The sequence below is a fragment of the Hemiscyllium ocellatum genome, chromosome 26, assembly GCF_020745735.1.
Source record: "Hemiscyllium ocellatum isolate sHemOce1 chromosome 26, sHemOce1.pat.X.cur, whole genome shotgun sequence".
In the NCBI taxonomy this organism is placed as follows: Eukaryota; Metazoa; Chordata; class Chondrichthyes; order Orectolobiformes; family Hemiscylliidae; genus Hemiscyllium; species Hemiscyllium ocellatum.
Window position 1 is genome coordinate 563,239 of NC_083426.1, and position 70,649 is coordinate 633,887.

The following is a 70,649-nucleotide window of genomic DNA, read 5'->3' on the forward strand; positions in this document are numbered from 1 at the left end:
AGATTCAGTTAAGATCTATCTGGACAGATGTATCAGTAGGTGGAGAGCAGAGGGATACAGATGCTTAGGAATTGACCGACAGTTTAGTCGGTACATTTGGATCGGCTCAGGCTTGGAGGGTTGAAGGGCCTGTTCCTGGGGTGTAAACTTTCTTTGGTCTTTGTTCTTTGATGGAATCATACGTTATAGACAATCTCCCAGACACCATTATCACCATCCATGGATATGTCCTACCTCACCAGCAAGATAGGCCCAGTGGAGGTGGTATCACAGCTTTATACAGTCAGGAGGGAGTTGCCTCTGAGTCCCATGAAGTCTCATGGCTTCAGATTGCCTGATGAGTCTGTACTCCTCCATGCTGACCAACACTTGGAGGAAGCACTAGAGTGGCAAGGGCGCAACATGTCCTCTGGCTGGGGATTTCAATGTCTCATCACCAAGAGTGACTCAGCAGCATCACTACTGATCGAGGTGATCGAGTACTAAAGAATATAGTTGCTAGACTAGGTCTGTGGTGAAGGAACCAACAAGAGGGAAAAATATACTTGGCCTCATCCTTACCAACTGCCAGCTGCAGATGCATCTGTTCAAGACAGTTTCAGTAAGTGTGACCACTGCACAGTCCTTGTGGAGACAAAGTCCCACCTTCACATTGAGAATTACCTCCATTGTGTTTTGTGACACTATCACCGTGCTAAATGGGACAGACATCAAACAGATCTAGCAACTCAAGACTGAGCATCCATGAGGCGCTGTGGGTCATCAACAGCAGCAGAATTGTACTCCAGCACAATCTGTAACCTCATGGCCCGGCATATCTCCCACTCAACCATTACCATCAAATTAGGGGATCAACCCGGGTTCAATGGTTCAAGAAGGCAGTTCACCACCACCTTCTCAATGGCAACTGGGGATGGGCAATAAATGCAGACCCAAACAGAATCATCCACATCCCATGTGTAAATTCAAAAAAATAGAAGAGGGCACAAAACACTTTGCTTAAAGTTTCTATGGCCTGACTATTCCAGTCCAGAGCTTGCTGAACTGACAGAAATGCCATCTCTTCAATTAAAGGAGATCCTTTCTCAAAATCTTCTTTCTTGATTCCCTTTTTGACCTGTCCCCCTGCTCCCACCCACTGTACCCTTGGTTTTCCCTCACTGTCTTGCTGAAGTCATCGTGTGAAATGGAAGTTGTTCTTAACATTCCACTCGGTAAAAGCAATTTACTGACTGGAAATCTTAACATATTTGGGACATTGCTCCAAGACAGCAACAGCTGAAAGCAAATGGCTCAGAGATGATTAGATTCCCTACAGTATGGAAACAGGCCCTTCGGCCCAACAAGTCCACACCAACCCTCCAAAGAGTAACCCATGCAGACCCACTCCCCTACCCTCTATTTCCCCCTGAATGATGCATTAACACTACGGGCAATTTAGCATGGCCAATTCACCTGACTGGCACATCTTTGGATTGTGGGAGGAAACCAGAGCACACAGTAAAACAACACGCAGACACGGGAGAATGTGCAAGCTCCACACAGACAGTCACCCAAGGACAAATGAAGCACATACAATGTGTTTGCTTTGTAAGCTGTTGGCACATGGGGCGATGTGAGATTGGTACTGCATGGTGCCACACAGCAAGATGGGCTCGACCTGGACCAATGACAGTTGACAACAGTGGCAGGTTGCTTGGCTTTGTAAGTGCACTAAGAGCAAGGAGAGACAGAAAAACCACAAACCTTTAAACTCTGGCCGAGGGAACAGAGTACAAAATGGCAAAGCTGGGCAGAGGTGCTGTGAGCATTGATGTAAGTGCACTGTAAGTGAACACTGAGGGAGTAAACAAAGAATCCTTTGCTAAACCTTGGTCCAGTCCATGAGCTGGGAGCCTGACCCTGCACACAAAATGTCCTGGCAGCAGCATTGCAATGAGAGATGTTAGTGTGCCCCAAATGCATCAGTGAGCTGCAGAGCCATTTTGTAAGCGAGTCAAAGATATACTGTGAGGCTGGTATGTGTATGATGCCAATGTCATTGGTTGGGGGATGTTGCTGGAAGTCGCTGCCCATGGCGTGTATCCTGAGATAATGATGACTGTTGTCCAAGATGGAGAGTCAGAGGAGCAAGTGGTGAGGTGAACTGAAGCCACCAGGTAACTGTGCTGACGTTCGCTTTGGAAATTCCCACCATCCTGATTTGGTCGGGTGGGTGGTAAAATGGAAACCTGCACAGTAACAAGGTGCAATTAACTAATAATGAGATGTTAATGTATGCTGATACATGCAAACAGACTTCTCAGTGCTCACGAGTGAGCTTTGTGTTTTGCCATTTAACTCTGGTGTGGAATATGGGACACAGTGCTCTCAGTGTAGAGAAACTCCTTGCTGCTGCTGACCTCACTCAATTCTCCCAGCTTTCTCTCCAATAGCAACATTGTTTAGAGAACTGAAAAGATTCTATCCAGATTAAAATTATCTTCTTTATTTGTGTTGAGGTATTGGGTTTCTGGGCTAATACAGAGTTGAATTCGAAATGTTCTGTAATGCCCCACAACCTCCAAGCACATTTTCCCTCAACCCCATACAGACTGCTTCTATCTCCTTTGCAAAATCCACAAACAGGACTGTCCAGGCAGATCCATCGTTTCTGCTCCTACCCCACAGAACTTATCTCTTCCTACCTCAACTTAACCTTTTCTCCCCTTGCCAAATCCCTTCCAACTTACATCCATGATTCATCTGATGCTAATGTCAGTTTCAGGTCTTTTTTCCAGGGGGATGTGGAAAGCCCCAAGACCATCCTGTTGGGGGATGGGCTTGGAAAGGGATTGCACATCCATAGTGAAGAGGAGGTAGCTGCAGCCCACAAACTGGAAATTCTGAAACTGACATAAACTGAAACCCACCGACTCTCACAGTTACCTCAACTATACATCTCACCACCTGCTGCTTGTAAATACTATTCCATTCTCCCAGTTTCTCTCTTTCCATTGCATATGTTCTGATGATGCCAGCTTCTACAAGGGAGCCTTCAAAGTGTCCACTGCCTTCCTCATCTGAAGATTCCCCACCACTGTCGTTGACGGTGGTCTCAGCCGTGCCAACCCTGCACTTTGGCCCTCACCCTTTCTCTTCCTTCCCCCTATATATGGTCCTCACTTATTACCCTGCCAGCATCCACATCTAAAGGATTATTATCCACCATTTCTGCCACCTCAGTAGGATGTCACCAGCAGACACATATTCACCTCCTCTGCCTTGTCAGCCTTCTGCAGGGACCATTCCCTCCAGGACACCTTGGTCTACTCCACCTCCACTGTCAACACCTCCCCATAGTTCAATGGCATCTTCCCTTGCAAATGCAGAAGCTGGAACATTTGTCCATTTACTTTCTCTCTCCTCACTATCCAAGGCTGTAGACACATGTTCCAGGTGAAGCAGCAATTTTAGTTGCACTTCCCTCAATGTAGTTAACTGCATTTACTGATCATAATGTGTTCCCTTTTACACTGGGAAAATGAAATGCAGACAGCTTTGCAGAACACCTACATTCTGACATTGAAAACTACACCGTAAATGGAAGAGCCCTGGGGAAAATTGATTCACAGAGAGATGCCTGGGTGTTCAGGTCCATTGAACCATGAAGGTGGCAACACAGGTCGATAGAGTGGTCAAGGCATAAGGTATGCTTTCCGTCGTCAAATAGGGTATTGAGTACAAGAGTTAGCAGGTCATGTTACAGTTGTATAGGACTTTGGTTTGGCCACATTTGGAATACTGCATATAGTTTTGGTATATTACCAAAAAGGTGTGGATGCTTTGGAGAGGGTGCAGAGGAGGTTCACCAGGATGTTGCCTGGTATGGAGGGCACTAGCTATGAACAGAGGTTGAGTACATTAGGATTATTAAAAAGACGGACGTTGAGGGTGACCTGATTGAGGTCTACAAAATCATGAGAGGTGTAGACAGGGTGGATAGAAAGAAGCTTTTTCCCAGAGTGGGGGACCCAGTTAGTAAGGGTCACGAGTTCAAGATGAGAGGTGAAAAGTTTAAGGGAGATATGCATAGAAAGTTCTTTACGCAGAGGGTGGTGGGAACCTGGAACATATTGCTGGCGGAGGTGGTAGAGGTGGGTGTGATAATGTGATCTAAGATGTATCTAGACAGATACACGAATGGGTAGGGAGCAGAGGAATACAGATTCATGGAAAATAAGTGACAGGTTTAGACAGAGGATTTGAATCGGCATAGGCTAGGAGGGCCGAAGGGCCTTTTCCTGTGCTGTAATTCTCCTTGTTCTTTGTTCTTTGAAAAATATGACCCTGAGCTTCTGGTTGCCTGTCACTTCAACACACCCCATTGTTCCCACCTCTGTCACAGGCTTTCTCCAGTGGAACTCAGTGCTAGCTAGAAGAACAACATCTCATTTTCCGCTTGGGGACCCTGCAGCATTCAGAACTCAATATTGAGTTGAATAACTTTAAGGCCCCAACACCTTCTTCTGTTTCAATAGCCCAACCCCAAATACCAGGCCTTCTTATCACATGGACTACCAGCACAACATATTGTCAGCCACGAATGGTTCCAATTAGCAGTTCCTGACTCTCCCAGGTTGATCTTTACTAATTCCTTTCATCTACCTAGTTGCTGTTTTTGCACTCTCTCTCTCTGGGTTCCACCTCCACCTATTATTTACTCCTCTCCCCTCCCCATCTTCAGCATACATACCAACCTTTTCCTAGCTACAATTAGTTATGAAGAAGGGTCACTGGATCTGAAGCATTAACTTTGTTTTGTCTGCACAAAAATGCTGCCAGTCCTGATGAAATTTCCAGCAAGTTTTATTTTTGTTTCTGAATTCCAGCATCCATAGTTCTTTGGTTTTGCTCTTTTTTTCAAGGACAGACTGCACATGTGTCTGACCCATGTCAGATATTCTTCAAATTGCACTTAAAAGTTTTTGAACTAAATATTTTAAATCTTACCCATCATGGACTTTGCTAAAGCTAATACCTTAGTGTTTACTCTCTCCTGTTGTAAACCCAAAATATATGCAAATTTCCATTGACACTTCTGGGATTCTTGCAGTCACATGCTCTCGGACACATACTGGTTTTAAACTCCTCCACAAATAAAACCCATATTCCGTTAATTTGTAATTCAAACACTTTTAAATAATATATATAAATAACTTACTTTTGATCAGAGTTGCATTAGTTGGTGCTTGATTTATATTGATTTTAGTTTATTTGTACAGTAAAAGCTTTAAAATTTGAAATTTTGTCTTGCTGTGATTCCCATTGGTCATTCAGGAAATGTACTCACAGCTCTCTTTCTAAATTTTGATAAATCAACAATGAAACTAATATGCTCCTGCCGTGAAGTCCATGCAAAGGGAGAAGGTGGTGATCATGTGTACACTTCAGACCCTTCAAGATAGGGTGCTGGGTCCATTGTTAGCCCACACAAATAAAATGTTTAAATTTGACAAGTTTCTTTAGATATTTTGATTTTCATTATATTGCCACTTGGAATCTATTAAAGTAACTTTGACTGATTTGTTCACTTTAGAGAAACTGTCAAACTGGCCCAGGGTGTTATGCTTAAACAAGGGAGACTATAATAAGACAAGGAAGGAGTTGGCTAAGTTAGCCAAGGTATATGATGGAACAGTTGAGGTACAGTGGAGGACTTCCAAAGAGCCTTTTCACAGTGCTCAAGGAAAGTATATTCTGTTCAAAAACAAGGATAGCAAGGGTAGGAAGAGCCAGCCTTGGATAACTAAGGAAATAAAGGAAGGCATTCAATTAAAAGCTCAGACTTACAAAGTAGCCAAGAGTAGTGGGAGACAGGAAGATCGTAAAAACCTTAAAAAGCAACAAAGAACCATGAATCAATCAATAAAGAAAGGAAAGACAGATTATGAATGCAAACTAGCACAGAATATCAAACCAGGTCAGAGAAGGTTTTATAAATATACAAAATGGAAAAGGGTGGCTAAAGTGGACGTAGGTTCCTTGCAGGATGAGAAAGGGGAATTAATATTGGGTAATGCTGAAACAGCCGAGGACTTGAATAATTATTTTCTGTCAGCCTTCACAATGAAAGGTGTGTCTAACATGCCAAAGAATGATGTTAAGGATACAATGGGAGGTGAAGACTTCAATTTAATTGTTATCGCTAAAGGAATAAATGTTGAGTAAACTCGGGGTGTCTAAAGGCGGCACGGTGGCACAGTGGTTAGCACTGCTGCCTTACAGCGCCAGAGACCCAGGTTCAAAACCTGCCTCAGGTGACTGACTGTGTGGAGTTTGCACATTCTCCCTGTGTCTGCGTGGATTTCCTCCAGGTGCTCCGGTTTCCTCCCACAGTCCAAAGATGTGCAGGTTAGGTGAATTGGCCATGCTAAATTGCCCATAGTGTTAGGTGAAGGGGTAGGGGTTGCGCTTCGGCGGGTCGGTGTGGACTTGTTGGGCCAAAGGGGCCTGTTTCCACATTGTAGGTAATCTAATCTAATCTAAAAGGGTGATGGGCTCCCTGGTCCTGATGGAATGCATCCCAGGTTGCTAACAGAAATGATAGAAGTTATAGTAGATGTGTTAATGGTAATTTACCAAAATTCACCGGACTACAGGCAGTGTCATGCAAGTATCACACCACTGTTTAAAAAAGGTGTTGGCAAAAGGCAGATAACTACAGGTCAGTTAGCTTACCTATCACAGTCATCCTATCTGTGATCAGGAAAATATTGGAGGCTAAAATTAATGAAAAAATAATAAGATATCTGGATGGAAAGGGTTCCATTAAGCAGATGCAGCAAGTATTCAGGAAGGGAAGGTCGTGTTTGACAAACTTATTGGAGTTCTTTGAGGTTGTAACAAGTGTGGTAGATGCAGGGGAACAGGTGAATGTTGTATACTTGGACTTCCAGAAGGTGTTCGATAAGGGGCCGCACAAAAGACTTATCCATAAGATAAGAATGCATGGAGTTTCAGGAAGTGTACTAGCATGGATAGAGGGCTAGTTAACCACCAGAAAACAGAGAGTTGGAATAAATGGGTGTTTCTTTGGTTGGAAATCAGTGGTGAGTGGAGTGACATGGAGGACAGTGTTGGGCCCGCAACTGTTCCTGATATATATAAATGATTTGGAAGAAGAGATCGAGTGTAACGTATCCAAGTTTGCTGATGACACTAAAATTGAGTAGAAAGGCAAACTGCGCAGAGAATGTGGAGGGTCTGGGCAAGGGTCTGGCAGATGGAGTACAATGTTGTCCTGTCTGTCCTCGGGGGAATGGATGGGGGAGTTGAAATGTTCAGCCACAGGGCAGTAGGGTTAGTTGGTGCATGTGTCCCAGAGAAGTTCTCTGAAGCGCTCTGTGAGTAGACACCCTGTCTCCCCAATGTAGAGGAGACTGTATCAGGAGCAATGGATGTGTGGAGGTGCAGGTGAAACTTTGATGGATGTGGAAGGCTCCTTTAGAGCCTTGGATAGAAGTGAGGGAGGAGGTGTGGGCACAGGTTTTGCAATTCCTGTGGTGGTAGGAGAAGGTGCCGGGAGGGGAGGGTGGTTTGTTGGGGGGTGTGGACCTGATGAGGTGGTTGTGGAAAACGGATAGGTGTGGGGAAAGAAATATATCTTTGGTGGTGGGGCCCGTTTGTAGGTGGTTGAAATTGCGGAAGGCATGCAGGTCGTGTGGCTCCTCCATCGCCACTCCCTTACCACTCGACACCTGGAAGAAAAACGCTTCATCTACTGTCTCAGGACCCTCCAACACCAGGCCACCAATGTGGATTTCACCATTTTCCTCATTTCCCCTTCCCTCACCTTACCCCAGTTTCAACCTTCCAGCTCGGCACCGCCCTCATGATCTCTCCCACCTGTTCATCTTCCTTCCCACCTATCTGCTCCACCGTCCTCGCCAACCCATCATCATCATTCCCCACCTCCACCCACCTATCATACTCTCAGCTACCTTCACCCCCAGTCCCACCCTTGTCCCATTTATGTCTCCACCCCTGAGTCCTCCCAACCTCATCCCTGATGAAGTGGTTTTGCCCAAAACGTCAATTCTCCTGCTCCTCGGATGCTGCCTGACCTGTTTTGCTTTTCCAGCACCATACTCTCAACTCTGATCTCCAGCATCTGCAGTCCTCACTTTTGCCAATGGAATTGTCTGCCCAAGGAAACAGTAGAGGTCGCTTCATGAAATATACCCAAAATACAGTTGGATGGGTTTTTGCATGATAAGGGAATTAACAGTTATGAAGATAATACAGGAAGGAGGAGCTTGGACAATGGATAGATCAGCCATGATTTTAATGAATGGTAGAGCAGTCTCAACGGGCCAAATAGCCTCCTCCTGCTTCTATTGCTATTAAACAATGAACATGGCAGATCCTCATGTTTATCATCAAACATTCATGCAGGACTTTGCGATGAGGAAGTTTACCATTCTAAAAGGGAAGGCATCTGTTCTGGTAGCACCAGGCACCAGAGGAAGGCAGGAGGCATGAGGTGAGGGTTAATCTGCCTCAAACTAAATGGCTTTGAAATCAATCAGACACTAGAAATTTTGCCATTATGCTTTTGAATGTCAGAACTGTATTGTTTGTAAAAGAGTTAAAGGCAATTCATCTTTGTCTAAAGTAATTAAATTTATTGATAAAATAAAAGAGAGTGTTGATGGTAGCATTTTTGAAATTTCAAAAAGTGTTTGATATCAGAGTTTTTTTTAGCAAAAGAGAAGTCCTTGTAATTAAAAGAACAGTGGCAGTTTGTGTACAAATGTGGTTAATAGATACAAAGAAATTATAGTGTTTTCAGACTAGAGGGAGGTGCAGAGGCTGGATTTCTTAGGAGTCAGTAATTGGATCATTTACTTTTAATGGCTACTAATAATCTAGACTTTGACATCAGGCCTGATTTCAAAGTTTGCACATGTTGCAAACAATAAGATTTCAGGGGGATATACTGAAATGGGCAATCTTATGACAGATGAAACTTATTCAGAGAAATATGAAGTGACACATTTTATGAGGACAAAACATTTAAAAAGCAAGATTTTGCATAACTGTGAAAAGCAGATTGATTAGAGAGGTTTTCACAAGCCAAGTGTAGACATGATGGATCAAATGGCCTCTTTCTGAACTGCATCATTCTCTGATTCTGAATGCTTGAAACAAGATCCATTTTGAGACATAAAACATGAAACATTAAAATTAACTGGAAAAGGATAATTTCTTTATTTCCATCCAAGTACAATGACACAGCTTCATGCTCAACAACATATAAACATGACATTAAGGTGCAATGTTGTTGATTATTGCCAGAGACACAGAACACAGGACATTACAGCACATTAGAAAGGACACAGAAACGCGACTTATCAAACTTACCAACATCACAATCCCCCTGATGTAATATTAGAACATTAAGACCACTCTAGAAATACACAGTAATCAATCAGCTTTCAAAAGATAGGTTATTGTTTTATGTTTGGGTTGTAGTTTTTAGTTGTTCTGTATGCTCTGATACACTGTCTATCTCCACCATTTTCTGCATTTATCTCAGATTTACTCCATTGGCAACTTTCCACATTCTTACTGGAACCTTAGTTTACTGTGAATGGGAGCTTGACTTAGTTCATTGCTAATAAACTTGGAACTCACGAGATGTTGTTTACTTCAAGAACTTTCGAAATGTTAATTCTGTTGATTGGTTACACCCAAAACCAAAATACAACAGACTACATAATAAGTTACTTACAGAGGTAAAATTCATACATCTTTCCTTGAATACAATATTAGACAGTAGTAAACAAATATAAAATGTGCAACAAGTAATGATAAAATAAAGATCATTTATCTATTGCTGGAATTTCGGAGATCTTTGCACATTATGATCTACATGTTAACAAATGTATATAGTACATATCTAGAAACCTATTTATATATATAATAAATATACTTACTTTTTTCCATAATACATATTTTACAGAACCACCATACAATCATGCTTTTACAGGATTATGTAGATATATATTACAGCCAAGTTAATAGTTATGAGTATTCAATGGTTCCTAGTTTCTGATCTTTCCCCCAGATTGCTGCAGCCAGATTGCTGGGGTCTGGAACTTGCCATTGTTTCACTTTGGACAAAACAAGGATGTTCGCCCTTTGCTCTCCGATCTCCACTATTTACCATTAAGACAGGGTGATTACTTCTGCTTGAGTGTAGTTAACTGTGTGGACATCTTTGCAGTTCTCTGTGTCAAACAAAAATCACAAAATATAACAAAATACAACAGAGAGAACTTCCCAACTGATACGAGCACTGTACATCATCAAACATGACAGGAGATTACAATAAATTTGAAGTGAAACTGTGCGAGTGTGTGCACAATTGAAAGCAAGTATGTGAGAAATAGCGTGTGTGAAAGCACATGAATGAGAGTATTTGCGAGTGAGAGTCTGTGTGAGTCAGTATGAGAGTGAGTGAATGTGTTAAAGTGTCTTAGAGTAAATGAATGTATGTATCCAAGTGAAAGTGTATGTGTGAGTCAACAGGTGCAAAAGTAAATTTGAGTATTAGAGTGCACGTCAAACTGTGCGAAATTCTGAGTGTGTGTGTGTTTGTGTGTACATGCAAGTTTGTGTGTGTGCACGAGTGTGTTTCTGTATGAGTATATGTGACTATGATTACTGTTTGTTTGTGACAGAACATAGAACATAGAACACTACAGTGCAGTGCAGGCTCTTCGGCCCTAGATGTTGCGCCGACCTGTGAAACCGAAATGAAACCCATCTAATTTACTCTACTCCAATATCATCCTTATATTTATCCAATGACCATTTAAATGCCCTTAAAGTTGGCGAGTCTACTAGAGTTTCAGGCAAGGCATTCCACGCCTTACTACTCTTGGAGTAAAGAACCTACCTGACATCTGTCCTATATTTAACATCTCTCAATTTAAAGTTTTGCTCCTTCATGCTAGCCATCACGAACCAAGGAAAAAGGCTCTCACTGTCCACCCTATCTATTCCTCTGATCATCTTGTATGTCTCTATAAAATCACCTCTTAATCTTCTTCTCTAATGAAAACAGCCTCAAGTCTCTCAGCCTTTCCTCATAAGACCTTCCCTCCATATCAGGTAACATCCTGGTAAATGTCCTCTGCACCATTTCCAATGCTTCCACGTCCTTTTTATAATGTGGTGATCAGATCTGTGCGCAGTACTCCAAGAGTTTCGCACAGCTGCAACATGACTTCATGGTCCTGAAACTCAATCCCTCTACCAATAAAAGCTAACACACTGTACATCTTCTTAACAACCCTATCAACCTCGGTGGCAACTTTCTGAGGTCTATGCACATGGACACTGAGATCTCCCTGCTCATCTACACTACCAAGAATCTTACGATTAGCCCAGTACTCTGCATTCCTGCACCTTCCAAAGTGAATCACGTTGCACTTTTCAGCATTTAACTCCATTTGCCACCTCTCAGCCCAGCTCTACAGCTTATCTAAGTCCCTCTGTAACCTGCAATACACTGTCCACAACTCCAACGACTTTAGTATCAGCCGCATATTTACTAACTCATCCTTTTACGCTCTCATCCAGGTCGTTCATAAAAATGACAAACAACAGTGGCCTCAAAACAAATTCTTGCAGTACACCACTAGCAACTGAATACTTCCCATCAACCACCACCCTCTGTCTTCTTTCAGCTAGCCAATTTCTGATCCAAACTGCTAAGTCACTCTCAATCCCATACATCCTTATTTTCTGCAATAGCCTACCATGGGGAACCTTATCAAACACCTTACTGAAATCCATATACACCACATCAACTGCTGTACCCTCATCCACCTGTTTGATCACGTTCTCAAAGAACTCAATAAGGTTTGTGAGTCATGACCTACCCTTAAAAAAACTGTGTTGACTATCCCTACTCAACTTATTCCTTTCCAGATGATTATAAATCCTATCTCTTTCCAACATTTTACCCACAACCGAAGTAAGGCTCTCTGGTCTATGATTACCAAGATTGTCTCTACTCCCTTTCTTGAGCAAGGGAACAACATTTGCTATCCTCCAGTCTTCTGGCACTATTCCTGTAAACAATGACAACATAAAAATCAAAGCCAAAGGCTTGGCAATCTCCTCCCTGGCTTCCCAGAGAATCCTCGGATAAATCCCATCCAGCCCAGGGGACTTATGTATTTTCACACTTTCCAAAATTGCTAACACCTCCTTCTTATGAACATCAATCCTCTCTAGTCTAAGAGTCTGTATCTCAGTACTCTCCTTGACAACATTGTCTTTTTCCTGTGTGAATACTGACAAAAAATATTCATTTAACACTTCTCCTATTTCTTCAGACAACTTCTCACTACTGTCCTTGACAGGCCCTAATACATCTCTCATCATTCTTTTATTCCTGATATACCTATAGAAAGCTTTAGGGTTTTCCTTGATCCTACCTGCCAAAGACTTCTCATGTCCCCTCTTGGCTCTTCTTAGCTCTGTCTTTAAGTCCTCCCTGGCTAACTTGTAACTCTCAAGCACCCTAACTGAGCAAATGCTGATGTAGGGCTTTTGTCCTAAACATCGATTTTCCTGCTCCTTGGATGCTGCCTGACCTGCTGTGCATTTCCAGCACCACTTTATTCTTGACTATCACCAAAGTGCTCACCTACCTCCAAATCTAACACTTGGCCCAGTTCATTATTCAATAACAAATCCAATGTGGTCTCGCCTATTGTTGGCCTGTCTACATACTGAGTCAGGAAACCCTCCTGCACATATTGGACAAAAACAGACCCATCTAAGGTACTCGAACTATCGCATTTCCAGTCAACATTAGAAAAGTTAAAGTCCTCTATAACAACTACCCTGTCTCTCTCACCTTGGTTTGAAGTGTGTCCACATCAATGCCAGGAACATCCGGAATAAGGTGGGTGAACTTGCAATGTGGGTTGGTACCTGAGATTCGATGTTGTGGCCAGTTCAGAGATATGGATACAGCAGGGATAGGAATGGTTGTTACAGGTTTCGGGATTTAGATGTTTCAATAAAAACAGGGAAGATGGTATAAGAAGGGGAGGTGTGGCATTGTTAGTCAAGGACAGTATTACAGTAGCAGAAAGAACATTTGATGAGGACTTGTCTACTGAGATAGTATGGGCTGAGGTTAGAAACAGGAAAGGAGAGGCCATCCTGTTGGGAATTTTCTATAGGCCGCTGAAAAGTTCCAGAGATGTAAAGGATAGTATAACAATTCCAGTTCCCAGCCCCCTGATGAATTAGTTTAAATCTTCTTGAAGGGCATTAGCAAACCTCCCCAGGATATTGATACCCCCTGGTTCTGGTGTAGACCATCCTGTTTTTAGAGATCTGACCTACCACAGAATGATCCCCAATTATCCAAGCATCTGAATCACTCCCTCCTGCACCATCCTTGTAGCCATGTGTTCAACCGCGCTCTCTCCCTATTCCTCACCTCACTTGCATGTGGCACGGGTAACAAACCAGAGATAACAACTCTGTTCTAACTCAAAGATTCCAATGTAGCTCCTTGAATTTCTGCCTTACATTCCCATCCCTTTTCCTACTTATGTTGTTGGTGCCAATGTGGACCACAAGTTGGGGCTGCTCTCCCTCCCCCTTTAGGATCCCGAAAACATGATCTGAGACCTCACAAACCCTTGCATCTGGGAGGTAACACACCAACAGTGAATCTCTCTCGTTCCCACAGAACCTCCTATCCATCCCCCTAACTGTGGAGTCCCCAATAATTAATGCTCTACTCCTCTCCCTCTTTCCCTTCTGAACAACAGGACAGACTCTGTGCCAGAGACGTGTACCTTATGGCTTACCCTTAATAGTATCCAAAATGGTATACTTGTTGTTGAGGGGAACGGCCACAGGGGATCCCTGCACTGTCTGCCTGTTCCCTTTTCATCCCCTGAACTGTAACACAACTACCCTCTTCCTGTACCTGAGGTGTGACTACCTCCCAGTCACTCCTCTCAATTACCCCCTCTGTCTCCCGAATGATCCGAAGGTTATCCAGCTCCAGCACCAGTTCCTTAATGCAATCTCCGAGGAGCTGGAGTTGGGTGCACTTCCCGCTGATGAAGTCAGCAGGGACACTAGTGGTGACCATTGTCTCCCACAATCTACAGGAAGAGCATTCAACTGTCCTAACATCCATTCCAACTGTTCTGAATTCCCAAAGAGACTACTGAAAAAAAACTAGTAATCTTACCAGATTGGCACACAAAACTTTTTTTTGGTTAGAGGAGGAGGGTGGGTGGGAGACACTACCTGAGCAGTGTTTCAAGTAAAGCAACCACCCAAACATTTAATCTCACTTACTCAGCTATCCCATGTTGGCTCCTGCTCTGCATGTACTCCACCTATTCACGAGGTAAGCCTTTTATATGATTAGTTTACCTTCCCGACAGCTGCCTTGGTCCTTGCTCTCACTGCACCCGTTAGAAAAATGTGATTGTGAGGGCCTGTGACAGTACGTGAGTGAGTATATAGATTGAGTGTGAGACATTTAATGAAATTGATGGAAGTCTTAGCAGAGATAATGTTTCTACTCTAAACAGTTCTGATGAAGGGTCATGGGACATAAAATGCTAACTTTGCTTTCTCTCCACAGATGCTGCCAGACTTGCTGAGTTTCTCCAGCAATTTCTGTTTTTGTCTCTGATTTCCAGCATTTTCAGTTCTTTGTTTTTTTTATGGGAGTGCCGCCAACTCGCTGGAGAACTGCTGGGAGCCCCGTGTTGCCTCTGTCAAAGGGGTCTATTGCATTAAATGCCAATCGTGCACTCAGCTGGGCAGGAGCAGGTCTTCCAGTCCACGCAATTCCCACTCCCACTCCCCAGACAATCAGAATCCTGAGGCTGAGCATTGATCAACAGCACCAGTGCGTATGGTGGCTGCTATGGTAATGCACTTACCTGAAGCCCAGGGGCACTGAGGATCCCAGATCACAATTGAGCGAAGGCAGGAGGGACTTGCATCTCAAAGGGCCACCTATGTCCCCATGCTTTCCATTTTGATTGTGCACTGAGTGCATTTTATTTCGGGAACCCCTCAGGATTCCAGAAGCAAGCTCAGCAGGGTTTGTGTTTATGGTTATCACACAGTGAGCCCCCTGCACACCACTGGTGAATACTGACTGCACGTTAGAAACAAAAACAGAAATTGCTGGAGAAGCTAAGCAGGTCTGGCAGCATCTGTGGATAAAAAAAGTTAACATTACATGTCCTTCTTCAGAACTGTTCAGAACAGAAATTTTATGGGTGTAGGCTTGCTCGCTAAGCTGTTGGTTTGATATCCAGGTGTTTCATTACCTGGCTCGGTAACATCATCAGTGGTGACCTCCAAGTGAAGCGAAGCTGTTGTTTCCTGCTTTCTATTTATATCTTTCTCCTGGATGGGGTTCCTGGGGTTTGTGGTGATGTCATTTCCTGTTCATTTTCTGAGGGGTTGATTGATGGTATCTAGATCTATGTGCTTGTTTATGGCGTTGTGGTTGGAGTGCCAGGCCTCTAGGAATTCTCTGGCATGTCTTTGCTTAGCCTGTCCCAGGATAGATGTGTTGTCCCAGTCGAACTGGTGTTTTTTTTCCCTCCGTGTGTAGGGCTATGAGGGAGAGGGGGTTGTGTCTTTTTGTGGCCAGCTGGTGTTCGTGTATCCAGGTTCTGGATCAGTGGTGCTGGAAGAGCACAGCAGTTCAGGCAGCATCCAACAAGCAGCGAAATCGACGTTTTGGGCAAAAGCCCTTCATCAGGAATAAAGGCAGAGAGCCAGAAGCATGGAGAGATAAGCTAGGGGAGGGTGGGGGTGGGGAGGGAGTAGCATAGAGTACAATGGGTGAGTGGGGGAGGAGATGAAGGTGAGAAGTCAGGGAAGGAGAGGGTGGAGTGGATAGGTGGAAAAGGAGTTAGGCAGATCGGACAAGTCCGGACAAGTCATGGGGACAGGGCTGAGCTGGAAGTTTGAAACTAGGATGACTTACAGTTTTTGATGTTTGAGATGGAGTTGAAATACTGTTTGTTGAGAGTATGAATTCTCCTGAGGATGTAGTACAGAGTGGGTCCTTTGCAATTCTGAGAGAGTGTGGCCCACAGCTGAGGCAGGGCTGACTGTAGAGAGGTAAGGTGCCGGCGCATTGCTGCGGGCGTGGAGCGGAGGATCCTGAAAGAGAACTGTTGCTGGTGTTTTTGAATCTGTAGTCTGTATTGTTTGTCCTGTTTGGGTCCGAACTCTGCTGGTTTAAAGGTGGTTCGGAGTCTGTGTGGGGTGAGTTGGTTACGGAGGCAGGCACTGAGGAAGCCAATGTGGCTGTGGTACCGAGTTTGTTTCATGACATGGTTGAAGAGCTTCAGGGCAGAGGAAATGACCTGGGAGTTGCAGTGGGAGAGGGACTCCCTGTATTCTGGTGGCTAACTTTCTTCTTGTTTGGCCTACATAGTGTTTGTGGCAGTCCTTGCATGGAATTTTATAGACTACGTTGGTTTTGTCCATGCGTTGTACTGGGTCTTTTAAGTTTGTTAGTTTTTGTTTGAGAGTATTGGTGGATTTGTGTGCTACTAGGATTCCAAGGGGTCTCAGTAGTCTGGCTGTCATTTTTGAAACTTCTTTGATGTATGGTAAGGTGGTTAGGGTTTCTGGCTGTGTTTGGTCTGCTTGTCATGGTTTGTTCTTGAGGAATCTACAGACTGTATTTTTTGAGTGTCCGTCCTTCTTGAATACGTTGTATAGGTGGTTCTCCTCTGTTTTCCGAAGTTCGTCTGTGCTGCAGTGTGTGGTGGCTCGTTGGAATAGTGTTCTGATGCAGCTTTGTTTGTGTGTGTTGGGATGGTTGCTGGTGTAGTTTAGTATTTGGTCAGTGTTTGTCGGTTTTCTGTATACGCAGGTTTGTAGTTCTCCATTGTCCTTTCTTTTGACTGTGACATCCAGGAATGCGAGTTTGTTGTGGGTTTCTTCCTCCTTGGTGAACTTTATGTCTGTGAGGGTGTTGTTGATGATGTTAAATGTCTCTTCTATCTTGTTTCGTTTTGTGATGACAAAGGTGGCACCTATGTAGTGAACCCAGATTTTTGGTTTGATGATTGGTAGGGCTGTTTGTTCTAGTCTTTGCATTACTGCTTCTGCTATGAATCCTGATAGCGGTAATCCCATGGGTGTGCCGTTGGTTTGTTTGTAGATTATGTTGTTGAAGGTGAAGTGGGTGGTGAGGTACAGGTTTACTAGCTTCTTGATGTTTTTGTTGGTAATGTGATTGATGGTGGTTGGGGGGTGTGTGATGGTCTCTTCTAAAAGTGTGGTAAGTGTTTCCTTTGCCAGGTCGATGTTGATGGAGGTGAACCACCATTTTGACTGGGACAACACATCTATCCTGGGACAGGCTCAGCAAAGACATGCCAGAGAATTCCTAGAGGCCTGGCACTCCAACCACAACGCCATAAACAAACACATAGATCTAGGTGCCATCTATCAACCTCTCAGAAAATGAACAGGAAATGACATCACCACAAACCCCAGGAACCCCATCCAGGAGAAAGATATAAATAGAAAGCAGGAGACAACAGCTTTGCTTCACTTGGAGGTCGCCACTGATGATGTTACCTAGCCAGGTAATGAAACGTCTGGATATCAAACCTACAGCTCAGTGAGCAAACCTACACCCTAAACCTCAACCTGAGCTACAAACCTTTACAAAACTTGCAAAAAACAGTAACATTATCTTTGCTAATACTCCCATCAACTTTGTTAAACACCTCACACTCATACACAATCTATCTTAGTCACTACAGTACTCTCACACTCACAATCACACACAAACACGCACTCTCATTCATACTTCTGGTCATTAATTGTTCACATTAAGGGCTCAATTGGGAGTGGTTTGTACAGACTGCCCATAGGCCTCCCAATCACAAACTTAATCAAGTCAAAAGTATGAAGGTACATAATTAAGTATCCATTCCACCACCATCTAACTAAGTTCAGAGAAAGGCATTAAATTCCATCCTGAGAATAGGACCCAAATTTCACATGTGAAAGCGAAGAGGACAATAAATTGTCACCCTTTCCTTTGGGTTGTTAACTCACCAGCTGTCAATAAGTAACAGGTTGTCCCTTTCTTGTTTTTGTCCCTCATACTGGAGCATCTGAGCACCTGACTCTCATCGGCTGTCAATGATTGGTTCAGTGCAGCATTTTCTTCATCAGATAGGGCCACGTTTGCTTCACCATTCTGTTTTGAGTCTTGGAACAGAGAGAATTTCTGCTCAGTATCTTGTAAATGTCACTGCAACACCATTTTTTCTTTGTCCCAGACAAAACAAAGTTTATAAGAAAGGAAGTTGTGAAATGAGAAGACAAGAGACAGCTAGGACATGCATGCACTGCCGCGTGTGTCATGATACACGTGTTGTTCATGTTCTGACTTCACAAGAACTATTTCGGCAGTTTTCAAACACAATTTCATTACGATGTCGAAAAGTGTGTTGCTGGAAAAGCGCAGCAGGTCAGGCAGCATCCAAGGAGCAGAGAATCGACGTTTCGGGCATGAGCCCTTCTTCAGGACCTGCTGCACTTTTCCAGCAGCACATTTTTCAGCTCTGATCTCCAGCATCTGCTGTCCTCACTTTCTCCTTTCATTACAATGTCCTCAGCTTAGAATCTCAGAGGCATAGGATTCTCCTGCACAGCAGGAAACAGCTGAGACCACTCTCTTTGTGCCATTATTTGAAAGCATTCTCCAATTATTCCCAATCTCTATTTCCCATTGTCCTAAAAAAAATTTTCCCTTCTCAATATTTATCCAAATTGCCTTGAAACATTATTCTGGAGTTTGCTTCCACTGTCTTTTCAGGCAGTTTATTGCAGATCACAACAACTCTCCTGACAATATAAATGTTTTCCTCATGTTGGTTGTTCTTGTTGCCTATCGGTTTAAAGCTATATCCTAATGGTCAATAACTCTAATGGTTAATAACTCTAATGGTTAATAACTCTAATGGTTAATAACTCTACTGCCTAGGGTAACAGTTTATTCTTATTTATCCTCATACAACTCTTTGTAAACGTCATACCTCCTTCAGATCTCTCCACGGTTTCTTTTGCTGTGAGGAACACAATCCAGGTTCTGAAAACTCCCTACATAACTGAAATTCCTCATCCAGCAAACCATTCTGGCAATTATTTTTCTGCTGTTCCATTGAATTTATTTCTTATTTTCCCACTTTTACTGATTTCAATGTCTCTGTTAATTGTCTCTCTATTGCTCTTTCTCGAGTATTTTGAGAAGATTTGTAGCTCAGGTTGAGGTTCTGGATGTAGGTTTGCTCACTGAGCTGGAAGGTTCATGTTCAGATGTTTTGTCACCATACTCGGTAACATCATCAGGGAACCTTCAGATGAAGCACTGCTGGCATGGCCCGCTTTCCATTTATGTGTATAGGTTTAGATTAGATTAGATTAGATTACTTACAGTGTGGAAACAGGCCCTTCAGCCCAACAAGTCCATACCGACCCACCGAAGCACAACCCACCCAGACCCATTCCCCTATGTTTATCCCTTCATCTAACACTATGGGCAATTTAGCATGGCCAACTCACCTGCTCATTTTTGGACTGTGGGAGAAAACCGGAGCACCCGGAGGAAACCCACGCAGACACGGGGAGAATGCACAAACTCCACACAGACAGTTGCCTGAGGCGGGAATTGAACCCAGGTCTCTGGCGCTGTGAGGCAACAGTGCTAACCACTGTGCCACCATGCCGCCCAAGTTTCCTTGGGTTGGTGATGTCATTTCCTGTGGTGATTTCATTTCTGGTTCTTTTTCTCAGGGTTTGGTAAATGGGATCTAAGTCAATGTGTTTGTTGATAGAGTTCCAGTTGGAATACCATGTTTTTAGGAAATCTTACCACATAAATAGAAAGCTATGCCACCGGTGTTTCATCCAGAGGCTCACTGATGATGTCACCTAGTATGATGATGAAACATCTGAAAACAAACTTTGCAACTCAGTGAGCAAATCTACATCCATTGCTCTTTCTCTCTCTAATTCTGCTGATTTCCTGCTCTGGTGTTCACTATTTCCTTCTGCATGCTTTTCTTTCACTTCCTTCTTTCTTTTAGTGATTAAGGGCATCACTTTCAGGCTTTTTTTTGCAGCTCTCATCTCCAGCAAACTGCAGCATCAAATCAATAGCATGACATCAAAGGACTCCAGCAATGTGTGGGCTAACAGGAGACTGTGCACAGAGTACCAAACCCTCATAACACCTCACACTGGAAGTGTACAGCTCCCAATAGAAGGACACAATGATAAGACAGCAATGGTGCTCACACATCATCTCTGAAATACAACAGGTTTAAACTCCTACCTGAGTTCTTTCTCTCTCTTATCTCCTCAGCAGCAATTTGATTGCTGTCACTCTGTGGGCTGTTGCATGAAGAGTTCAAATCTGAATTGCAAAGGCCTGTAGTCTTGGCATGTGTCCCACAGGGAAAGTGCTTCCTGCGTTTCTTGGGGAGTTTTTGTTTGGCCATTGCCAGTGAGTAATACATTCCAAAGTTATTGACAATGACTGGCACTGGCATCGCAATGGTAAGCACACCAGCCAGGGCACATAATGCTCCCACCAGCATACCCGACCATGTCTGTGGGTACATGTCACCATAGCCAAGTGTAGTCATGGTGACTACTGCCCACCAGAAGCCAATGGGAATATTCTTGAAGTGAGTGGGGCTCACAGTGTTAGGGTTTTCACCAAGTCTCTCTGCATAGTAGATCATTGTGGCAAAGATTAGAATTCCCAGTGCAAGGAAGATGATGAGCAGGAGGAACTCATTGGTGCTGGCTCTCAAGGTGTGTCCCAACACCCTCAATCCCACAAAATGCCGGGTAAGCTTGAAGATCCGTAGAATCCGAACAAACCTGACAACCCGGAGGAAGCCCAGAACATCCCTTGCTGCCTTGGAGGTCAATCCACGAAGTGCCAGCTCCAGATAGAAGGGCAGAATAGCCACAAAGTCAATGAGGTTCAGCATATTCTTAACAAATAGCAGCTTATTGGGGCAGAAGGAAATGCGGACCATAAACTCCAAAGTGAACCACATGACACACACGCCTTCCACATACATGAGGGCGGGCTCTGTCTCTATCTCATACACACTTACTATCTGAGTGCTGTTCCCCACCACTGTATATTCTGTCAAGTTAATGATCTTGTTGAAAGCCTCATGTGTTTCGAGGCAAAAGGCGGTGATTGATAAGAGGATGAAAAAGAGGGATACAAACGCGATAAACTGCAAAAGAAAAAGAATGCAGGTCAAAGATCAACAGTATTAGAATCAGAACTACAGAACTACAATAATGAATGTAAAACAATAGAAATGCAGGAATCGGTTGCAGACTGCCAACCAGGGTACTTTAATATAACAAAAAAACCTGTAATGGGGAAAGGTGTCCATGGACTCTGGGAGCAGTGAGTTTAATAACTTCAAAGTTTCCTCAGACCCCTACTTGTAATCGTCTGATGCTTACCATATCAGTTACAAAAACAAATTGTCCATTGGAATATTGACCAGCCAATCAAGCTCTTTCAATTCATATCAGGGATTTTCTCCCATTCAGGGTGGTAAATGGGTAAAATCCAATCACTGAGCATCCACTATCAGTTCAGTCCAGTCACATCATTGGTTTTCTCATCTGCTTATTCCTGATGAAGGGCTTATGCTCGAAACGTCGAATTCTCTATTCCTGAGATGCTGCCTAACCTGCTGTGCTTTGACCAGCAACACATTTGCAGTTGCTTTTCTAATATATCAATTACAAACCTTCTTGAGGACTAAAAGATTGTCAGCTGAGATATTTCAAGCAGTACTTGTTTAAATTCCTCTGGATATTGACTAGAAATTGATCTGGACTCACCACATAAACACAATGGTTACAAAAGCAGGTCAGAGGCTAAGAATACTATGGTACATGACTCACCTCCTGACTCTCCAAAGCCCATCCATTATCTACAAGGTGTGTGACAGAATACTCCCCATTTTCCTGAACAGGGGCAGCTCCAACAACGCTCAAGAAGCTCGACACCATCCAGGGCAAAGCAGCCTACTTGACTGGCACCAAATCTACAAGCGTCCACTCCCTCCACCACCAACACTCAGTAGCAGCAGTGTGTACTATCTACAGGATGCATTGCGGTAATTCGCCAAAGATCCTTAGACAGCACCTTCCAAACCTATCATCACTCCCATCTAGAAGGACAAGGGCAACAGATACATTGGGGCAGCACCATCTCCAAGTTCTCCTCCAAGACACTCAGCATCCTGACTTGGAAATATATAGCTGTTTTTTCACTGTTGCTATGCCAAAATCCTGGAATTCCCTCCTAATGGTGTTTTGGGTCCACCTACAGCAAATGGACTGCAGCTGTTCAAGAAGGCAGCTCACCACCCCCTTCTCAAGGACAACTGTCGATATACAAGAAATGCTTGTCCATTCAGTGACATCCACGTCCAAGGAGAAAATTTTTAAAATTCTCCTGGATACAGGAGAACATGGTATATAAAAAGAACCATCCCCAGAATCCAAGCATAATGCAACTTTGACTAGCAGTGAGGATGAAGTGGGGCAGTGGTATGGTGGTAATGCCACTGGACCGGTCATCCAAGTGCTCAAGCTAACACTTTACAGACATGGGCTCATGGAATGTAATGCATAGCTGGTAGAATTTCATTTCAAATAATAAATCTGGAACTAAAATTTAGCTTAATGGTGACTATGTAACCACTGTTGATTACCATAAAAACTTATCTGATTCACTTTTGTCCTTCAGGGAAGGCAATCGCCCATTCTCTCCCTGGCTTATAAGATTGGTTGTGAATATCCAAGCAAATCACTCAATTGTATCTAACTGCGACAAAATCTAAATAAACAAATAAAATCAGATATTATTAACAATAGCTGGAATGCTTGTATTGTTGGGTTTTTGTGCAATAATGGAATGCAATTTTGTTGTAAACTAGATTAATTTTTAATATTTAAGTCACTGCCTTTCCATCATCATATATTTTAATGTGGTTGTCAATCTACAGGCAATTTTCTTTTCATATCTTCATGGGTTCCGTTGTTTGTGATTGATGAGTTTCTGATTGACCTACTTCACTTTCAAACAATGTAAAATTCTATCATTTGGTCACTTTTTCTGAAATTATTAATTAACTTTCTTATTGCAGAAACTCAGTCTAAAATCATCTTTTCCTTACATGGTTCCTCAACATACTGCTCCAGAAAGCCATCACATACATTTGAGGGATTAGTATTTCAAAGAATAGGATCAACTAGGTCTATCCAGTTTCTACTGAAATCTCCTATGTTTCCTGTATCTTCATCAGGTGGTTGTGGGGCAGAATCATACGACCCAGAATCTATAGCAACAGGATTGCACTGTCATGGATTGTAATATTAGACAAATTTAGCTCAAACAAATTTAGTTCACACAAATTCATCTTTTACAGTGATCAGGTGAGTTTCAGTTCCTTTGTATGTAATTCCCAGAACATTGTTAAAGTTACATTCTCAAGATAGATTTTAACAACAGGTGCCATCTCAGCTCAGATAATGCATTGAAGGTGTGAAGTTAAAGCCTGTGTCCCAATGTTAGGTCAGACTGATTCTATTTCTAAAGTGGGATTTACAGAATTTTACATGGATTTATGCAGTTTTTGAGCAAAATAAAATGTAATTCTGCAAATACAAATTCATCCCACAAACTTTTACACACAAACACACAAACTGCATAAATCCATGTAAAATTCTGTAAATCCCACTTTAGAAGTAGAATCAGTCTGACCTAACATTGGGACACAGACAGACTTTAACTTCACACCTTCAATGCATTATCTGAGCTGAGATGGCACCTATTGTTAAATCTATCTTGAGAATGTAACTTTAACAACATTCCTGGATTTACATATGAAGGAACTGAACCTCACGTGATCACTGTAAACGATGAAAGACTCAACCTAAATTTGTTTAATATTACATTACATGACACTGTAATCCTGTTGCTATAAATTCTGTGTCATATGATTCTGCTCCACATCCACTTGATGAAGAAGCAGTGCTTCGAAAGCTAGCATCTCCAAATAAATCTGTTGGACTATAACCTGGTGTTGTGTGATTTTTAACTTTGTCCACCCCAGTCCAACACCGGCACCACCAAATTATGTTTACTGCATTATCCTCACTATATAAACCTCTAATTTCCTGACTTGTGTTTGTATTTACATTATCACTACTATTTGGTGGCACAACTCTCATCAATGTTTCCTACCCCTTTCTCTTTCTTAGTTCCATCCAAACTGCCTTTACATCTTGGAAATTAGAACTAAGGTGATTTCTCTTTGTATGCATTTGCAAGGAATTCATTATTCAGTGATTTTCTGTTTCTCTGGCAGCAGTTTAGCTGTGTATTCTATTGTTCACAGGTCTAAAGCTCCTATCTCTCTTTTTTGCAGCTTTCTCTCTCACCCCTTGCCGGCTGCCCCTCCCATCTTGCCCTGAATTACTCCCTTTTCCTTCTCATAGCTTGCCTCTCTAATCCTGTCCCCTGTAGCCTTCCCTCTTGGTGCTTTCTCTCCTCCCTGTCAACTGTGCAGCTTCCCCTTCTCCATCCATAACTATTTCAGCCTTTTCTTTTTAAACCCACCTTGCAGCCCTGATAGAATTCCTGATGGAATTCAACAAGGGGCCATGTCTAAGGTGACGACACAAAATGAAAGGCCATGCTGTCGGAGTCAGCATTTTATTATGGATAGATGATTGATTAGCGAACAGTAAACAAAGATTTGGGATAAATGGGTCTTTTTCAGGTTTGTAAGATGCAATGAGTGGAGTACTGTGATAAAAGGTGCATGCTTAATAGTTTCATGTAATTTATTTTAGAGTTTAGATTTTGAACCAGTGGGATGTTGGTTTGGCACATGTCTATGAAGGGGATTAATAACGAACTTTTAATATTTCTGTAACCATAGTAATTTCTTTTAAAATGCAGCAGGAGGCACGGACTTATTGGTGAGTACTGGGAATTTTGTTTGGGGTAAGTTTATCGAGTGAACAGAGTGAGTTGTTGTACATTAGGGGTCTGTTTGAAGGTTCTGAAATGAAACTTTTTTTGCTGAGGAAAATGGCACATAGCTTAGAAAAAAGCCTGTTGGTTTTAGGTTTACAGAGGTCTTAGCTGAAATTACATGCATAAAGTAGTTGCTTCTAAAGATGGGAGATAGTTTAGAACTGTTAAGAAATAATCACCTCAGTGTAAGGACTTAATTTCAAGGTTCCAGATCAGAAATGTGAGGTTAAAACCTTGAAGGGCTTATTTGAAGCAGAGAAATTCTAAGCTCGGTTATATAAAAATTCAAGGCAGAGATGGTCAGATTGGGTCAGGTAGGGAGTGTACAGAAACTCTGTGACATGGACCAGGTGAACACTCAAAGGCTTTTTATTTCTTTTTTGCGTCATCTTTAGATCTAACAGTTATTAGTTAAGCATTCATATTCCAGTCATAATATATCTGAGTGACTTTAAGGCTGTGTTTCTTTAGGTGACATAATTCAGACATTAATATATTCCTTAAACAAGATATCACATCTCTAATCAAAATTATAATTTAGAAGATAAAAATAAATATCAATTTTGGGCGTTCACTGTGTTTTGTTTTTATTGTTCAAAGAATGAAAGAGGAATACGGAAGATTGATTTAAAATGAAATAATTTTAGACATTAACAAAATTGAGGATATTAGGAGAGTCAATCAACCTATTACCTTGTACTTTATCAAATATTTTCCATAAATCCATTTCAGCAACTTCCACCGATACTCCCTTCATCAACCTTCACTGTCACTTTAGTAAAACATTCAGCTACTCAATCTCTGACTGTTACTGTAGAATACAATCACATTCATTCCTATCCCAGGCAGAACATTCAGAATAGTGATACATGACACCTTTGGCATGAATACTGGGGACAGCTAATCCCAGGCCCCTTCAGTTAAAGGGGTGTGTAACTCATTGTATGTGATACCATGGTATTAAGCAGTTTGGAAAGTCAATTGCTGATTTATACCAAGATGACAGGTCTAAGTTAAAGTGATAAAATAGGAACACTTGTTCTGCTTGGCCCTGGATATCAGTGAGAAGATCTATCTTGTCCATCATGTCCCTCAGAGTTCAATAGCCTCACTATTTCCACTTTAGATTTAACAAAAGAAATGGCCAATTGGATGATGTATTGTAGAGTCAAAGAATGTAGTGCTGGAAAAGCACAGCCGGTCAGGCAGCATCTGAGGAACAGGTGAATCGACATTTCATCAGGAATGAGGGGGCAACTCAAGGGGCTAAGAGATAAATGGGAGGGGATTGGGGCTGGGGGGAAGGTAGCTGGGAATGCGATAGGTGGACGAAGTAGGGGGTGAAGGTGATCGGTCGGAGAGGAGGGTGGAGTGGATAGACGGGATAGACGAGTGGATAGATGGACACATAGGACAGGTCATGAGAGCAGTGGCGGGTTGGAAAGTTAGATCTGGGATAAGGAGGGGGAGGGGAAATTAGGGGAGACATGAGTGTACTCCAGATGCCCACCACCCTCTGTGTGAAGTACTTGCAGCGTGTATCCCCCTTAACCTTTCCAACTCTCACCTTGAAAGCCTGACCTCTCGTTATTGAATCCTTCACCCTGGGAAAAAGCTTGTCTCTATCCACCCTGTCTATACCCTTCATGATTTTGTAAACCTCAATCAGGTCCCCTCTCAAGCTCCTTTTTTCTAGTGAAAATAAACCTAACCTACTCAACTTCTCTTCACAGCTAGCACCTTCCATACCAGGCAACATCCTTGTAAACCTTCTCTGCACCCTCTTCAAAGCATCCACACCCTTTTGGTAATGTGGCGATCAGAACTGTACACAGTATTCTAAATGTGGCCGAACCAATGTCTTGTACAATGTTAACATGACTTGCCAGCTCTTATACTCAATACCCCGTCCAATGAAGACAAGCATACTATATGCCTTCTTGACCACTCTATCCACCTGTGCAGCAACCTTCAGGGTACAATGGACCTGCACTCCCAGATCTCTCTGCCCAACTTTTCCCAAGGCTCTTCCATTCATTGTATAATTCACTCTAGAATTAGTCTTGCCTAAATGTATCACCTCATATTTGTCTGGATTGAAAGCCATCTGCCTCTTTTCCGCTCAACTCTCCAGTCTATCTATATCCTTCTGTATTCTCTGACAGTCTCTTATGCTCTCTGCTACTTCACCAATCTTTGTGTCATCTGCAAACTTGCTGATCATACCAACAGTGCCCTCTTCTAGATCATTTGTGTATATTCCAAACAACAGTGGCCCCAATACTGACCCCTGTGGAACACCACTGGTCACCTTTCTCCATTCCGAGAAACTCCCTTCAACTACTGCTCTCTGTCTCCTGTTGCTCAACCAGTTCTTTATCCACCTAGCTAGAACACCCTGCACACCATGTGACTTCACCTTCTCCATTAGTCTACAATGGGAAACCTTATCAAACGCTGTACTAAAGTCCATGTATATGACATCAACAGCCCTTCCTTCATCTAACAACTTGGTCACTTCCTCAAAGAACTCTATTACGTTGGTAAGGCACAACCGTCCCCACACAAAACCATGTTGCCTATCACTGATAAGTTCATTCTTTTCTAAATATAAATTGACCCTATCTCTCAGTACCCTCTCCAGCAACTTCCCCACCACTGACATCAGGCTCACTGGTCTGTAATTACCCGGAATATCACTATTACCTTCTTGTACAGGAGGAAGACATCAGCAATCTTCCAGTCCCTCTGGCACCTCACCTGTATTTAAGGATGCCACAAAGATATCTGTTAGTGCCCCAGCTATTTCCTCTCTCACCTCGCTCAGCAACCTGGGATAGATCCCATCCAGTCCTGGGGATTTGTCCACCTTAGTAACCTTTAGCATACCCAACACATCTTCCCTCCTTATGCCAACGTGATCCAGACTAATCAAACTTCTATCTTTAATCTCAAGATTCATCATGTTCTCTCCTCAGTGAACACTGATGCAAAGTAATCATTCAGAATCTCACCCATTCTCTCAGGTTCAACACACAGCCTTCCTTCCTTATCATTTATGAACCAATCCTTTCTCTAGTTACCCACTTGCTTCTTATATAAGAATAAAATGCTTTGGGATTTTCCTTAATTCTGCTCGCTAAAGCTACTTTATGACCCCTTTTAGCCCGCTTGATTCCTTGTTTAAGACTTGTCCGACTCTTCCGATATTCCTCCAGGGCCCGTTCTGTTCTTAGCTGCCGAAACCTTATGTACGCTTCCCTTTTCCTCTTGGCTTGTCGTACAATTTCTCCTGTCATCCACGGTTCATGAATCTTGTCCTTCCTATCCTTTGCCTTCAATGGGACATACCTATCCTGCACTACTGTTAACCTATCTTTGAAAGCCTCCCACATCTCAAATGTGGCCTTCCCTTCAAATAGCTGTGTCCAATCCACATTTCTCAGCTCCTGCCTAATTTTGATATAATCGGCCTTGGCCCAGTTTAGTACTCTTCCCTTAGGATCATTCTCTTCTTTATCTATGAGTATTCTAAAACTTACAGAATTGTAGTCACTGTTCCCAAAGAAATCCCCCACCGCAACTTCTACCACCTGTCCTGGCTCGATCCCCAGTACCAGGTCCAATATGGCCTCTTCCCTCATCGGACTATGGACATACCGCTCTAGAAAACTCTCCTGGACGCTTCTTACAAATTCTACTCCATCCAGACCTCTGACGCTAAGTGTATCCCAGTCAATGTTGGGAAAATTATAATCTCCCACCACCACTCCCCTATTGCCTCGACATCTATTCATAATCTGTTTACCTATTTGTTCTTCTCCCTCACGCTCACTGTTGGGAGGCCTGTAATACAGCCCCAACAATGTAACTGCACCCTTCTTATTTCTCAGCTCCACCCATAATGCCTCACTACCCAAGACCTCCATCGCGTCCTCCTTTAGCACAGCCGTGATATCATCCCTGACCAGCAATGCAACTCCACCGCCTCTTTTACCTCCCTCCCTGTCCTGTCTGAAACGTCTATATCCTGGAACATTTAGTTGCCAATCATCATGCCCCTTCCTTCAACCAAGTCTCTGTGATGGCAATAATGTCATACTCCCAGGTACCAATCCAAGCCCTAAGTTCATCTGCCTTACACACTATACTCCTTGCATTAAAGTAGATGCATTTCAGGCCACCAGTTCTTTTGTGCTCACCTGCTCTCTGCCTATTCTTCTCTTTATTAATGTTATCTTCATAATTCTTACATTCGCCAGTCTCCAACTCGCTGCCTACTTGTTTTCTCTTCTGGTTCCCAGTCCCCAGTCCCCTGCCACATTAGTGTAAAACCAACAGCAGTAGCAAAAACTCCCTCAAGGACATTGGTTCCAGTCTGGTTCAGATGTAGACCGTCCCTTTTGTAATAGTCCCACCTTCCCCAGAACAAGTCCCAATACCCAATATCTACACCATCTCTCAAGCCACGTGTTCATCACTGGCTAGCACGGTGGTACTGGTAATAATCCTGAGATCACTACCTTTGGAGGTCCTCCTCTTTGACTTCTCTCCTAGCTCCCTGAATCCTTCTTTCAGGACCTTATCTCATCATCTACATATATCGTTGGTGCCTATGTGCACCAGGACAACTGGCTGTTCACCCTCCCCTTTTAGAATGCTCTGCAGCTGATCAGTGACATCCCTGACCCGAGCACCATTATCTTTAACACTGAGTCCCCTAATGAGATTCCACATCAAATATGTAGTTTGGGGTTTGGGGTGTGATCTAATTGAGTTAGGTTGAGAGTAATTAGGGTCAGATTGGGGCAGTCATATGGTGGGGGTGCAGTCTGGATTGTGTGGTGGGGAATGGATCCAGTTGGGTTGAGCAGGATGTTTTGGTATGTTCAGGTCAGAGGTAGTCCAGTCCAGTGGCAGTAGTTAGGTTGAGCCAGAGGCTGTTGTGTCAGGGGGAATTGAGCTATATTGAAGAGTCATCCAGACATATTGTGGGGGAGACATGAGGTTGGATTGAGGGCAGTTGGTTCTGTTGGATAAATGGATTTGGAATTCATTAGGTTGGAGGAAAATAGGAGTAGCCAGGACAGGTCAACGATAGTGAGGTTGGGTTGGAACCTGTTGGTCAAGGGGCAAGCTGGCCAGGTTGAGGGTGTAGATTGATTTGGGAACTGATGGGGGCAATGGGTATTTGGATTAGAGGTGTGGTCAGGTGAGGGGAGTCTGAGGTGGGAAGGGGTGAAGACTGGTGGATGTCAATTGGGTGTTCAGTTTGGTGACACTGATCACTCAGTTAGATGAGATATTGACCAGTGTAACACTTCCAGGATCAATATCTGAGTCAGCCCTGCTTGTATAACCCAAATCTCTGCTTTTGAACTCAGTATCTGGGACTTTATGGAGGGTTTCAGGTACCAGAAATTAGCCTAAAGGAAGTTTAAACCTCCAATTACAGGGAACGTGTTTGTGTAAGGACTGCAGAGTCCCAATGTCCAACATAGACCCAAATCTAGCTGTTGACACTCCAGAACTCTGGAAGGTTGAGTCAATAGGATATGAAGCATGATAATGAAGTAAGTTTTACGGTATCTAAAAGACAGGGAGCACTGTTATTTCAGAGCTCAGAAGATGGCCATTCCCACTCGTCATGAATCTCCTCAGACTCAGGTATGGGAGCATACTCAGGGTCAAAAGCAGGATCAGTTAAAAACCAGGATGGGAATTCTGAAATAGGAACACTGCTCAGCCAGGAGCTGAAGAAGAACATTGATGACAAACTTATAGGGACACAAAGTCTTAGGTCACCTCAAGGTTATCAGCACCAGAATACAGGAGGCGAGAATGAATAAGAGTAGGAGATGAATTGAGGGAGAGTTATAGGAGATGGAAAAAGGAGGCTTTTAATAGTGAGTCAAGTTTCTGCCCAAACAATTGTTTAACATAAACCCCAAACCTTTCTAATCTCTTCAGATATTTCACAATTCCATTCAAAGCAAAATTCTGCAGAGGCCACTAATTTGAAATAAAAACAAGAAGTGATGGAGAAACTCAGCAAGTTTGGCAGCAGCTATTGAAAGAAAAACAGAGTAAATGTTTTGAGTCTAGCATGACTCTTCTTCAGAATTGATGCATTTCCAAAGAAAGGTTATTGGACTCTTAATAGGGTTAAAGTCAGGATTTTTGGCAGTGTGGAGGAACAAAGGGATCTTGAGTTCCATGTCCATAGATCCCTCAAAGTTGCCACTCAAATTGATAGGGTTATTAGGAAGGCATATGGAGTACTGGCTTTCATTAGCAGGGGAATTGCGAGGTTATGCTGCAGCTCTATAGAACCCTGGTTACACCACACTTAGAATATCGTGTTCAGTTCTGTTTGCCTCATTGTAGGAAAGATGTGGAAGCTTTAGAGAGAGTGCAAAGGAGATTTACCAGGATGCTGCCTGTGTGGAATGCATGTCTTATGAAGAAAGGTTGAAGGGGCTAGGACTTTTTCATTGGAATGAAGAAGGATGAGAGGTGACTTGATAGAGGTTTACAAGATGATGAGAAGCATAGATAGCGTGGAAAGCCAGACTTTTTCCCATGGCGAAAATGTCTATCACAAGGGGACATAATTTTAATGTAATTGATTGAAGATTCAGGGGAGATGTCAGAGGTAGGTTCTTTACACAGAGAATGGTGGGTGTGTGGAATGCACTGCTAGCAGTGGTAGTTGAGTCAGATACATTAGGGACATTTAAGCGACTCTTGGATAAGCACATGGAAGTTAGTACAATGAAGGGTATGTAAGTTAGTCTGATCTTAGAGTAGGATAAAAGGCCGGCACAACATCGAGGGCCAAATAGCCTGTACTGTACTATACTGTTCTATGTCTATGTTAACATTGACATAGATGCTGCTTGACCTGCTGAGTTTCTCCAGAAATTTGTTTGGATTTCACATGTCCATTTGATGGCCATATGCTTTGATATCTCTCTGACCAACTGGAAATACTGGTAATTGGAGTGCCCAGGAACCAATGTAATCCCTTCATACAGAAAAACATGCAGTGGGGCCATTGTTTCTAACAATGCTGTATTATAGGTGCATCTGTAAGTAAGGACAGGGTAACCATCCTCAACAACCTACAGATATTGCCCTGCACTATTATTGGAAACCTTCTGAAAGTTCAAATAAAACAAATCTACTGGCATCCCCTCATCAACTTTACCCTCAAAAAATTCCAGTAGATTTGTCAAGCATGACTTCCCTTTGTAAGTCTTATGGAATAGAATAGAATCTCTACAGTGTGGAAACAGGTCCTTCAACCCAACAAGTCCACACCGACTCTCCAAAGAGTAACCCACTCAGACCCGTTCCCCCTACCTTATATTTACTCCTGACGAATGCACCTAACCTACAGATCCATGAACACTATGGGCAATTTAGCATGGCCAATTCACCTAACCTGCACATCTTTGGATTATGGGAGGAAATTGGAGCAGCCAGAGGAACTCCACGCAGACACGGGGAGAATGTGCAAACTTCACACAGACAGTCGCCCGAGGTTGGAATCAAACTTGGGTCCCTGGTGCTGTGAGGCAGCATTGCTAACCACTCAGCCACCGTGCCACCCCAAGTCTATGCTGACTTTCTGATTCTGCCACTTTTTCCAAGTGCTCTGCTATTTAATCTGTTATAATGGAATCTAGTATTTTTCCCTTGACTGATCCTAAGCTAATTTGGTACTATTTGAAGAACAGGCTTTCCGGATCACCATTTATCCCATAACAACAGCATGTCAGAACTGACAATTAAGGTCAAGGAAGTTATCTGAATGGCTCTGGGCAGCAGACAGTGCATGTTTCATCTTGATCATGAGGATCAGCTCCGGGTCTGAGTCAGGACAACTCCATATGCAACAAAAACCAACCTTTAGATAAGACTGGGCCCGATCAATACCATGAATAATGTGATAGCCTGTTTATTCAGTATTGCAATTCTGAGATCAATAAGAGAATAAACTAGTGTTAAGTATTTGCTTGACCACAGATACAAATTTGAAAATAAACAATTCACTCAGTGCATTCAGTGTTGAAGAGTTCATCAAAATGTTGGGTCTTTTGTGCACCTGATAGGGTTAGCGTTAGAGTTAGGGTGAGAGTTAGGATTAGGGTTCTCTCGTGTTGATAAATGAATGCAGATAGGTGTCACTGAGAACCAATGGAGCAATGTCATTCTTGGTCACATTTAGTTTACAGGGAGTCAACAGTTCCCTCTTATCAGGATATGTCAGAGGTCAACCAGCATGGAAACTGGCCCTTTGGGTCAAACTGGTCCACACCAACCAAAATGTCCGTCTAAGCTAACCCCATGTTGCTGCAATTGGCTCATATCCTTCTAAACCTTTTCTATCCATGTATTTGGCAAATGCCTTTTAAATGTTGTTAATGCACCCATCCCAACAACTTCTGCCAGCAGCTTATTCCATACGCGTACCACCCTCTGAGTAAAAAAGTTGCCCCTCTGTTCCCTTTTATTCTTTCCCCTCTAACCTTAAACTGATGTCCTCTAGTCTGTGATTGCCCATCACTGGGAAAAAGACGGAGTGCATTCACCCTATCCATATCTCTCAAAAGACAAAGGTTCTAGCATGTCCAACCTCTCCTGATAACTCAGACAGTTGGGTCATGGCAACATTCTTCTAAATTTCTTCTGCAATCTTTCCAGTTTAGTAACATCTTTCCTGTAGCAAGGTAATCAAAACTGAACACAATGCTCTAGTGCAGCTTCACCACCGTCCTGTATTTACCGCAACATAACTTCCCAATTCCAATGCTCAATGCTCTGACTGATGAAAGCCAATCTGGTTTGAAAATATTCCAGGAGCTTTTGTCACTTCACATTCACTGCAATTTCAAATACTCTTCAGAACATCTTAGAACATTACAGACAATGAAATACTTCCAACTTTTGTCGTTGTTGTAATATAGGAAATTTGGTTAGAAATCACACAACACCAGGTTATAGTCCAACAGGCTTATGTGAAATCACAAGTGTTATGGACCAGGCCAGAACCCCTCAAAACATTTTAAGAAGGTAGCCCAAACTCTAACTTTTTTCTTTTTTAAAGGCAGATTTAAAGTGGTTATTCCGGCAGCTGGTCAAATCACTTTAAGCAAAACTGAACTTGTTTTAACACTACTGTTGAAACATGAACAAAAGAAAACAGAATTTAGAATAACAACTAATTGAAAACCCAATCAACTTGATATCACAACTTAATGATATTCCCGCACAGTGGTTAGCACTGCTGCCTCACAGCGCCTGAGACCCAGGTTCAATTCCCGACTCAGGCGACTGACTGTGTGGAGTTTGCACGTTCTCCCCGTGTCTGCGTGGGTTTCCTCCGGGTGCTCCGGTTTCCTCCCACAGTCCAAAGATGTGCGGGTCAGGTGAATTGGCCATGCTAAATTGCCCGTAGTGTTAGGTAAGGGGTAAATGTAGGGGTATGGGTGGGTTGCGCTTCGGCAGGTCAGTGTGGACTTGTTGGGCCGAAGGGCCTGTTTCCACACTGTAAGTAATCTAATCTAATCTAATCCCAAAAACACCTCTTGGCAAAAGATAAATTCAAACACAGGTTCTCACGAGAAGGAGAGATTTCAGAGAGAAGAGTCAGCCCAGAAACGTTTATTGAAGCACAGAACCTGGTTTTCACTGTAGCAGTTTCGCTGTTACCAGCAGCTCCTGACTGCTTGCTGAAACAAACCAAACTAGAAAAAAACCTGAACTGGGAGAACTGGCCACTCCCCTGCCAATGTTTAAAGTAGCCACTTCCAGACATATTGGCACCTCTGCCTTTATGACCCCTCTTGAAAAGAAACCTTGTTAAAGGGGTAGTATTGTCACACAAGCTTTTGGAGCTCTATCTCTTTGTCAGGTGGAGTGAAGAAAATGAGGGGACTGTGCTCCAAAAGCTTGCAATTTCAAATAAACCTGTTGGACTATAACCTACTGTTGTGTGACTTCTGAATTTGTCCATCCCAGTCCAAACCAACATCTCCACATGTAGAAAACCTGACAGGTAAGTTGTGCATAACAAGATCCCATAGTAGCTTGTGACCAGTGACGTTCATTGAGGAATAAATAGCAGTCAGGTCATTGAGGAGATCTCCCTGTTTTCCTTTGAAAATGACTGGAGAATTGAAGGTAGGGTTTGAGAGAAAGGGGTACAAGGGAGGGGGCAATGAGCAAAATAGTGGCAAGAAGGTAAAGGGAGAGTGTGTGGGAACTTGTGAATTAACAAATGATAGGACAAGGAAGAGGCATTGAATTCCATGCAAAATCCTCCATTGAGTTCCAAGTTTGTGAGAAGATTTGCAGCTCGGGCGCTCGTTGTTGTGGTTCTGTTCGCCGAGCTGGGAATTTGTGTTGCGGACATTTCGTGCTCAGTGCTTGGGAGCCTCCTGTGAAGCGCTTCTGTGATGTTTCCTCCGGCATTTATAATATTTATGGTATAGTCCTCCATTGAGTAGCTGTCACAAACTGTTTGCCACTGATTGAAATGGCGATCCCATTTCCCCTCAGATCATGTGTCTAACATTGTAGTGATTCTGGTCAGTGGGACCATCATTTATTCTAGTGTCTGACTATTGGACAAAGCTCCACAATTATCCAAATAAAATTAATGATGACAGGGTGCAGATCATCTTCCAGCTAAAACTTCACATGATTCAAATCTGCTTAGAATGGCAGTAGTTTGTGTTCCGAGACAAGGCCAAAGACTGTCTCTAGTTTCTGCCCTTTGTCAATCCCTTTCACTCATAGGATTATATTAGGGTTGAAAATTGATGCTTCCAGAAGTTATACATTAGGCAGGAGACACTGACTGTTTAATTGCGTTTGTAATGTCTTTCGTCAACAGTTAGCTGCACATTTCCTTTCCTTTTCATTCATAATGAACCAAGAGTTGCTTACTGACAGAAAAATATAGTGGATGCTGGAAATCTGAAATAAAAACAGAAACTGAGCAGCTGAGACAGCAATCAACAGTCAGTCCCCAGGGAAGATCTGTGCACATCACCTGTCTAGGCACGTTTTCATACACTGATAATCTCACCTCCATCCTTCCACACTCATCTTCTTTCAAAGATTTTAACAGATTTGGTGTTGCTGCAGACAACTGGAAAATGCAAAAGCATGTAAACACTCTGCCAGGCCAGTAGGGCTTTCTGTCACTCTTCCAAATGTTAGTGTGCCACATGAACTAATTAATGTTGGAGCTCATAAGGCCACAAGACGGAGGAGCATAAGCAGGCCATTCAGGCCATCGTCTCTGCTTTACTATTTAATGAGGTCATGGCTAATCTGACAATTTTCAATTCCACTTTCTTGCCTTTTCTCTATGATCCTTAATTTCTGGACTGATCAAAAATCTGTTTCTCTTAGCCTTGAGTACACTTACCAACACAGCCTTAGCCTTGAGGACACTTACCAACACAGCCTTAGCAGGCCTTGGTGGTAAAGAATTCCACAGATTCACAAACAACAAATTCCTTTTTCTCTTTATCTTAAATAGGAACTCCTCATGCCGATTGATCCTAGGCTGCCCCACAAAGGGAAACAATCTCTCTGCATCTGCCCTGTCAAACCCCCTAAGGATCATGTATTTTTCAGTAAGGTCACATCTTATTCTATATATTCTAATGAGCAAAGAGACAAACCAAGTGCTTGTAGGGGCTAGTAATAGTGAATCAATGAGTTCATAACAGACTCACACATCAGATAGATAGGTGGAGACTGGTATATTTGTTGCTATGTAACGGGCCTGGTCTGTTTAATTCCTGTTTAGATTGCCCGAATGTGCTCACTTGGCCTTGTTTTCACCCTCCAGCTTGAGCTCCTTAAACCCTCATCACTGAGGCAAAACTGAATGTTTTAACTTTCTTGGAGTAACTATATTTTCCAATCCCATGCTCCAAAAGCAAAACCTCAGCAGCTGGTCCCCTCCCGACCACCAACAGTGAGCGAGTGGTGAGCGAGTGGTGAGCCAGTGGTGAGCCAGTGGTGAAATCAGAGGATCTTGCTAAAGACCATTCACAGTGCATCAGGGTTCTACCCACAAATCTCAGTTTCTCAAACAAACCCTAGGAAATTAAAAATCTATCTACTGTGATGCAAACTATCCTTTTAAAGTGAATTACTGTGCACAATTTTTTTATCCATATTTAGATATTCCCATGAAGTAAAATATAAGGGCAAACAAGACAGCAAAAGTAGAAGCAGGAGTAGGCCACTCAGCCCACTTTGTCTGCTCCACTATTCAATAAGATCATGTCTGGTCTATAGCTTTAGTCCTGCTTCTGTGTCAGATAGCACAATCCCTGACTCTCTCATATGGAATCTGCCCAACTGTTTAGTATGTTGGATTGAGAGGGCATCAACAGATGGGAATCACAAAATGATAGGATACCATTAGTATGCCATCAGTGCTGTGCTGGTGATGTCCTCACATTAAGGACTCAGAGAAGCTGCACAAGATTCAGCCCTCAAATACTGAAGTAGTTCATGTCCAAATGCAACAAGACCTGAACAATATCCAGGTTTGAGCTACCATGTGAAAATTAACAACTGTGCCACACATATGCCAGGCAATGACCATCTCCAATAAGAGACAACCTGACCATCACCTTCAGACAATGCCATTACCACTACTGAGTCTTCCACTATCAACACTTTGAGGGTTACCATTGATTAGAAATTGAATTGGACACCCCATATAAACACAGTGGCTATAGGTTATAAGAGCAGATCAGAAGCTAGGAATGCCGTGGCGAGTAACTCAATCCCTAACTCCCCAAAGTCTGTCCACCATCTACAAGGGAAAGTCAGGATGGTGATGGAATACTTCCCACTTGCCTGGATGGGTGGAGTTCCAACAACACTGAGGAAGCTCAACACCATTCAAAACAAGGCAATCCATTTGACTGGCACCACAATCACTAATGTTCTCTCCCTTCATCACCAAGACTTTGTAGCAGCACCTATAAAAATTCAGAAACTCACCAAATATCCTTAGACAGAACCTTTCAAACCCATGACCACCACCATCTAGAAGGGCAAGAGCAGCAGATACATGGAAACACCATCACCTCCAAATTCCCCTCGAAGTCATTCATATCCTGTCTTGGAAATATATCACTATTTTCTCAGTGTCGCTTGTTGTTGGGGAAAAGTTAACATTATTTGCCTGGAAACCATTTTCCTGATTCGGCTGAGAGTTCCATTTTGTGTCCCCAGCCAGAACTTTGCTGGCTCTGCATTCTTTCCTGGGAGGTAATGTGAAAGGTTGTCCTTATCTTCCCTCTCAAGATCGTGTCTCCTCCCTTTGCTGAATGATCAGCACAGGCTGTAGAACCAGTCAAGCTGACATAGACTTTCCAATTAGTCCCCCTTCCTTCTCTAGTTATTGCCTCTTCATGGTCATTCAGCCAATTAGGGATATCTCTGCTTAGTGTTCGCAATCTGTGTAACTAGAGCAGGTGGTGATACCATTTGATCTGCCCAGTTGTGGAATGCATAATAGTGCTTTAGTTTTGAACTTAATGACTAACCTCTAATTTCGTACCAACTTGTAAACCTGCCAAACTGTGTAATTAACGATCAGCTCCTAGCTGTTTTCTCTATATAATCCTGTAGTATCCTAATGTACTTCTGAACAACACCGAGCCACAGTTAGGATGGTGAATTCCCCGTGATATATCATGTAATAAACTAATCAGTTCGCAAGGTCAGAGTCTGAGAGTTTTCTTCAACACTTGTTTTGGACCAGGCCAGAAGTTCCTCAAAGTATTTTAAGAAGGTCACCTAGACTCTAACTTCGATCATCTTTCAGGCAGATGTAAAGTGGATATTCTAGGGGTGATGCAGCTGGTCAAACCATTCAGCTTTAAAAAAACAGAATTTATTTAAACATTATGGATGAAACACGAACAAAAGAAAACAGATTTTAGAATAACAACTTTTAACCTAACTGACATGATCCAGTCACTTAACAAAACCGTTCCAATCCTTGCAACATCCCATCAACACATCCCTTGACAAAAAGTAAATTCAAACATGGTCTTACAGGCAAGAGAGGATTCAGAGTGAAAGTTCAGGCAAGAACTCTGTTGAAACATGGAACCTCTCTTCACTGTAGCTGCTTCCCTAGTTCCTCAGCAATTTATTGACTCCCTGCAAAAAACTAAACCAAACTGAACTCGGAGAACTGGCCACTTCCCTGCCATTGTTTTCAGGTAAGTATTTCCAGACATATCAAAATCTCTGCCTTTACAACCCCTCTTGAGAAAAAAACAAGAAGAGTATAACCTCGTTAAAGGTATTGTCCTATGATGAGAGATTGAGGAAAGTGGAGATCTACTGCCTGGAGTTTAGAAGAATATGCAAAGATGTCATTTAATCAAAAAAGCTCTATAGGAGTTTGAGAAGGTAGAAACTGAAAGATTGCTGTTCCTGGGTTGGGGAATCTACAACATGGTGCTATGGTCTCAGAATAAGGTCTTAATCATTTCAGCCTGAAATAAAGGGAAATTTCCTGACTAAAGAGCTGTGACTGGAATTCTCGACCCCAGAGGATTGCGAACATGCCAACACTGGATATATTTAAGGTTGGAAGAGATAGATTTTTAGTCTCTCGGGGAATCAAGGGAAGTGGGAAATGAATGGGAAAGTGGCGTTGAAACTGATTGTGTCGAATAGTGGAGCAGGCTCAATGGGCTAAATGGTCCATTCCTGCTCCTGTTTCTGATATTCTTATGTCACATTTAAGTCTGCTGAGGTATGAAGCATTTCAGCTGGATGCTGGAAATTGCAGCAGGTACAATAGGGCCAATAACACGTAAACATCCCTGTCTCTCTCTCTCTCTCCAAGAAGCTCATAAGCCTCAAACTGCCATCTTTATTTCCTCCATCAGTTTTAGATATTTTGGTTGACCTGTTCAGAGATGTTATAACACACCTCTGGAGTAGGTGAGACTTGAAATCAAGGCCTCTGGCTCAGAACGAGGGTCATTACCACTCTGCAAAAAGAGGGCCCCTGCATCACTTGTAGTTACAGTGAATGACAGCATCACCTGAAACCAGCACTTAATTTTACTACTGTCTTTCTGTAAATGGTGAGCATTAGGTTAGATTGCTTTGGGCATTAGTGTAAAAACAATAGTGACAGCCAGCCACCCTTGAGACTCCAGTGCCTGAATTCTTGTCCTTTGCCTCTGATCCACCAGAAATCAATAATTTCACCCTGAGCAACGAGAGAGAGATCTTCATTACAACAAATCGGCTCATTTATTGACTCAACTCTAAAGTGAAAATGATAACGAGGAAATGTGCAGCAATCTCAATCGTAGTTGTTAAGGCTAAAGTTTGAAAAAAATTACTTGTTTATTTATATAAGAGAAGTGAGTGTACTTGATAAATAAATAACCAACCATTTCTAAGGAAGTTGAGAAGTGCTGAAGTTTTGAAGAAGTGTCTTATCGAATACCATGTCTTCTTTGGACCTGCTGAGTAGAACTGAAGAAAGCTGGATGTGATCATTGTGGATGCTATGACTGATAGGATTGTCATCTCTACTGCAGTGTTTCTGTGCTGGGAGATGCTGCTTTGCTTGTTTACAGATGAAGTGCAGCAACAGACCATTGAAATCACAGCATGGGCTCAACTGGTATGACCTGTTTAGTCAGTGACTTGCTGGTTAATTACTGCAGACATCTAATTGAACATGAGCAGGTCATGGCTTAGTGGCATTGTTACTGGATTGTAGACCCAGACTTGTGTTCAAATCCTGCCATAACAGTTAGTAGAATTTGAATTGGGGCCTAATGATGACCATGAATCAATTGTCACGAAAACCCACTTGGTTTGCTAATGGCCTTTCAGGAAGGAAACTGTCATCCTCACCTGGTCTGGCCTACATCTGACTCCAGACGCGAAGCAATGTGGTTGACTCTTAATTGCCCTATGTGCAAATTAAGGTTGGGCAATAAATGCTACCCATGCCCACAGCCTATGAATGAGTAAAGTTCGCTGCTTAAAAAGGTCTTTTCAACTTTTGTTAGAAAGTCACCTTCACAGAACTGAAAACAAAATCTATTCTTTCTCCAATTTCAAATCCAGGTTTTTCAAATACTAACATTATACTAAAAATCTACAACCCAATGCCAAACCAAAACAATAAATGTGGGAGAATGGTTAATATGAATTACATCAAAAATGGGGTACAGTCATGCCTGCTGTTACACATGTATAACTAGGTCTGAATCTGTATGGTTCTAGGAATCTGCCTGTCTTCCACACCTGTACAGTGTGCACAGAGCATCCTTAGTTACTGAAGCAAACTCTGATTCTCATCTTTCAATATGGCCTCACTACACTGTTACAATAAAATACTTTGTGCAATAATTCACATTAGCCAAAGTTTCTCTGATACTTTATAGTGATGATTAACAGCAGTAATTGTTTGGGGAGAAGGTAAGGATGGTGTGATCACCAGCAGAGTTGATTGCAATGGGCATGGAGCTGGATGACCGCATTGATATTGAACAATGTCGTGGAAGGCTATTAGATTAGATTACTTACAGTGTGGAAACAGGCCCTTCAGTCCAACAAGTCCACACCGACCCTCTGAACAGCAATCAACCCAGACCCATTCCACTACATTTACCCCTTCACCTAACACTATGGACAATTTAGCATGGCTAATTCACCTAATCTGCACATCTTTGGACTGTGGGAGGAAACCAGAGCACTCAGAGGAAACCCATGCAGACATGGGGAGAATGTGCAAAGTCCATACAGACAGTTGCCTGAGCCAGGAATTGAACCAGGGTCTCTGGCACTGTGAGGCAGCAGTGCTAGCCATCGTGCCACCCATTATATCTCTCTTGAAGTTCAGGGTTGGTAATCACAGGGATCCAATCATAGTTCGGTGGAAAGATTACAGATTAACCTAAAGGGATAAGGCAAGGGGATAGCAGAACAAAGGAAGGGGAATCTGGTCAGCAAGACTCAACCAGAGACACAGCCTCATAGAGTCATGGAGATGTACAGCATGGAAACAGACCCTTTGGTCAAACCCATCCATGCCGACCAGATATCCCAACCCAATCTAGTCCCACCTGCCAGCACCTGGCCCCATCCCACCAAATCCTTCCTATTCATACACCCATCCAAATGTCGCTTAAATGTTGCAATTGTACTAGCCTCCACCACATCCTCCGGCAGCTCATTCCATACACGTACCACCCTCTGCGTGAAAAGGTTTCCCCTTATGTTGTTTTTATATCTTTCCCCTCTCACCCTAAACCTATGCCCTCTAGTTCTGGACTCCCCGACCCCAGGGAAAAGACTTTGCCTATTTATCCTATCCATGCCCCTCATAATTTTGTAAACCTCTATAAGGTCACCCCTCAGCCTCCGACGCTCCAGGGAAAACAGCCCCAGCTTGTTCAGCCTCTCCTTATAGCTCAAATCCTCCAACCCTGGTAACATCCTTGTAAATCTTTTCTGAACCCTTTCAAGTTTCACAACATCTTTCCGATAGGAAGGAGACCAGAATTGCACGCAATATTCCAACAGTGGCCTAACCAATGTCCTGTACAGCCACAATATGACCTCCCAACTCCTGCACTCAATACTCTGACCAATAAAGGAAAGCATACCAAACACCATCTTCACTATCCTATATACCTGCGACTCCACTTTCAAGGAGCTAGGAACCTGCACTCCAAGGTCTCTTTGTTCAGCAACACTCCCTAGGACCTTTCCGTTAAGTGTATAAGTCCTACTAAGATTTGCTTTCCCAAAATGCAGCACCTTGCATTTATCTGAATTAAACTCTATCTGCCACTTCTCAGCCCATTGGCCCATCTGGTCCAGATCCTGTTGTAACCTGAGGTAACCCTCTTCGCTGTCCACTACACCTCCAATTTTGGTGTCAACTGCAAACTTACTAACTGTACCTCTTATGCTCACATCCAAATCATTTATGTAAATGATAAAAAGTAGAGGACCCAGCACTAATCCTTGTGGCACTCCACTGGTCACTGGCCTCCAGTCTGAAAAACAACCCTCCACCACCACCCTCTGTCTTCTACCTTTGAGCAAGTTCTGTATCCAAATGGCTAGTTCTCCCTGTATTCTGTGAGATCTAACCTTGCTAATCAGCCTTCCATGGGGAACCTTGTCAAACGCCTTACTGAATCCATATAGGTCACATCTACTGCTCTACCCTCATCAATCCTCTTTGTTACTTCTTCAAAAAACTCAATCAAGTTTGTGAGACATGATTTCACATGCACAAAGCCATGTTGACTATCCCTAATCAGTCCTTGCCTTTCCAAATACATGTACATCTTGTCCCTCAGGATTCCCTCCAACAACTTGCCCACCATCGAGGTCAGGCTCACCGGTCTATAGTTCCCTGGCTTGATTTTACCACCCTTCTTAAACAGTGGCACCACGTTTGCCAACCTCCAGTCTTCCGACACCTCACCTGTGACTATCGATGATACAAATATCTCAGCAAGAGGCCCAGCAATCACTTCTCTAGCTTCCCATAGAGTTCCCGGGTACACCTGATCAGGTCCTGTGGATTTATCCACCTTTAACCATTTCAAGACATCCAGCACTTCCTCCTCTGTAATCTGGACATTTTGCAAGATGTCACTGTCTATTTCCCTACAGTCTATATCTTCTATATCACTTTCCTTGCTGCTCTTTTAGGGGCCCTATTCTCTCCCTCATTACCCTTTTGTCTTTAATATATTTGTAAAAACCCTTTGCATTCTCCTTCATTCTATTTGCCAAAGCTATCTCATGTCCTCTTTTTGCCCTCCTGATTTCCCTCTTAAGTATATTCCTACTTCCTTTATACTCTTCTAAGGATTATACTTTCTCTGGATCCTTGTTATCTCATTTCTGAAGGCTTCCCATTTTCCAGTCGTCCCTTTACCTGCGAACATCTGCCTCCAATGAGCTTTCGAAAGTTCTTGCCTAATACCATCAAAATTGGCCTTTCTCCAATTTAGAACTTCAACTTTTAGATCTGGTCTATCCTTTTCCATCACTATTTTAAAACAAATAGAATTATCATTGCTGGCCCCAAAGTGCTCTCCCACCGACACCTCAGTCACCTGCCCTGCCTTATTTGCCAAGAGTAAGTCAAGTTTTGCACCTTCTCTCATAAGTACATACACATACTGAATCAGAAATTCTTCTCCATCTAAACATTTAACACTCTGGCAGTCCCAGTCGATGTTTGGAAAGTTAAAATCCCCATCATAACTACCCTATTATTCTTACAGAAAGCTGAGATCTCCTTACAAGTTTGTTTCTCAATTTCCCTCTGACTATTAGGGTGTCTATAATACAATCCCAATAAGGTGATCATCCCTTTCTTATTTCTCAGTTCCACCCAAATAACTTCCCTGGACGGATGTAATGCTATCCCTTATCAAAAATGCCACTCCCCCTCCTCTCATGCCCCCCTTTCTATCCTTCCTGTAGCATTTGTATCCTGGAACATTAAGCTCCCAGTCCTGCCCATCCCTAAGCCATGTTTCTGTTATTGCTATGATATCCAAGTCCCATGTTCCTGATCATGCCCTGAGTTCATCTGCCTTCCCTGTTAGGCCCCTTGCATCGAAATAAATGCAGTTTAATTTATTAGTCCTACCTTGTCCCTGCCTGCCCTGACTGTTTGAGTCGCTTCTGTTCTCAACTGTACCCATCTCAGATTGATCTCTTTCCTCACTATCTCCCTGGGTCCCACCTCTCCACCTCCAACCCCCCCCCCCACCTTACTAGTTTAAATCCTCCCAAGCAGTTCTCGCAAATTTCCTTGCCAGTAAGTTAGTCCCCTTCCAATTTAGGTGCAATCCGTCCTTCTTGTCCAGGTCACTTCTACCCCAAAAGAGATTCCAATGATCCAAAAATGTGAATCCTTCTCCCATACATCAGCTCCTCAGCCATGCATTCATCTGCTCTATCCTCCTATTCCTGCCCTCACTAGCTCGTAGCACTGGGAGTAATCCAGATATTACTACCCTTGAGGGCCTCCTTTTTAAGTTTCTGCCGAACTCTCTGTAATCTCCCTTCAGAATCTTAACCTTTTCCCTTCCTATATCGTTGGTATCAATGTGGACAATGGCTCCTCTCCCCTGTGAGAACATTCTGCACCCTCTCTGAGACATCCTTGATCCTGGCACCAGGGAAACAACACACCATTCTGCTTTTTCTCTGCTGGCCACAGAAATGTCTGTCTGTTCCTCGGACTACAGAATCCCCTAAAACGATTGATCTCTTGGAAGCTGACGTACCCCTTGCATTAGAGCCAGTCTCAAAACCAGAAACCTGGCTGTTTGTGCTATGTTCTCCTGAGAATCCATCACCCCCTACATTTTTCAAAACAGCATACCTGTTTGAAATGGGTATATCCACAAAAGACTCCTGCCCTAGGTGCCTACCTCTCTTACCCTTCCTGGAGTTAACCCACATTAAAATAGTTGCTGCATCTTGGAAGTACATTGGCCAGCCAATCTTCAGCTTTCCAAACCCACAACTACTTCCATCCAGAAGGATGAGGGCTGCTGATACATGGGAACACCACCCCCTGCAAACTCCCCCACAAGCCACTCACCATCCTGATTGAAAATATATTGCCGTACTTTCAGTGTCGCTGGTTCAAAATCCTGGAAATACCTCCCTACAGATATTGTGGGTCTACCTACAGCCCATACACTGAAGTGGCTCAAGAAGGCAACTCATCACCACGCACCCCCCCCTCCCCTTTCTCAAACGCAACTAGAGATAGACAATAAATGCTGGCCCAGCCAGTGATGGTCACTTAGCCATACAGCATGAAACAGACCCTTTGGTGCAACTTGTTCACAATGACCATACATCCCAATCTGACCGGGTCCCATTTGGCAGCATTTCTCTTGGAAAATAAGGCAGGGCAAGAGACTGGAGTGTTAGTGGGGGAGCACTTTGGCACCAGTGATCATAATTCTATTAGTTTTAAGGTAGTGATGGAAAAGGATCGACCTTGTTTAGACATTAAAGTTCTTAATTGAAGTAAGTAAAAAGTGAGGTCTGCAGATGCTGGAGATCAGAGCTGAAAATGTGTTGCTGGTTAAAGCACAGCAGGTCAGGCAGCATCCAAGGAGCAGGAAATTCGACGTTTCAGGCCAGATCCCTTCATCAAGAGTGAGGAGAGGGTGCCAGGCAGGCTAAGATAAAAGGTAGGGAGGATGCCTCCCTGCATGGCACTGAGGTGGCATTAGCTCATAGATGGTCTAATAGAGAGGGCACCCAATAACGTATGCATCCAGGACTTAGGCTAATAAATATGTTCAGATAGAGAAGGAAGATTTGGTGATCATATTTGGAGTCAGGAAGTTCCACCAATACCTTTACATAAATTTGTGATGGTAATGGAACATAAACCCTTGCTAGGTCTACTTAAAAGAGGACACGACAATGACACCCATAGCTTCAGCCTGAATTCAGCAGTGGAATGTAGTACTAAGTGCATTTAATTACAAGTTGGTACACCATCTGGGAGGTCAGGTAGCAAATACAGATGTATTGAGCTGCCTCCTGCTGGCAGATACACCATAGAACATAGAATGTTCTAGCACAGTACAGGCCCTTTGACCCTCAATGTTGCATTGACCTGCAAAATTAATCTGATGCGCATCTCACCAACACCGTTCCGTTATTATCCTCATGTTTATCCAATGACCATTTAAATGCCCTTAATGTCAGCAAGTCTACTACTGTTGCAGGCAGGCCATTCCATGCCCCTACTATTCTGTCAGTAAAGAAACTACCCCTGATATCTGTCCTAAATCTATCACCCCCTCAATTTAAAACTGTTTCCCCTCGTGTTAGCCTTCACCATCAAGGAAAAAGGCTCTCACAGTCCACCCTCTCTAACCCTCTGATTATCTTTTACATCTTGATTAAGTCACCTCTCAACCTTCTTCTCTCCAATGAAAACAGCCTCAGTTCCCTCAGCCTCTCCTTGTAACAGCTTCCTTCCATAGCAGATAATATCCTAGTAAATCTCCTCTGAACTCTTTCCAAAGCTTCCACATCCTTCCAGAATCAGAACTGCATGTAATACTCCAGGTGTGGCCTTACAAGTGACTTGTACAGCTAAAGCATGACCTCATGGCTCTGAAACTCAATTCCCCTACCAATAAATGGCAACACTTCAAATGCCTTCTAAAGAACCCTAACATCCTGGGTGGCAACTTTCAGGGATTTATGCACCTGAACACCGAGATCTCTTTGTTCATCTATACTGCCAAACATTTTACCATTAACCCAGTACTCTGCATTCCTGTTACTTCTTCTGAAGTAAACTACCTTACACTTTTCCACATTAAACCCCATTTGCCACTTCTCTGCTCAGCTCTGCATCTTCTCTATGTCCCTCTTTAACCCACAACATCCCTCAGCATTATCCACAACTCTACCTACCTTAGTGTCATCTATAAATTTACCAACCCATCCTTCTACACCCACATCCAGATCATTTATAAAAATGACAAACAGCAGTGGCCCCAAAACAGATCCTCGCGGCATACCACTTGTAACTCAGCTCCAGGATGAACATTTCTCATCAATTACCACCCTCTGTTTTCTTTCAGCTAGCCAATTTTTGATCAAAGCTGCTAAATCACCTTCAATCCTGAAACTTCGTATTTTGTGCAATAGCCTACCATGTGGAACCTTATTAAACGCCTTATTGAAGTACACATACACCATATCAACCACTTTACCTTCATCCACCTGTTTTGTCAATGTCTTGAAGAACTCAATAAGGTTAGTGAGGCACAACCTACCCTCCACAAAACCATGTTGACTATCCCTAATTAAATGATTCCTTTCCAGATGATTATAAATCCTATCTCTTATAACCTTTTCCAACACCGTATCCACAACCGAAGTAAGGCTCACTGGCGTATAATTACCAGGGTTGTCCTGACTCACCTACTTGCTATCCTCCAGTCATCTGGCACTACTCCTGTCGATAATGATGACATAAAGATCAAAGCCAAAGGCTCTGCAATCTCCTCCATGGCTTCCCAGAGAATCCGAGGGTAAATCCTATCCGGCCCCAGGGTCTTATCTATTTTCAGATTTTCCAAAATTGCTAAAACCTCCTCTTTGTCAACCTCAATCCCTTTAACCTAGTAGCCTGCATCTTCATATTCTCACTAACATTGCCCTTTTCCAATGTGAAGACTGACAAAAAGTATTCATTAAGCGCTTCCCCTATGTCCTCAGATTTCACACACAACTTTCTGCTACTGTCTTTGATTGGACCTAATCTTACTTTAGTCATTCTTTTCTTCCTGATATACCTATAAAATGCCTTAGGATTTTCCTTGATCCTATCTGCCAACAACTTCTCATGTCCCCTCCTGGCTCTTCTTAGCCTTCTCTTTAGATCTTCTCTCGCTAACTTATAACTCAAGCCCCCAAACTGAGCCTTCACGCCTCATCCTCACATAAGCCCTCCTCTTCCAGTTGACAACAGCTTCAACTTCTTTAGTAAATTGTGGCTCCCTCTCTCAACAACAATCTCCCTGACTGATAGGTATATACTTATCAAGGACCCACAGTAGCTGTTCCCTGAATAAGCTCCACATTTCAAGAGTGTCAATACCTGCAGTTTCCTTCTCCATCCTATGCTTCCTAAGTCTTTCCCAATTGCATCATAATTGCCTTTCCCCCAGTTATATCTCTTTCCCTGCAGTACATACCTATCCCTACCCATTGCTATTTGTAAACATAACCGAATCATGTACCACTGGTGTGGTACATAACTGAGTACCACTGGTGGTACTGCCACTGGAAGAGTCTGTAATGGTTTTAAATATTTTAGACACATAATATTTTAGTCATAGCTGACAATATCAAACACTGGACACAGAAAGAGCCAGTCCTGGCAAAACTGAAATAGCTGGTGCTGATTGGGGAAACCAAAGAGCTGTCCCAATCAGAATTGAAGTCCTTTTTGGACCTGGAGAGACCAGATCATAGTAGAGGACAACATGTTACTTTGGGAAGCAACAGTGATTGTCCCGAGCAAAGGTCACTATCAGTACTGGTCGAAACTCCACCAGGTTCATCCAATGGTTTCCAAAATGAAGATGTTGATGTCTGGTGGCCAAGATTAGATGCAGATACAGCTGCGTTGGTGGGGAAGTGCCCAGAGCACATCCAAGGACAACAATTACCCTCTGCAGCTCACCACATTCATGGGAACGGCTAGGTAAACCCTGGGTTCGGTTACACATCGACTACGTAGGTCCTTTCATGGGCTCAATGTTCTTGGTCAATGTGGGCGCCTACTCAAAATGGCTAGTTGTGCATAGACTTCATTTGTCTAAACCAAAGACAACAATAAAAAAACTCTGCACATCATTTGCAATACATGGACTCCCGAACTGTAGCTCACAGAACAGGCCGTTGTTTACCAGCAGGGTATTTGAGTATTTCCTAAAGTCAAGAGGTATCACTCCATACCATCCATCATTCTATGGTCTGGCAGAAAGAGCAGTCCAAACTGGTGAAACCAAGCAGAGACTCCAGCAACGGCTGAATGGGCACCGCACAACAATCAACAGGCAGGAGCGTTCCCTCCCAGTTGGAGAACACTTCAGTGGTCCAGGACATTCAACCTTTGGGTGAACATCCTCCAAGCTTAAAGAAACAGCTGATAGCTTCACTAGATACCAAACTGTTCCAGTTCCTATTTGATTATAGGACCACCCTTTATGCAACTACAGGGAAAACTCCAGCAGAGTTGTTAATGGACAGAAGATTCTGCACCTAGTTAAATCTGATCTTTCTGGACCTGGGCGTGGAGCATGAAACAGCATCAGGAACACCAACAGCAGACAAAAGACTGTTAAATGAGGGAGGCAGTTTAATTCAGGGAATGAAATGTAGTGTAGAAACCACAGGAATGGTTCTTCATGGATAAGAAGCAGGAAATAGCAGGAGAACTTAACAAGTACTTTGCGTCAGTCTTCACAGTGGAAGACATGAGTAATATCCCAACAATTAAAGGGAGTCAGGGGGCTGAGTTGAGTATGGTTGCCATTACAAAAGAGAAAGTGCTAGAAAAGCTAAAAGGTCTTAAAATTGATAAATCTCCTGGCCTCGATAGGATACATCCTAGAGTTCTGAGAGAGGTGGCTGAGGAAATAGGGGAGGCATTGGTTGAGATCTTTCAAAAATCACGGGAGTCAGGGAAAGTCCCGGATGATTGGAAGATCGCTGTTGCAACGCCCTTGTTCAAGAAAGGATCAAAAGAAGAGATGGAAATTATAGGCCAATTAGCCTAACCTCGGTTGTTGGTAAAATTCTAGAATCCATCATTAAGGATGAGGTTTCTAAATTCTTGGAAGAGCAGAGTCTGATTAGAACAAGTCAACATGGATTTAGTAAGGGGAGGTCGTGTCTGACAAACCTGTTGGGATTCTTTGAAGAAGTGACAAGTAGGTTAGACCAGGGAAGCCCAGTGGATGTGGTCTATCTAGACTTCCAAAAGGCCTTTGATAAGGTGCCACACGGGAGGCTGCTGAGCAAGGTGAGGGCCCACGGTGTTCAAGGTGAGCTACTGGTATGAATTGAGAATTGGCTGTCTGACAGAAGGCAGAGAGTTGGGATAAAAGGATCTTTTTTGGAATGGCAGCTGGTGACAAGCAGTGTCCCGCAGGGTTCAGTGTTGGGGCCGCCGCTGTTCACATTATATATTAATGATCTGGATGAAGGGACTGGGGGCATTCTAGCGAAGTTTGCCGATGATATGAAGTTAGGTGGACAGGCAGGTAGTACTGAGGAAGTGGGGAGGCTGCAGAAGGATCTAGACAGTTTGGGAGAGTGGTCCAGGAAATGGCTGATGGAATTCAACGTGAGCAAATGCGAGGTCTTGCACTTTGGAAAAAAGAATAAAAGCATAGACTACTTTCTAAAAGGTGAGAAAATTCGTAAAGCCAAAGTACAAAGGGATCTGGGAGTGCTAGTTGAGGATTCTCTAAAGGTAAACATGCAGGTTGAGTCCGTGATTAAGAAAGCAAATGCAATGATGTCAGTTATCTCAAGAGGGTTGGAATATAAAAGCACCGTTGTGCTACTGAGACTTTATAAAGCTCTGGTTAGGCCCTATTTGGAGTACTGTGTCCAGTTTTGGTCCCCACACCTCAGGAAGGACATACTGGCACTGGAGCGTGTCCAGCGGAGATTCACACGGATGATCCCTGGAATGGCAGGTCTAACATACGAGGAACGGCTGAGGATCCTGGGATTGTATTCATGTCACAATAAGGTGACCACCATTGCACTATATACACACACACACACAAACACACTCAGGCACCCCTATTCTCAGACACACACTCCCACACTCAGACATGCACCATCTCACAGACTAAGACCACTTTATATTCACACACACACATAAACCCTCTTTCACAGACACTCACAACCCCCCAGCAGCCCCCCTCCCCACACACACAAACACACACTTAAAGAGTTATATTGTACTTTGCCCAAAACTGCATGAATCCATGTAAGATTCTGTTAGTTCATTATTTAAATTAGAATCAATCTAAACATTATGGCACAGACTGCAGCACAGAGGGGGATAACACCTTCAACACATTATCTTGGGCTGACACCAATTGTTAAAGTTAACCTGAGAATGTAACTTTTAAAAAGGTTTTGTGACTTATATATGAAAGAAGTGAAACTATCATGGTCATTCTAACAGATGAGAGACTTAACAAACAATCAAGGTATTTTTCAATGTATAATTTCAGTTACATCACACTATAAACTTTTGCTATAAATTCGTGTTTTACAATTGCGTACTCCACAACTACCTGATGAAGGAGCGTCGCTCCGAAAGCTAGTGATTCCAATTAAACCTGTTGGATTATAACCTGGTGTTGTGTGATTTTTAACTTTGTACATCTCAGTCCAACATTGGTGTGCAATGTTTCTTACTGCAGAGAAACAACAACTCTTTCCCTTCCAGAGGTTCAGCAGTTTCCGCCAAAATATTCACAGCTCCAAGCTGTTCAGCTACGGGGACCCAATCATATAGCTGTTGGCAGGTAAAAAGTCTTTGACATTGATAACTGGTCACGTGTCCACAGAGCAATCAGCTACTTGTTGCCAGCTGAATCTTCACTTGCACATAACACTTGGTTCCTGTTCACCTGCAAACTAGTCTTCTACTGCTTCTTAAACAAGCAGCTGTGTAAACAGCACTTACAATGTGTGTCAAGTTACTTCCTTTATAAAAAACAAAGCAATCCTTAAACAATCCCTGCTTTACATATGAAAATAAGAACTAGGAAAAGGCTATTCAGATCTTTTGAACCTGCTTCACCAATCATATGATCATGGCTGATCTTATCTCGGCATTAACTCCAATTTCCTGCCCACTATTCTTGACTCTTCATCTCATTACTAATTCTGTCTCTAACTCCCCCACCACACTCTGGGGAATGAATTCCATTGATTCATGCTTTTGAAAGAAATAATATCTTCTCAGCTCCACTTTAGAACTGCTACCCTTTTGACTTAAAACTATGACTCCTCATTCTAGATTGCCCTGTATGAGGAACTATCTGCTCTTTGCCTACTTTTCAATCCCCCTTAGCATTTTATATACCTCAGTTAGATCTACTCTCATTCTTCTAAACTTAGAGACTGCTGAATATCTCTTCATAACACAAATCCCTCATCTCTGGAACCAAGTTAGCAAAACTTCTTTGAACTGCCTCCAATACAATTACAAGCCTCCTCAATTAACAGACCAAAACAATATACAATACTCCACAACTGGTCTCACTGATGCCTTGGAGAGTTGCAGTAACCCTTTCTTACTTTATGCTTGATTCCTTTAGTGATAAATTCTAAACATCCACTTGCCTTCCTTAGTATAGCATAGATTTACAAGAGTACTTTGGGGAGTTGTTATAAGAAAGATTATACACATTAGGCTTGTTTTCTGTATAATTAAGAAGGTTAAGGGGTGATATGATCAAAGTCTTCAAGATATTAGTAGGAAAATACAGCTTAGACAAAGATAAACTATTTCCAATCATGGGGAATTCTAGAAATAGGGGGCATTGTCTAAGAGTCAGGAGAGATGTTAGAAAGCATTTCTACACATAAAGAAGGGTAGAGGTTGGAACTGCCTTTGAAAAACAGCATGGATGCTGGATCAGTTGTTACTTTTAAATCTGAGAGTGAGAATGTTTTGTTAAGCAGAGGTATTAAGGGATATAGGCCGGAATCAGGTATATGGAGTTAGGCCACAGATCAGCCATGATCTCATTGAATTGCAGAAAGGCTCAAGGGGCTGAATGGCCTCCTCTTGTTCCTATTACCTGCTATACCTACATACTAGTTCTCTGTGATTCATGTACTAGGACACCCAGATCCCTCTGCACTAAAGCTTTTTTCCCCCTCAATTTAGGTAAAAATTGCTTTTCCATTTCTACACTTCTGACTAAACAGTTCTCTACCCATTTCAGTCTACAACCAAAAATACCAAAAAAATCATTTTTATAATATCATGAGATTTTATTTTCCTTTGATCTAGTTTCTTATCAAATGATACAACCCTCAGCTCCTTAGCACTTACCATGTGTCTTTGAGCAAGTGACAAAGTTGATAGATGAGGGAAGGGCCACAGATGTTAAATGCACTGACTTCAGTAAGACATTTAATAAGGTTCCCATGGTAGGCTGATGAATAAAGTGAAATCACATGGGTCCAGGATGTACTAGCTAGATGGATAGAAACTGGCTGGGCAACAGGAGACAGAGAGTAGTCGTGGAAGGGAGAACTGTGACTACTGGTGTTCCACAGGGATCCATGCTGGGACCACTATTGTTTTGTGATATATGTAAATGATCTGGAGGAAGGTATAGGTGGTCTGATTAGCAAGTTTGCAGATGACACTAAGATTGGTGCAGTAGCAGATAGTGAAGGGGACTGTCAGAGAATGCAGCAGAATATAGGTAGATTGGAGAGATGGGCAGAGAAATGGCAGATACAGTTCAATCCAGGCAAGTGTGATGTAGTGCATTTTGGGAGATCCAATTTAAGAGCAAACTATACAGTAAATGGAAAAGCTGAAAATGTGTTGCTGGTTAAAGCACAGCAGGTCAGGCAGCATCCAAGGAACAGGAAATTCGACGTTTTGGGCCAGAGCCCTTCATCAGTAAATGGAAAAGCCCTAGGGAAAGTTGATGTACAGAGAGATCTGGATGTTCAGGTCCATTGTACCCTGAAGGTGGCAATGCAGGTCAGTAGAATGGTCAAGAGGCATATGGCATGCTTTACTTCATTGGTGGGGTATTGATTACAATAATTAGCAGTTGCACAGGACTTTGGTTTGGCCACATTCGGAATACTGTGTGCATTTCCGGTCACCACATTACCAGATGCATGCAGGTGCTTTTGAAAGGGTGCAGAGGCGGCTCACCAGGATGTTGCCTGGTATTGAGGGTGGTAGCTATGAAGACAGGTTGAGTAGATTAGGATGATTTTCATTAGAAATACGGAGGTTGAGGGGTGACCTGATTGAGGTCTACGAAATCATGAGAGGTATAGACAGGGTGGATAGCAAGAAGCTTTTTCCCAGAGTGGGGGACTCAATTACTAGGGGTCATGAGTTCAAGGTGAGAGGTGAAAAGTTTAAGGGAGATATGCATGGAAAGTTCTTTATGCAGATGGTGGTGTTGTCTGCAACATATTGGCAGTGGAGGTGGTAGGGGCGGGCAAGATAGCATTATTTAAGATGCATCTAGACAGGTGCATGAATGAGCATGGAGCAGAGGGATACAGATCCTTAGAAAATAGGTAGCAGGTTTAGATAGAGGAACTGGATCAGCACAGACTTGAAGGGCTGAAGTGCCTGTTTCTGTGCTGTAGTTTTGTTTCTTATTTTTTTCTTTGTCCATTCCCAGACTGTACATTTCTCACTTCCCCTGCCTGACATAGCCTTTCGTTATTGACTCTGACAATGGGTTTAATCCAATCTCCATTTACCATCACTCCAGCTTTTGACAATCTCTGCCCCAAACCCCAATCCCATCCACACACACCACCTGTCTCCTTCATTCTTATGTTGCTTATTTTGTCTCAATGAGGTGACACTATTGATTGGTGCAGTCCACCTCACACGATAAACTGCATCATTTTATTTACAGAGTCAGAACCGTTATCAATAAAACACCCGCCGATCTTCCCTTACTGTAATGATAAGCATCGAATAGCAAGGTATCAGTGGGCCAGAGTGGGTCAGATGTCATCCAAATAAAAACCTAAATAACTGCGGATGTTGTAAATCAGAAACAAAAACAGAGGTTGCTGAAAAAGCTCAGTAGGTCTTGCATCTGTGGAGAGAAATCAGAGTTAACGGTTCGAGTCCAGTGACCCTTCGTCAGAACTGTTATTAATTTTGTTTTGTTTCAGGCATCATCCGCCCTGATCCCAGTGATATCAAATTACTGGTGATGACAAGGAATAAAACACAATCAAAATACCAGTGAGAGTATAGCAAAAACCAATCCGAAGTTTTCTTCCTGGAAACCTTGAGATCTGTAATGAATTGATTAGATTCAAATAAAATCTTAATAGAAGCAGCCCCTCGGGTGTTCCGTTCCTGATTTTTTGGGGGACAGATTTCCATTCCTGCACCTGTTGTTTTCCCTGGGTTATGAACAGTTCCCTGAGTTCAATGCCATTTAATTCTCTAACGGGCTGAATTGTATGTGACTGTGGTCACGGGAAGAGAGAGCCTGTGTCTGGCCTTGAGGACCCGGTTCCTCCACTCCCGATAAGAATTTGCACAGAATCTAGCTACCCCCCGTCACCGCTCACAGCCTTATCTTTGTCTCGCCTATTAATGTCGGGGTGTATACGTGTGCGGGCTAGTCCATATCTTTGTGCTGATGTCTGAGTGTGTGTCTGTCTGGGTGCGTGTCTAGTGTGTGTGTGCCTGTTTCAGTGTGTGTCTGACTGTATCTGTCTGGGAGTGTGTCTGGGTATGTAAGGATCGTGCCTCGCCTTCCCCCTCAATCACCAGATGCCTAAGTGATGGAGAAATCCTTCACAGAGCGCGGTGGTAGTTGAGGAAGTGAAGGTTTATTGTGAAATGTTGTGCAGAGCAGCGTGCCGCTGACTGGGAGATTGTTTGTTCGGGGGTTTGGTGCTGCATACTGAACATTGAATTCACTGACTGCTCCTCCCAGAGCCCAACTCATGGCTGGCACTTTGCTGGATTTTATCACAGCCACAATATGTTTCAAAATGTTCTTTAACTCAAACAGGTTCCTTGTTCGTGGTTTTGTTTTGAATTACCAGGGGTTGATGACCGAGTTTAGTTACACCACAGGTCGGGGGGAGGAGGGCTAACATTAACCCGTTGCTTACCCGTGCTGCTCGGGACGAGTACGGATCTTCGAATAACGCCCAGAGCTGGGGTTGCCACCGGCTCCAGCAGGAGAGAGGGGCCGAGCGGCTGCAGCCATATTCCCCCGGCCCCCGGCCAGGTCCCGGTCCCGGCTCGGGCACCCCCCCGGGCTCACATCCCTCCTCCCCGGGGCCAGCTCCGAGCGGCTGGAAGATGTCGAGTGCCTCCTCGGCTTCCCGGTGCTGGCGGTACGCCATCCAGCAGCAGGGCTCCACATCAGTCTCATCGAGACCCCAGAAAGCTAACTCTTCCTCAAACAGCGGCCCGCACACATCCGCCGGGCAGTGCAGCTTACCGGTCCGGTAATAATTCAGCACCGACGCGAAGATGCCGGGGTGCCGGTCAAAGAAGAGCTGCCCGCCGCTGGGCTCCTGGGGCTGGGGCTGGGGCTGGGTGAGCCGCGCCAGCCGGGTCCCGGGGAGGGTCTGCAGGGTGCTCCGGTAGGTCTCATGCCGCGTCCCCCCGACATTGATGGTGATCCTGTCGCTGCCCTCTCCCGTGCCCATCTCCTCCTCCGGGCATGCTTTCGGGGGAGCTTTCTTCGCGGACTTGCGCCCTCGATAAGATGACACACACACCGAGCTGATCATACGGACCCTGTGCCAGGTCCTTGCCCCCCAGGGGACAGTCTGGTCCTCCCCCAGCTGCTGCTGCCAGCTCCCGGTAACTCCTCCAACGGGCACAGGGCGAGACTGCCCGTCTCCAGGGGTGTAGCAGCTTGTGCCCAGCGACAGCACAAGGCGCTGATATCAGCTCCGAGAGTCTCAGGGCGAACCTCCTGCCAGGCTCGGCCCCTCCTCTTCACCCTCCTCCCCTCCCCTTCACCCTTCATCACCTCCCCCTCTGCCTTCACCTTCTCTGTCCCTTTCTTGTCCACTCTCACCCCCAGCTCCTTCCTGGGTAGTTAGCAGCCTGCTCATTGCCGGGTAACTGGTGTGGACAGAGAGAGAGAGAGAGAGAGAGAGACAGAGAGAACCCCCTCCCCCGGGAGCCGGGCTCCCCACTGGGCAGTGAGGTGCTGTCGCTGGAGGGTCACAGGGCTGGGAATATTCACCCACCTCTGCCCCGGCAGGTGGAAAACTAGGATCCATCTCCTCAAAGCCTCTCTGACGGGCATCTCTGTCTACTGGGAATCTCTCTCTCTCTGCTGGGATCTCTGCTGGGAATCGCTCTCTGCTGGGAATCACTGTTCTAGATCTCGCTTTTTTTCTGTAGTCTCTGCTGAAATCTCTCTGCTTGAAATCTCTTTCTGCGGGGATTTCTCTCTGCCTGGAGTGAATCATAGAGTAGAAACATAAATCCCTACAGTGTGGAAACAGGCCCTTCGGCCCAAAACGTCCACACTGACCCTCTGCAGAGTAGCCCACCCAATCCCATTCCCCTATCCTATCCTGACTAATGCGCCTAACCTACATACCCCTGAACACTGTTGGCAATTTAGCATGGCCAATTCACCTGACCTGCACATCTTTGGATTGCAGTGGGGGGGGGGGGGGGACCTATCTGTCCCTCTGTCACCCTTTCCCCAGGTTCCCCACAAGAGACACATTTTAAACCAAAGTAGCGGATTCCAGAAAATTTGAAATGAAAGTAATCTGAAATTGGTGGGAATATTTCGTGTGCGAGACAGTCTCTGTGGAGAAAGTTAACGTTTCAGAACGTCAATAGCTGCTAGTGTAAACATTTTCTGCACAAGCCTCGCTCCAGCAGCAGGGTGAAACAACGGAATTAAATTCACCATCACCTGAGAGAGGACATGATGGAAAAGCGAAGTGTTTCATCACAAGCAGTTACCAACAAAAAATTCCAATTATTTCTCCCCGTTTTTCTGCACAATGTTAAACATCATAAATGTGGTTGAAGTCTCGAAGAAATTCTTTTATAAAGAATCGACTTTTAAAAATGATTCCGTTCTGCCGCCAGTAACATCGAGTGAGTTTGTTCTCCGTGAACGGACAGTGGACCAGAAAGCGCCTGGATCCGCCATCCCGCTGGAGGGGGAACGTGCACATCTCCATCCTGTCCTCCCCAGGCCGTTTCACACTCAATTACCGCCCGTGACCTGGTGATTTCAAAATAACATTTCTCCTGTTGGTCTGGAAACTGAAGCCTAAGAGACCATTCAGCGCTGGCAGGCGACACAGCACGGTCACAGACAGGGAGAGTTAGCTCCGCGCTGTGAGAGACTGGTCGTCACAGTTTCTGAGAGTGATCTCCGGCCACTATGAGAGTGAATTCAGGGCACTAACTCTAACCCTAACCCTATCGCTGTCGGGAACTCAAGCAGTTTTCCGTTCCTTCCACACAGTTGCCTGTTAAACTGAGGCAGCGTTGTCAGAATATGTCAATTGTAATTTAGAAAACCGGCTGCAAATTCACCCTTCAAAGCCCCAAGAGCAGTTTGTTTGATGTCGCCAGATTTACCAGACTATGTCACTCTCAGTTACATGGTGCAAGCCAACTACCTGATGAAAGAGCAGCACTTGGAAATTCGTGCCTCCAAATAAACCTGTTGGACTATAAGCTGGCGTTATGTGGTTTCTAACTTTGTCCAGCCCAATCCAACACCGGCTCCTCCAAATCTAGATCTTCTTGGTTGGTGATACTGTCAGTTTCAGCTCTGCACATGTCTGAACGCTGGGAGTGAATAAGGGAACCTGGAACAGAGAATGCTGCCTGTCCTTTCTATAAAACTAGAAACAACAAGCCTTCAGAAGCCACACTGAACACCAAGCATAAGCTGTTTCTCTCTCCAGACACTGTAAAATCCACTGAGTTTCTCAAGAACTTTCTATTTTATCTGACTCATGAGGAAATTCAACTTCCCTCATTAAACCTGAAAGAAAGTTCACAGCAAATGTTGGGAATAGAGTTAACAGTTTAGGTCAATGTGCCTTCATGAGAACACAAACACTTTTTTATCTCCACAAATGCTGCAAAAGTATCTTGTTTATATTTCATACTCGGAATTTTGTGCTTGTTCTGGATGTAAGTTAGCTCGCTGAGCTGGAAGGCTTGTTTTCAGACGTTTCATCACCATACTAGGTAACATCATCAGTCAGCCTCTGTTGAAGCACTGGTGCTATAACCCACTTTCTAGTTATGTATTTAAGGCTCCTTGGGTTGGTGATGTCATTTCCTATGGTTGATGTCATGTCCTGTTTTTTCTTTCAGATGGTGGCAAATAGAATCTGAGTCAATGTGTTTGATGACAGAGTTCCAGTCGAATGCCATGGGGAATTCTCATATGTGTCTCTTTTTGGCTTGTCTTAGGATGGATGTGTTGTCCCAGTCAAAGTGGTGTCATAGAGTCATAGAGATGGAAACAGACCCTTCGGTCCAACCTGTCCATTCATGATAGTAATTTTGTGCTTGTATCAGTACAGATGTTGAAAATGTGTTGCTGGAAAAGCGCAGCAGGTCAGGCAGCATCCAAGGAACAGGAGAATCGACGTTTTGGGCATAAACCCTTCTTCAGGAATCCATCACCCCCTAAACCTCCACAAAACATACATAATTTAGACCATAAGACATAGGAACAGAATGAGGCCATACAGCCCAGCAAGTCTGCTCTGCCATTTGATCATGGTTGATGTGTTCCTCAACCCTATTCTCCTGCCTTCTCTCCATAACCCTGGATCTCCTTACTAATCAAGAACCTATCATTCTCTGTCTTAAATACACTCAATGACTTGGCCCCCATAGCCTTCTGCAGCAATGAGTTCCATAGAGTCACCTACCTCTGACTGAAGAATTTCCTCATTTCATTTCTAAATAGGTCCCTTCACTCTGAGGCTGTGCCCTCAGCTCCTAGTCTCTCCTACTAGTGGAAACATCTTCTCCACATCTACTCTATCCAAATCTTTCAGTATTTTGTAAGTTTCAGTCAAATCCCTCTCATCCTTCTAAAATCCATTGAGCATGGACCCAGAATCCTCAACTGCTCCTCATATGACAAGTCCTTCATTCAGGGATAATTCTTGTGAACCCTCTCCAGACCCCTTCCAACACCAACACAATCCTTCCTTAGATACAAAACCCAAACCTGCTCACATTTATTCCAAATGCAGTCTGACCACAGCCTTATACAGCCTCAGCAATACATCCCTGCTCTTGTATTATAGCCCACTCAAAATGAATCCTAACATTGTATTTACCTTCCTAAATAGCAACTGAACCTACATGTTAACCTTAGGAGAATCCTGAACGAGGACTGACAAGTGTGTTTCAGATTTCTGAACCCTTTCCCCATTTAGACAATAATCTATCTGATATTCTTCCTATCAAAGTGCATAACCTCACACTATCCACATTGTATTCCATCTATCCCTTCTTTTCCCACTCTCTTAGCCTGCCCAAGTCTATCTGCAGCCTTCCCATTCCCTCAGCACTACCTGTCTTCCATCCATCTTTGTATCACCTGCAGACGTAGCAACAATGCCCCCAGTTTCTTTGTCCAGGCTGATAAAGTATGATGGCGTTGTGGTCCCAACACCAACGCCTGTAGAACTCCACTAGTCACTAGCTGCCATCATGTAAAAGGCCCCTTTATCTCCACTCTCTGCCTTCTGCCAGTCAGCCAGTCCTCTATCTATTCCAGTACCTTGCCCCTAACACCACAGGTTCGTACCTTATTTAGCAGCCCCCTGTGTGGCACCTTTTGGAAATCCAAATAGTTCACATTCTCTGGCTCTCCTTTATCCACCTTGCTTGTTACACTCCCAAAACAATTCTAACATGTTTGTCAGGCATAACCTTCCTTTGATGAAACCCTGCTGACTCAGCTCTATTTTACTATTCATTTCCAAGTACTCTGCTGTCATGGGGAAGTAATGGTGTTGGACTGGGGTGGACAAAATCAGAAGTCACACAACATCAGGTTCTCGTCTAACATAAGCTTATAGTCCATCTTAAGCTTTTGGAGCACAGTCCCTTTGTAAGGTGAAGTGGACTGCAATCTCATGCTTAATAATGGACACTAAAATCTTACCAAGGACCGAGGTCAGGTTAACCGACCTATTATTTCCCATTTTTCTGTCTCCTTCTTTCTTAAGCAGGGTGTTACATGAACCATTTTCCAGTCCTCTGGGACCCTTCCCGACTTTAGTGATTATTGAAAGGTCACCAGCAATGCCTTGACAATCTCCTCACCTATCTCCTTCAGTATCCTGGAGGATAGTAAATCAGGTCTGGCTGATTTATTTGCCTTCAGACCTTTAAGCCTCTATTTCCAAACACACTTTTTCAATCTCCTTTTATTTACAAATTAACTTAACCTCTCAATACCTCTCTTTTAATCTTCTCTTGTTACAATTTAAAAACATTACTTTAAGCACACAGCTATTAAACTTTATTTAAAGCATAGTTCAGTAGAAAATGAAAGAACCAATTGCAATGTTTTCTTGAGCAAAGGAAAGAGGAATCTTATTACCACTGACACTGAGAAAAATAATAAAATTATGACATCAAACACTTTAAAACAGGTCATCACTTTAAAAAACGAGAACATCTAGTGACTGTAAGAAACTCCTTGCTTAACTTTAAGTTGTTTGAGAGTAAAAGCCCCATGAACTCTGTAATCGCACTTCCTCAAAAGCATTGCAGAAGATTGTGAAGAAGGACCTGTACTTTATGAGCATGATGTCTGATCTTTGAAGAATCATAAATCAACCCAAGGCATTAAGTGTGCACTGGCTGTCTTCTTGAGTGCCATTCTCCTCCCTCTCCCTCTAGTCTTGCACAGTCTTCCCTTTCAGATCACAGTCTCATTCCCTTTTCAATCCTTCAATTGAACCTGCCTCCAGCACACCTTCAGGCAGTGTAATTCAAACCTTAACCACTTGCTGTGCATAAGTTTCCTTTATATCACTTATACCATCATTATGCACATTCATGCCTCTTGAATGATGAAGCTTTGGTATCTCACATATCAGAATATAAGGGAAAGTGGAGTTGAGGTAAAAGATCAGGTGTAATCATGTAATGGCAGCGTAGCTTGAGGGAACATGATTTACTCAAGCTCATAGTACTTATATTCTTAATAGCCTGGGGGCATAGATGTAAGATAATTGGAAGAATTAGAAGTTGAGGGAAAAATGTTTTCACCAAGAGGATGTGGATCTGGAACCTGTCCCTTGTGGAAGCAGAAACACACCATACTTAAATAATACTTTGGTCTGCATGTCATGTGCTGTAACCAGCAAGGTTATAGACCAAAGAATGTGCAGTTACACTAGATAGCTCTTTTCTTAGCCCAGACACAATAAGCAAGGGTGAGGTTCCTCCTGCAGCTGGATGCCTGCCAGCACTACCATGTCTCCTGAAGAGTAAGGGACACCTGGAGTGACCAAGGTCTCTGGTCCCTGTTAGCTTGCCATTGGTGCTGATCACCAAAGGCTAATGCAGTGAAATGCAAGCCTGCATGCAGTTCTGGCAGCCATTGAGTATTTTTGTGCACCTGGCTCTCCATGGCAGCCAGGATCTCACATGCCAGAGCGAGCATAGTATTGATAATATTGTCAGACTTTTCCAACCCATGATCCAGTTTACCAAGTGTCTTACAAAAACCTACACTGACCCAGATGGCTATGTAGATCCACACTCTCACTGTCTGGTGTACTGGCCTCCTTTGGCAGTCCAGAGGAAGGAAGATGGCTCTGCTGTCTACCACTATGGAACCTCCAGGTCTTCGTTCACAAACTGGGTGCCAACTCACCTTTCTCTGTCATCTAATGCTATGCAAGAACTTTCAAAAGTTTAATGGAATAGACTGTTCACAGATAAGGCAGCACCTGACAAGTGGGAGGTTTTCATAAGGGAGATGACAAGAGTTCAGAGGCATTATGTTCTTGTTGGAGTGAAAGTAAGGCTGGTAAGAGTAGGGAACAATAGATGAATAAAATATTCATGAATAAGAAGGAATCGTATTTTGATATAAACAGTTGGGATCAAATGAATCTCTTGAGAGTATGAAGAGTGTAGAGGTATTCATAAAAGAGAAATCAGACAGGCAAAGAGGGTGTATGAGATAGTTTTGGGAGATAAGGTTAAGGATATTCCAAAGAGATTCTACAAGTACATTAAGAGCAAAAGAATAACTAAGGAGAGAAAGGGGCCCCTTAAAGAGCAACAAAGTCATCTGTCAGAATGTCAGGAGATGGAAGAGATATTAGATTAATATTTCACGTCAGTTTTTACAGTGGAGAAAGAAATGGAGGTTGAAGAATTCGGCAAAATAAATATTGATGTTCTGAAAACAATTCACATTACAAAAGAGGGAGTGCTGGAGGTCTTAGAAAACATAGGTCAATAAATCTCTGGGACCTGATCAAGTTGTGGGAAGTTAAGGAAGACATTGCAGAGTTCTAGCAGAAATATTTGTATCATCTATAACCACAGGTAAGGTGCTCGAGGACTGGAAGGTGGCTCATGTTTTTCCTTTATATAAAAAGGGACGTAAGGCGAAGCCATGTAACCATGACATCAGTGTTAGTAGGTTGTTGGAGGCAATTCTGAAAGATAGTGTTATGACACGGCAGGAAACCCTTCAGCTAATTAAACCAAACACACAGAAAAGCTCACCTCGCCTCGTAATATGTTAAAGCATGAGTGACAGAGAACTCCCAAATTCCACTATTGAACAAAAAAATCAATTTTATTCTTTAACTCTAAAGTGAACATTAAACAGCAACTATTTCCAACTCCAAGCCTCCTTACTCTTAAAGGTTTGTTAGCTACCTCTCACTCTGTAACGATACACTGATCCAATAAAGCCCCTATTAAATTTGCAGCAACGCAATTTTCAAAACCAGACCACAGCTGTCATCTCCAGTGTTGATCTTCCTCTGTTTGTAGAAATCCCTGGGCCGTCTTTGGTTTTCTGCTGCACAGAGTTTTCAGATGAAAGGGTACATTTGATAGAGTGTTTTTGGGCAGTCTGTCTGACAATGGCAGGTGGTGCTCTTTCTGGCTAACTGTCCAAAATGCTTGCTTTTCATACCCCAAACATTGGATTGTCTCATTGGTTTGACGTTGTCAAAACAGTAAAATTCAAATTTGATTGGGTTTTAATATCTTGGGGCATAATTTAAACTGAAAATGTGTTGCTGGAAAAGTGCAGCAGGTCAGGCAGCATCCAAGGAACAGGAGATTCGATGTTTCGGGCATAAGTCCTTTCTTCAGGAATGAGGAAAGTGCGCCCAGCAGGCTAAGATAAAAGGTAGGGAGGAGGCACTTGGGGTAGGGGCGTTGGAAATGCGATAGGTGGAAGGAGGACTAGGTGAGGGTGATATGCCGGAGTGGGGTGGGGGCGGAGAGGTCAGAAAGAAGATTGCAAGTTAGGAAGATGGTGCTGAGTTCGAGGGATTTGACTGAGACAAGGTGGGGGGAGGGGAAATGAGGAAACTGGAGAAATCTGAGTTCATCCCTTGTGGTTGGAGAGTTCCTAGGTGGAAGATGAGGTGCTCTTCCTCCAACTGTCGTGTTGTTATGGTCTGGCGGTGGAGGAGTCCAAGGACCTGTATGTCCTTGGTGGAGTGGGAGGGGGAGTTAAAGTGTTGAGCCACGGGGTGGTTGGGTTGGTTGGTCCGGGTGTCCCAGAGGTGTTCTCTGAAACGTTCCGCAAGTAGGCGGCCTGTCTCCCCAATACAGAGGAGGCTACATCGGGTGCAGCGGATGCAATAGATGATGTGTGTGGAGGTGCAGGTGAATTTGTGGCGGATATGGAAGGATCCCTTGGGGCCTTGGAGAGAAGTAAGGGAGGAGGTGTGGACGCAAGTTTTGCATTTCTTGCGGTTGCAGGGGAAGGTGCCGGGAGTGGAGATTGGGTTGGTGGGGGGTGTGGACCTGACGAGGGATTCACGGAGGGAGTGGTCTTTTCGGAATGCTGATAGGGGAGGGGAGGGAAATATATCCCTGGTGGTGGGGTCTGTTTGGAGGTGGCGGAAATGACGGCGGATGACACGCTGTATATGAAGGTTGGTGGGGGGACCAGTGGGGTTCTGTCCTGGTGGTGGTTGGAGGAGTGGGGCTCAAGGGCGGAGGAGCGGGAAGTGGAGGAGATGCGGTGGAGGGCATTGTCGATCACGTCTGGGGGGAATCTGCGGTCCTTGAAGGAGGAGGCCATCTGGGCTGTACGGTATTGGAACTGGTCCTCCTGGGAGCAGATGCGGTGGAGACGAAGGAATTGGGAATATGGGATGGCGTTTTTACAGGGGGCAGGGTGGGAGGAGGTGTAGTCCAGGTAGCTGTGGGAGTCAGTCAGGTTTATAGTAGATGTCCGTGTTGATTCGGTCGCCCGAGCTAGATATGGAAAGGTCTAGGAAGGGGAGGGAGGAGTCTGAGACCGTCCAGGTGAATTTGAGGTCGGGATGGAAGGTGTTGGTAAAGTGGATGAATTGTTCAACCTCCTCGTGGGAGCACAAGGCAGCGCCGATACAGTCATCGATGTAGCGGAGGAAAAGGTGGGGGGTGGTGCCAGTGTAGTTGCGGAAGATGGACTGTTCCACATATCCTATGAAGAGGCAGGCATAGCTGGGGCCCATGCAGGTGCCCATGGCAACTCCTTTGTTTTGGAGAAAGTGGGAGGATTGGAAAGAGAAGTTGTTCAGGGTGAGGACCAGTTCAGTCAGTCGAAGGAGGGTGTCAGTGGAAGGGTACTGGTTGGTACGGCGGGAAAGGAAGCAGCGGAGGGCTTTGAGTCCTTCATGATGGGGGATGGAGGTGTACAGGGACTGGATGTCCATGGTGAAGATAAGGTATTGGGGACCGGGGAAGCGAAAATCATGGAGGAGGTGGAGGGCGTGGGTGGTGTCCCGAACGTAGGTGGGGAGTTCTTGGACTAAAGGGGACAGGACCGTGTCGAGGTATGCAGAGATGAGTTCAGTGGGGCAGGAGCAGGCTGAGACAATGGGTCGGCCGGGGCAGTCAGGTCTGTGGATTTTGGGCAGGAGGTAGAAACGGGCGGTGCGGGGTTGTGGGACTATGAGGCTGGAGGCGGTGGATGGGAGATCCCCTGAGGTGATGAGGTTATGGATGGTATGGGAGATGATGGTTTGGTGGTGGGAGGTGGGGTCATGGTCAAGGGGGCAGTAGGAGGAGGTGTCCGCGAACTGGCATTTAGCCTCAACGGTGTAAAGGTCGGTGCGCCAAACTACTACCGCGCCTCCCTTGTCTGCTGGTTTGATGGTGAGGTTGGGGTTGGAGCGGAGGGAGTGGAGGGCTGCACGTTCCGAGGGTGAGAGGTTGGAGTGGGTGAGAGGGGTGGATAGGTTGAGGCGGTTAATGTCGCGGTGGCAGTTGGCTATAAAGAGATCGAGGGCAGGTGAGAGGCCAGCACGGGGTGTCCAGGTGGATGGGGTGTGTTGGAGGCGGGAGAAGGGGTCGTCAGAGGGTGGGCGAGAATCTTGGTTGAAGAAGTAGGCACGTTTTCAGCTCTGATCTCCAGCATCTCCTCGCATAATTTAAACTGATTGGTTAAATTTGAACTGGTTTGAAAACAACAGGTACAGTGAACATGCTAATCTTTTAATTTTCCAGCAAATTCTGTGACATGACAGGTGCTTGTCAGCTTTCACTCTCTCTTAAAGGTACAGTACATGCCTTCAACTTCATAACAATAGGAGTTACATGCACTTGGGGAGGCAAGGATTGATTAGGGATAGTCAACATGACTTTGTGTGAGGAAAAGAGTGATTGAGATTTTTGAGGAAGTAACCAAAAAGTTTAATGAGGGCAGAGCAGTGGACTTTAGTAAAGCCTTTAACAAGGTTCTACATGGTATACTAATCAGTAAAATTAAATGACATGGGATTCAGGATGAGCTCGCCAATTGGCTAGACTATAGGAGACAGGGTGGTGGTGGATGGTTCCTTTTTGGAATGGAGCCTGTGACCAACAGTGTTCCACAGGGATTAGATTAGACTTACAGTGTGGAAACAGGCCCTTCGGCCCAACAAGTCCACACCGACCCGCCGAAGCGTAACCCACCCATACCCCTACATTTACCCCTTACCTAACACTACGGGCAATTTAGCTTGGCCAATTCACCTGACCCGCACATCTTTGTGACTGTGGGAGGAAACCGGAGCACCCGGAGGAAACCCACGCAGACACGGGGAGAACGTGCAAACTCCACACAGTCAGTCGCCTGAGTCGGGAATTGAACCCGGGTCTACAGGCGCTGTGAGTCAGCAGTGCTAACCACTGTGCCACCGTGCCGCCCACAGGGTCCACTTCTGTTTGTCGTTTGTGTGAACAATTTTGATGTGAATACAGGAGGGATGGTTAGTAAGTTTGCAGATGTCACCAAAATTGACAGTAATAGTGGACATTGAAAAACTTTATCTCAGATTACAAAGAGATCCTGATCAATTGTGTCAATGGGCTGAAGAATGGCAGATGGAGTTTAATTTAGATAAATGCAAAGCTTTGCATTTTAGTAAAACAAATAAGAGCAGGACTTACACAATTAATGATTGAATCATGGGTAGTGCTGTAGAACAGAAAGATCTCAGAGTTTGGGTAGATAATTGTATGAAATTTGCATCAGACCGATGTGTATAGGAGTTAGGATGTCATGTTAAAGTTGTACAGGACGTTGGTGAGGCCTCTTTTGGAGTACTGTGTGCAGTTCTGGTCACCTGCTGTAGGAAGGATATTATTAAATTGGAGAGGGTTCAGAAAAGATTTACCAGATGTTGCTGGAAATGGAGGGTTTGAGTTAAAATAATAGACTGGATAGGTCAGGACCTTTTTCACTGGAGCATAGGAGGTAGAGGCATGATATTATAGAGGTTTATAAAATTATGAGGGATGTAAATAAGGTGAATAGCAAAGGTCTTTTCCCTCGGGTGGGAGAGCCAAAACTAAGGGGTGTACTATTAAAATGAGTTGAGAAAGTTTTCCAAAGGATATGGGGCAACTTTTTTTTAAAAAGAGTGTGTGGAATGGACTGACAAAGTGATAGTTACAGGCACAGTTACAGCACTTAAAAGACATTTGGATAAGTACATGAATAGGAAAGGTTTGGAGGATATGGGTGAAATGCAGGCATGGTGGCTGAGTGGTTAGCTCTGCTGCCTCATAGCATCAGGGACCCAGGCTTGATTCCAGACTGTCTGTGTGGAGTTTGCACATTCTCCACGTGTCTATGGGTTTCCTCTGGGTGCTCCAGTTTCCTCCCACAGTCCAAAGATGTTCAGGTTAGGTGTGTTGGTCATGCTAAATTGTCCATTGTATCCAGGGATGTGCAGGCTATGTGGGTTTGCCATGGGAAATGAAGGTTACTCCATTTTGCCAGAGCAGCGAGGAGAGAAGGAGGAGTGAAGTGAGGGCTGCCAGGAAGGGTGAGTTTTCCTGCATAAAAATGCACTGAGGAGAGGAACATGACAAAACTTTAGATTAGAGATAGAAGTCTGATTAGTCTGGATCACGTTGGCGTAAGTAGGGAAGATGTGTTGGGTAGGCTAGAGGTTATTAAGGTGGACAAATCCCCTTGGACCGGATGGAATCTATCCCAGGTTGCTAAGGGAGACGAGAGAGAAAATAGCTGTGGCCCTGACAGATATCTTTGTGGCATCCTTAAATACAGGTGAGGTGCCGGAGGAGGTTGCCAATGTCCCCCTATACAAAAAGGGTAGTAGGGATATTCCGGGTAACAAAAGACTAATGAGCTTGGGTAAGCAGTGGATAAGTTGCTGGAGAGGGTACTGAGAGATAGGGTCTATTTATATTTAGAAAAGAATGAGCTTATCAATGATAGATAACATGATTTTGTGTGGGGGAGATCGTGCCTGACCAACTTAATAGAATTCTTCGAGGAAGTGACCAAGTTGTTAGATGAAGGAAGGGCTGTTGACGTCATATACATGGACTTTAATAAAGCGTTTGATAAGGTTCCCCATTGTAGACTAATGGAGAAAGTGAAGTCACATGGTGTGCAGGATGTTCTAGCTAGGTAGATAAAGAACTGGTTGAGCAACAGGAGACAGGGAGTAGTAGTTGAAGGGAGTTTCTCGAAATGGAGAAAGGCAACCAGTGGTGTTCCACAGGGATCAGTGCTGGGGCCACTGTTGTTTGTAATATACATAAATGATCTAGAAGAGGGCACTGTTGGTATGATTGGTGGAGTGGCAGAAAGCATAAGGGACTGTCAGAGAATACAGGAGAATATACAGAGACTGGAGAGTTGGGCGGAAAAGTGGCAGATGGCTTTCAATCCAGACAAATGTGAGGTGATACATTTAGGTAAGTCTAATTCTAGAGCGAATTATACAATGAATGGAAGAGCCTTGGGAAAAGTTGATGGGCAGAGAGATCTGGAAGTGCAGGTCCATTGTACCCTGAAGGTTGCTGCACAGGTGGATAGAGTGGTCAAGAAGGTATATAGTATGCTTGCCTTGATTGGACGGGGTATTGAGTATAAGAGCTGGCAAGTCATGTTAACATTGTACAAGACATTGGTTCGGCCGCATTTAGAATACTGTGTACAGTTCTAGGCACCACATTATCAAAAGGATGTGGATGCTTTGAAGAGGGTGCAGAGAAGGTTTACAAGGATGTTGCCTGGTATGGAAGGTGCTAGCTATGGAGAGAGGTTGAGTAGGTTAGGTTTATTTTCACTAGAAAAAAGGAGCTTGAGGGGAGACTTGATTGAGGTTTACAAAATCATGAAGGGTATAGACAGGGTGGATAGAGACAAGCTTTTTCCCAGGGTGAAGGATTCAATAACGAGAGGTCAGGCTTTCAAGGTGAGAGGTTGGAAGTTTAAGGGGGATACACGCGGAAAGTACTTCACACAGAGGGTGGTGGGTGTTTGGAACGTGTTGCCAGCAGAGGTGGTAGTGGCAGGCACGGTACATTCATTTAAGATGCTTCTGGAAAGCTGCATGAGTA

At 43.8% G+C, this 70,649-nt stretch overlaps 1 protein-coding gene across 1 annotated transcript; it reads right to left on the bottom strand.

Moving 5' to 3' along the window:
• Positions 1-10,022: 10,022 nt before the first annotated feature.
• On the bottom strand, positions 10,023-57,277 carry LOC132828128 (potassium voltage-gated channel subfamily C member 1-like). The gene is made up of 4 exons (XM_060845036.1): positions 56,717-57,277; positions 20,435-21,359; positions 18,151-18,306; positions 10,023-10,274 (listed from the first exon to the last, which is right to left on the bottom strand). The coding sequence occupies exons 1-4, from the start codon at positions 57,260-57,262 to the stop codon at positions 10,213-10,215; spliced, it is 1,689 nt and encodes a 562-aa protein (XP_060701019.1). The 5' UTR covers positions 57,263-57,277; the 3' UTR covers positions 10,023-10,212.
• Positions 57,278-70,649: the final 13,372 nt, after the last annotated feature.

What these genes read in the sequence shown, in the direction of transcription:
- LOC132828128 (XM_060845036.1), bottom strand. Translation starts at nt 57,262, where the DNA reads ATGGGCACGGGAGAGGGCAGCGACAGGATCACCATCAATGTCGGGGGG. An exon ending in ACTCGTCCCGAGCAGCACGG is followed by an intron (nt 21,360 to 56,716) that starts GTAAGCAACGGG and finishes TTTCTTTTGCAG; the next exon opens with TTTATCGCGTTTGTATCCCT. An exon ending in CTGTTACTTATTGACAGCTG is followed by an intron (nt 10,275 to 18,150) that starts GTGAGTTAACAA and finishes TGTTTGACACAG; the next exon opens with AGAACTGCAAAGATGTCCAC.